Below are 72089 nucleotides of genomic sequence, written 5' to 3' on the forward strand. Positions count from 1 at the left end.
CTGAAATATAATTATTTTGTAGTAGATATGTATATGCGTATATGTACATATATACTGATGAATACCACTTGCACTCTTTCTGATTTATGTACAAATATATTTACATATATGCCTTACGCTTATTTTACATTTTATATAGATACGTGAACGAGTATATAAAATAGTTAATAAATATATAAGTATACATATATACGTACATAGTAGTTTTTCATTCTTATGCTGGATTTCCACTAGGCATTAAATGACAAAAATTTTAATGGCACATTTGTGCATTAAAAAATATTCGTTCCATTACGTTAAAAAAATAGTTATTAAATTCATTTCCCCATGGCACTTTTTAAATGCCTCCAATTTATTGTAATTTCGATGCCTTGTAGAAATTCGGAATTAGTGAGAAATTTAGAACTTAGTTAGTATATTAAATTAATACATTTAAAAATATATTTTTAGTTAACCCACTAACGCCTGGGCTGGGACTATTTGTATATTCGGATATTTGGTTAATTTCCGTTAATTTTGCTATTCGGATTTCCAGCACATTTCGGTTTTCGGATGTTAGAATTTTTTTATCAGTTAATCGAATATTCGGAGTTTTTACTGATGGCTCCAAAACTGGCGCAGAGTCCGGATCTGGAGTCGATATCGAAAGTAACAACCACCGGAACAAGCCTCAGTACTTAAAGCCGGGGTATTTGCAATCTTCAAGGTCATGGACTACGTTGTAGGAGTTTATTTGTCTGTAGTGACAGCCAAACTGCCAGTCCTCTAACCACTTCCAAACTAGTTCGGCAATGCGTTTCTCGATTTAATTATATTGGAAAACAAAGCGTACTCCTTTTGCTGAGGATTCCAGGTCACTCAGGAGTACCTGCTAATGGCGCATTTCACCACTTGATCAGATAGGGCTCGGACCACGTATTCCCCGGTCTACAACCAGTTGTTGCACTAGCACCTTCGGCATCGAAGTCACCATCAGAATCTGGATCAAAATTTCGCTCAGCAATGATTGGGAGGTTACGACACCTGGTGGCCAAAATGTTTTTCCGCCAATGTCTATGTACATATTTGCTCTCAATGAGCAGATGAGACTGCAGGCAACTTGTGGGACTGTTGACTGCTAACTTTTTGTGGCATAAACACGTTCTGCCTTGAAGCGGATGAGACGGTGAAACACATTTTGTGCCGAGGGCCTAGTAAGCCTACAGCTTTATTTGCTTTAGTGACGATATGGTAGAGCGCTATGTGGGCTGTATCTTTTGACAGATGTATATATAAAATAGTCTTTCTAGTGTTTTCAGAAAAAATTACCTAAAGCTAATACTTAGATCGATTGTCGTTGGGACTTCAGACTTTTGATCAAGCTTACACTTTTTTGACCGTTAGTGGGCTATCTATATAAGTCGGTATTTATATCTTAATTATTTATTAGCTCTCTTAAATAAGTAAATAAATACATATGTAATTAAAAATAAATAAATACTTACAAGTACCTTATTATCAGCCTAAGCTTATTTATACTTAAAACCTAACCCTCGTAGACAAAAAGCACCTTTTATTTTAGAAATATCCATACTATTATCTCTGAATACCTCACATACTTAGTACTGGCAACTTACTCGCATATTTCGAAATTTCCGCAAAAATGCATTGCAAATCTTCGCCAATCCGCATTATAGGGATTATGTGAATCGAAGGTGCATTCTTTGCGCTTCTCTCTAACGCAATCATTAAAATTTGTATCGAAATATGCCTTGTCTTCCATTGGATGTCCATTTTGAACATAATAGGCAAAAACGGCCGGATGGCGTATGTAATAGTAAGCGCTTACAACCTTTTCGATAGGATGACGCACCAGATTTATATAGATCGGTTTTGGTTGACCGAATTCGGTGAAATTGATCCAATTCATATGTTCTACATATGAAAGTGCTACATTCTCTCCAATTAATTCTTCAACAGTTTGTCGTTGATTCTCAACATCTACTAAATTTGGATGAAACTGTGCGGCCGCGGAATTACGATATGGTACAAAATTATTTTCCTTCGATAGCGTATTCAAAAGTACAGACAATGACTGTGAGCCTACTTTCTCGAGGCGATTAAAGAAAAGAATATCGATCTCGGCTTTTTTGGTATTATTCAATAGATCTGGATACAATGTATAGAGCTTCAAAGTTGAGGAAGAAAGTTTGAAGAAGTATGTAAAAATTTTTTATGGCATGAGATTTTTTTTTTATTATTTTATGATGTAAGGGTTAATAGGAAAAGAAAATTCGGATTCATACCGAGTATAAATAGCGAAGAGTTTTAGGAACAAAACAGACTTTTATCATTCTGAGCAAAAAATACTGCTGTTGGTTGGTAAATGTACTTTAGACCCCAAAAATTTCTTAATTCCTAAAACGCGAAAAATTCCGACAGTTCATAAAAAAATTGCCAAAAAATTCTTAAAAATTTTCAGAAGTTACTTAAGATCTCTAAAAACTTGATAAAAAAATTCGAAGACTCTCGGAAATTTTCAAGAAAAAAATATATATAAAAATATCCGAATAATTACAAATAAAATTTCTTAAGCTATCGAAAAATTTCGACAAGTGCGGAAAATCACAAAAAAAGTAAATAATTAATAATCGGTACTCTTTGCTCAAAAGAAAAAGTCCAGAACAGGCTTGAAACATCTCGAAAGGCGCGAAAAGTTTCTGATAAACTCTTAAAAAATCCCGAGAAGTCCGGAAAGTCCAGAAGACTTCGAAAAGTATCGAAAATATTTGAAATTAAATTTCTAAAAGTTTCGAAAAAGCAGAAATGTTTATCGAAGCATAAAAAATAGAAGATAACAAACAGTTGGAGTGCTTGCTCAAAATAAAAGTTATCGAAGAAAATCGTAAAAAAATAAATAAAAAATAATCGGTACTCTTTCCCCAAAAAAAAAGTCCAGAACAATCTTGAAATATCTCGAAAGGCCCGAAAGAATTCTGATAAATTCTTAAAAAATCCCGAGAAGCCCGGAAAACTTCGAAAAGTATCGAAAATATTTGAAATTAAGTTTCGAAAAAGGAGAGATGTTTATCGAAGCATAAAAAATAAAAGATAACAAACAGTTGGAGTGCTTGCTCAAAATAAAAGTTACCAAAGAAATCCCGGTAAGTTCTGAAACATACCGAGAGTCCGAAAATTTTCTGATAACTTCCGAAGTAATCACGAAAAATTCAGAAANGCAGAGATGTTTATCGAAGCATAAAAAATAAAAGATAACAAACAGTTGGAGTGCTTGCGCAAAATAAAAGTTACCAAAGAAATCCCGGTAAGTTCTGAAACATACCGAGAGTCCGAAAATTTTCTGATAACTTCCGAAGTAATCACGAAAAATTCAGAAATGAATCGAAAAAAGCCTGAGAGCCTGATCTGCACTTTTTCGCAACAAAAAAGTGTTTATAAATCATATTCTAGTGATGCGAAAATTTTTTCCTCTGTTTTTGATATCAAAATCTTAAAAGATACTAATATCCATAACAATATAATGACNAGAATCGAAAAAAGCCTGAGAGCTGTTTATAAATCATATTCTAGTGATGCGAAAATTTTTTCCTCTGAATTTGATATCAAAATCTTAAAAGATACTAATATCCATAACAATATAATGACTCAAAGAGTATAGTATATTTAACAACAAAAACCATGTAAATCAAAATTTCAAAACACCAATGAGAAAATTTCAAACCTTCGAGAAAATTAAGGAAAATTTATCCAAATTTGAAATTTTTTAATTATATTATAAAAAATAATAATTCGAGCATGCATTAAATTTCTGTATATTAAAGTGCAAATTTGGTGTTGCTAAGTTGAAAATTTTTTGCTGACGGTCTTGAGCATTTTCTTCCGTACAAAAAGAAAAATGGTTATACGGAAGAAAGTGTTCTACGACGTCTGCAAAAAAAAATTGTAAATCAAAGGATTTTTTTAGAAACATGAAATTAAAATTGAGTGGGCATAATCGAATTTTTTTGTAAAAAATATGATTAAAAAGTTTTGAAACTTTTATTAAAATTTTGTAAATTTTCATTCTGCAAAGTTTGAAATATTGATTTACATGGTTTTTGTTATAGACTAAGCTATATTTTTGTAAAATTTACAAAACAAATTTACCATGAAAAACATTTTTATAATCGAAAAAAGCCAAGACAAAATCTTCTGTGGGTCACCGTACATATAGAGATACCTAAAGGGACTTTTCCACTTTTATTTTCTTTCTTCATAAAAGTAAAGGCATACCAATAATAAATAAAAAATATAATATACTACATACCTACATGTACATAATTATTTATAAATACATACATACATACATTCCGATTTAAAAAAAAAATCCTTACACATACATACATACATACAAATAACTTTACATACTTGCAAACCGGTTGATTTCCACAAAAATGCATNTAAAATTTTAAACTTTTTAATCAAATTATAAAAAATAATAATTCGAGTATGCATTAAATTTCTGTATAATAAAGTGCAAATTTGAGGTTACTAAGTTGAATATTGTTTGCTGACGATCTTGAGCATTTTCTTTCATACAAAAAAATCGTTATATGGAAGAAAATGTTCTACATCGTCTGCAAAAAAAAACTCAACAGATTTTTTGAGAAACTTAATACTAGAATTTTTTTGGGAAAAATATGATTAAAATGTTCTGAAAACTTTATTAAAATTTTTTAAATTTTCATTCTCCAAAGCTAGAAATTTTGATTTACAAAAGACAAGACAAAAACTTCTGTGTGTGTCACCGTACATATAGAGATACTTAAAAGGGATACCAATAATAAATAAAAAATATAATATACTACATACCTACATGTACATAATTATTTATAAATACATACACACATACATTCCGATTTTAAAAAAATCCTTACACATACATACATACATACGCACAAATAACTTTACATACTTGCAAACCGGTTGATTTCCACAAAAATGCATCGCAAAACGACGCCAATCACTATTAAATTGCGTATGCGGTTCAAATATGCAATCGGGTATTTTACCCTCACGCACACAATCGTTGAAAGATAAATTGAAAAATTCGTACTTTTTTGTCGGCTTTGACGGATTTCTTAACAACATATTGTTGTAAATGAACGGATGCCGCAAATAATAGTAAGCACTTTTGACCTTTTCAATTGGATGGCGCACCAGATTAATGTATATGGGTTTCGGTAGATCCAAATCAGTGAAATTTATAAAATTTCTATGCATCGTAAAAGCATTCGGTATACCGTAGTCCAAAATTTCTTCAGCTAAATCTCGCTGCTCCTCAATCGTATCCAAAATTTGTCCCACATTGCGAACTTTTATATTATATGTGAATTTATGAATTCGCGATAAAGTTCGCAAGAGTTGGCTCATCGATTGGCTGCCCACTTTTTCCAAACGATTAAAGAAAATTATATCGATTTCCGCTTTGGCGGTATTGTTAAGCATCCATGGCGAGAGTGTGTACAGCTTACATACATATGTAGGTAGTTTGAATAAAAATTATTATATTTTTTTCCATTCGATGGTGTTGTAAATTTATTGAATTGAGGATGCATTGTTAGGAGGAGGTATGCATNTTCACTCGTATCCAAAATTTGTCCCACATTGCGCACTTTTATATTATATGTGAATTTATGAATTCGTGATAAAGTTCGCAAGAGTTGGCTCATCGATTGGCTGCCAACTTTTTCCAAACGATTAAAGAAAATTATATCGATTTCCGCTTTGGCGGTATTGTTAAGCATCCATGGCGAGAGTGTGTAGAGCTTACATACATAGGTAGGTAGTTTGAATAAAAATTATTATAATTTTTTCCATTCGATGATGTTGTAAATTTATTGAATTGAGGATGCATTGTTAGGAGGAGGTATGCATGTATATGTATGTATGTATGTATATACTAAAACAGATTCAGAATAAACTACGAAAGTTTCCATTATCCTCCGCATGCGAATTAGCTGAAAGAATCTCTACATAAATTTTGAAAATATTTCACCAGTTTCGTTGATGGCCATAAAGAAATTTTAGTAATGTTATCTACCTATGTATCTATGTGTGTATGTAAATATATTGCAAAAAAAAAAGTAGGCTTATTTGAAAAAAGGAGACTTGCAAATTTGATTAAAAAAGATACGAACGATTTCAAGACAAATTTAAATATTAAAGGGAATAAGTTCATTACTCAATCTTCGGTGAACTGATTTGTAAGCACGGTGCACAATTATTCATACTGACATATGGATGGTAATTCGCCAAAACTTCTTATCCAAACACTCTCAAGCAACTCTAGCTAACAAAAGAACTCTGGTTTAATGGATAACACAAAACTAATTTAAATACATATCTTTTTTATCTGAAGATTAAAGATTAATTTTAAGAGAAACTATGATTGTCAAAATACGTCCTTAGCAAAAGTTTAGTAATTTTTTTTTAATTTACTAACATTAGGGTTGTGCGTTAAGGTGAAGAGAACTGAGATCTAGTGGGGATTACTTGAGTTCCTACTTTAAGAGCCGACTGTACATACATATATCGTATGTGGAATTTTTGCGAAATTGACTTTTTGATGCAGATATGTTCTACAGCTCACAACGCATCACCAGGTAAAATATTGTACCTAAAAACTCTATAGTTGCGCCAAAAATTTACTGTATATTTGATCATATGTTACAATGCATTTTTTTTTTTTATAGCGAAATTATCGTATGCGCCATACACAAGTTTTTTGTACGTGGTAAAAAAATTTAATTAAAAAAATTCTAAAAGTTTTGGAAATTAGAAAAAAGCTTTCCTGTAAAATTCAGTTCCTGACATACACAACCATTAAATTAAATTCATTCTAAAAGTTTTGAAAATTTTAAAAAAGCTTTCCTGTAAAATTTGGTTCTTGACACACATAATAATTTCGCGCAAAATTCGAAATTGCGCTGCAAAAATACTTTATTTCGGTACGGTCTATTGTACATACATACATTTGTACGTAATATTAAAATATGTAGCTATTTTTATCCCGTTGCTAATTTCACTTGCTTTCATTACGAAATAATATTTTGCATAAGTTTTCAATTAGACGTGTAAGGGCCAGCCGTTGACCCAACTTCAGACTTTAACCGTAAATTTACAATAAAAACGATTTAACAAACTAGAGTTAACTCGCCCGGAATCACTAAAGTGAGTAGGAAGCAATAAGCCAGCAATAATATTTTGCCCGAAATTAACTTTTATTACCTCGTAAATATTGGCATATTGGTTTACTTTACAGTACAGTACTTTAAAAAAAGTAAAATGTAGTAATTAAAGGAGTAGCCACTGTTATTAGCAAGCAAAAGAAGCTTTTGAAATATTATACGTGGCATATGTGCACACATATTTATATTGAATACATTAGGATGCATCAACAAAAAAATAAAAAATTGCGTTATATCCACCGGCATTATAAAATGTTTTATATTTTAACACCCAATTTCATAAAAACATAAATGAGATTTTAACTGCTTTATAAATTGAAATTTTGAATGAAAGTGTCACTTTAAATCCATTTTATTTTTTATGAATAAGGCCATAAGACTTTTGTCAAAATATTTCGAAAAATATTAAGATTTACGTGAGGTCGATTTGAAAATACCTCTAATTTTTTTTAGATTCTGGTTCTGCTAATAAATTCTTTTAAACATTTTTATACAGACCTTTGAAGTTTAAACTCTTCTATCAATTAAGATGATTTTTTAGAAAAAAAATAATAATTTTATTCGTAAAAATTTGATTTTTGGAGGCATTTCCAAATCAATCTCACTTGAGTCTTAATATTTTTTCTGAAATATTTTGTCAAAGATCTTAAAATATTATAAATTTTATATTTCCGAAGGAAAAACGGCACCACTTTTTATTTTTATGGAGCGTGATGCACCCTAACGTAAATACATATGTACATCTATAGTAATAAAATTTTAGATAGTAAAACTAATAGGCTTTTTTAGTGGCGGTTTAAAAAATGTGTGCAAAACTGAATTTTGAAAAATTCTTGGAGAATTATAATTTTGGTATATTAAAAACTTTGAGTGCGCAATAATCTTTTTGAATTCATTAATTTTGAATATGTTTAACGTGCTTTTAATAGTTTAAGCAAGTTTGTATTAAAATACCGATGAGACATTGCTGGGCCGCTAATAACCGTCCACTTGTTTTCCAAATGAGTAATTTATAGTTTACGTATTCTAAATTTATTTATTTACTTTTGTTATGATAATAAAAACTTTATCGAATAAGTAAGAAATTTTCTTTTCGATATTATTGCAAAAACTTTGCACTCTTTAAATAACTGAGTCAATCCTTATAAAATTTTGACAACATTTTCTTAGTTTAATAAGCTCAAAACTTCTAAAGGTATTCAAGAAAAAGTAATAAATTACTTTTTGGTGTTCTTAACCTTTATGTATGTATGCAAATAAAAAATTTCTGCAACTCCTTGAAAACTTGCAACCTCCCTACAGCTTTCGTACTTCTACTAGTCACATATTTCAAGCAAAATCTCAAGCTGACTCGCAAGAAAAAAACATAAAAATTTTTTGATATTTACAAACTTATGGTATTTTTTATTTCGTTCAATGGTTATGGATTACAAAAATCATATACACATAATTAAGTATACTTAAGAATAATTACTGCACCACTATTGTTACTCAAATTCCTCGCATATTCTGCAATGCAAAATATTGTTTATATAAACGTTGTTTACAAAAATTATAAAATTCATATTCCGCAGTAAAGTTCTTTCTAAGCATTTCCTTTATATGCGAACTTATAGTTGGTTTCCAGGGATTTGCATTATTTTGCGTTGCTGCCAAACCATTTTCTCCATCTATTAAAAAACATTAGAAAATCGACATTTGCGCAGCTTTTTTTATATTATAATGCTAAGTTCACATGGTCAGCTAGATTGGCGCAATTTAGTAGGCATTAAATTTAACCAATAACAAACAATTTATTAGTTGTATTAACAATCTATAGCTGAAACTAATTTTATTTTTTAGAGCTCATTTTTTATTGCTCAATTTAGCTGGATATCGGAACACAGTATATTATTAGATACGAAACCACCTTATTCATAAATAGTGAAAATCTATATTTTCTATAATTGGAACTGTTTTCGCAGTGGAGACTTAACCAAAGCGCGGCAATTAACTATCGATTTTCTGCACAATAAATGCCAAACCAAGTTAACTCACATTTTGAAACAGTCTAAAAGCTCAAACAGACGGTAGAGTTGATCCGGATTAACTCGGACTTAATCCGAGCAAAAGTGTTACATATTTTATTATCAATGTCTAAAACATAAAAAGGCAAAAGTTTAAAATTTAATATTTGGGCATGAAGGAATCCGAAATTCACCAAATTCCGTAAATTAAAGATAAAATCAGGCAAACGGATTTCAGAAAGCCTCGAAAAAGACACAAAATTATAAAATATTCCATTTTAGAACCTAAAAGTCCTCAGAAACTTAAAGATCATGAAAGTTTCCTAATAGTTCTTAAAAACTACGATAAATTCTAAAAAAAAAAAAATCGGAAGCATTCCGAATACTAAATAAACCCAAGATAAGTACTAAAAATTTTTAAACGGTTCCGAAAGAAATTTGGAGGAGATTTAAAAAAGTCTCTAAAAACACGAAACAAAGCCTAAAAAATAGAAAGCAAACATTTCGCAAACTTTGTCCTTTTGCTAAAGAGGAGGTCTAAGAGTTATGCTGTTGGCATTTACCAATAAGCTTTTTAAAAAATAAATGTTATTTAAAAAATACACGTATTTTTCTATTTAAAACAATAAAAACTATAACATAAAAAAAACTAAACTAAAATAAGGATAAATAAATAAAATGAAAATAAAGAAAAAATACTTTTAAAAATTAAATGAAAAAAAAATTTTTTTTTTAACAAGAACTAAAAATTAAATTAGGAAAAGCTATAAATTAAATCAATCAACAATAGCACATTTAAGAAATTATNTTAACAAGAACTAAAAATTAAATTGGGAAAAGCTATAAATTAAATCAATCAACAATAGCACATTTAAGAAATTATACAAAAAATAACAAATTCAAAAGAAAAATTAATTAGAAAAATAAAAACAAATTAAATTTAAAGAGGAAAAAAATAAAAAAATAAGATTATAAAGTGTAAATTAAATTTTAAAATATATTTTTCTTTTTTAAACAATAAAATCTAAAAATTAAAAGTAAATTTAACTAAAAGAAGATAAAAATTAAAAAAGTCCCTAAAAATTGGATTAAATTAAAAAAATATTACTCTTTTCAAAAGAATCACATCTTAAAATTACATCAAATTAGATGAAGCAAGAAAAAATTAAGTTAAAAAAGAAAAAAACACGTAAAATAAGTTTCTGAAAATTAAATAACATTAAAAGAGAGAAAATTTGAATGAAAAAAAAATCCGCTGCCCGAGGATTCGGACCCGGATCTCTCGAAAGGTGCTTTGTCCATTTGGCCATTACGACCGAGCCAAATGATATAGAGTGGTGAATGAGAGATCTTTTTTTGTGAGACTTTTGTGCTAGAATAACAAAAATCTTTCGAACTACAAATCTAGCAAATCCGTCTTTCATTTTTCTTACGAAATATTAAATTTGTTTCAATGAGAGGAGATTCTAATGCTATATCCGAAAAAGAGGTGCGAAAATTTGTTCTACTACTTTTTTAGATTTCAAAATTTAACGTTATTTTTAATTTATAAGTTATCTTAAACTAAAATTAAATTATATATATTCTGAGAAACCGAACTTCGCATCGATATTTGCCTTTGTGTGAAAAAGCAAAAGCTCTGAGCTATAGCAAAGCTTGCGTTAAAAGTTATCTGTTATTCGAATTGACTATTTACATAATTTTTTTAAATAAAATATCAAATGTGTTTGAATAAAACTTCGCACAATTAATTTGAATTTTCCCATTTGTAAATAAGGCGGTTAATAGATAGTAAAAATGATTGAAAGAATTACCAAAATACAACTCTGTTGCGCGACGGAAAAATTTCGGTATATAATGCTCGAGTACTTCTAGTGTAACATTCAAATCCTCCCAAGAGCCCACCACAGCATATTCGTTCTCAACATGCTTCTTAGCCAATTGCAAAGCGCTTTGTGAATTGAAAGGTCTGCAATGATAATTGATATATTCACAATGCTACGTCGTAAATAATTCAGCAAGACATACTCGCAACTTGGATCGTGACCACAAAAGAATAACGTCTGCCTTTTGTGATCTTCACTAGAATTGCCAAAGCTTGAATCTGTCTCATAACGGCATTCGATATCGCGATGCAAAACACACTCCTCAAAACTCTTCTTATACCATTGTGGCTTGCGAAATTTCTTAGTCAACTTATACATTTGCACAGCAGTCCAGGGCGCACGTTTATAATAGAACCAACTTATAACCCGTTCAATTGGATCACGTATCATATTTATATAAATCGGTTGTGGCAAATTGAATGCCCTAAAATCAATATAATTTACATGCATAGAATATGCAAATGGCTCGCCATAATCATCGTCCAACTCTTTCGCTAGCTCCTCCTGCTCCTCCGGCGTAAGACGTTGCCGCACTGGTTCCGAAAAGTATGCACGATTCGTCTCAAAGCCATTTAAAACACTTAAACGTTGAATAAGTTCAATCATATGTTCGCTGCCCACTTTCGGTACCCGATTGAACAAAAGTAAATCGCTTTCAGCAAACTGGGTGTTATTCAAATTCTTGGGCATAAGCAAGTGAAGCTGGTTGGAAAATAAAGTTATCGGCATGGGCTTTTTATCTGATTTGATGAAAAACAAAGTTATTGCTTGTGGATGTAAAGTCGAAACCGAGCGGCAGAAAGCATCTACATACGTGCGAGCGGAAGGAGCAGGAGGAGGAGGAGGAGGAGGAGCAAGCGGAGGAGAGTTCCAGAAAAGTAATAGAAAATACTACACATGTTTTTTTTTAATTTATAATTTATTTAATACTTGTACTTATAAGTGGGTATACAAAAATTTAATACAAATCAAATTTAATACAAATTATATTAAAAATAGGGTGACTCAAGGTTAATGCAGATCTCTGACAGCAATTATTTTTGTGATAAGTTAATGTTTTTATTTCCATTTTATGCAGACAATTGGTACTAGAGGCGTTGGCAAACTTAGTCATGGACCAATACTCAGTTGAACAATGCATAAAAGCGATCCAAAGTGATAAAGCACATTTTCACCTAAACTGCAAGAAAAAACTAAGCACCCAAAACTAGTCACTGTTTGGTTTTGTTTTTAGGCTGACTCCGCCTCCGACCGTACTTCTGCGAAAATAGTACCGGTAGCGCTGTTACGGTGAACGAACAAACGAAACGAACTTAGCATGGCCTAAATTATATGACATGGACTTGGACAATATAACATGGCTTAAACAGGAAGGGTGCCAGTTGCCACACAGCGCATGAAACAATCGCCCTATTACGAACATCTGCGGTCTTATTGAATCACCTTATAGTACATACATATTTAATAATCCTCATTATATATTTCATCATTATTATTATAATGCGGCAATAGAACATAGTCATCATTGTCGATTTTGTTGAATTTACTTATCGCGCTGTATTGTAGATATAAACGTTGCTTGCAAAATTCATAGAATTCAATTTCGTTGGTAAAATTTTTGCTAAGGATGTCACGCGTTTCCTGGCTCACTGGTCGCTTTGCCGGATTCTTATTCACAGACGATAAGCGTTCTTTACCCACTGTAATGTTTTGAAAAAAAAATTTTATGTTTGTTAGGTGCCAAATTCATTTTTGTTTCTTACTGTGGTACACGACTTTTGCATGTTTGAAATATTTCGGTATATAGTGTTCAAGCACTGTTAGCGTTATGTTTGTATCTTCCCACGTTCCAACAACGGCATATTCTTGTTCGACCGTTCGTTTGGCTTTTTGCATTGCCGTAACGGAATTGAAGGGCCTTTTTTTCGAAAGCGAATAGAAGAACAATGATCAATTTAAAATTAACGTTTTCCGCATAAACTTCATACAATTAATACATACATACATACATATGTAGGTGTGTAGGTAAGCGCTAGCACAAATACATATGCACTATGCGTGTGTGTACATTAGAGTGGGTCGCAAAAAAATATATAAAGTGCATAGTGGTAGTGACAAATTGGTTTCACTACCACTATATGGTTAGTGGTTATACATTTTTTAACAAATCTGTTGTAAAGAAATGGTTACTAAATATCACAGATCGCAAAATTTTCCTAAATTTGTAAACTGGTGTAATTAGTCAGTGATAGTGAAATTTTAGAAAGATCTTGCAATTGCATATGTACGATTTTTACCGACTGCTCGCTGAGCTTACATGAGGCCACACCTATCTGGTGGTACTGTTTCAATAGTGCACTTCCTTGCCAAGCCATCAACCACGCAGTTTTTCGCAATGTCACTGTGACCCGACACCCAAATTAGCCTGTTTAAAAAATACTTGATTAGATTAACTTTATAGAAAATCGTACTACCTTTGTCGTACCCCTAACAATAACCATTGCAGCAACACGTCAATAGTCAAACATTATTTTACAAGCAAAACTTTATGATTTTAAATGCAGTTAGTATTTCTGGACGCTTCTATTGTAGGCCTTCGAATGCTGGTGCAAGCTCAGAGATTGTTTTTTTTTTTTTTTAATGTTGTCCGACCCCTACTAATGTACACACTAACTCTTTTTGCTATGCAAATGAATGTGCTGCCACCTACATACATACGTACAAACGTAGGTATGCTATGTATTTGAATACAAAAGAAAAAATGCCAAACTATGCTACTTACATACACAATTTTTTATTTTGTCCGCAAAAGAATAGTGTTTGCCGGCGATGATCACCGGATTCATTTGTTGCCTCATCCTGATTGAATGTACATAATATACTTTTGGTTTTTATGCATGTATCTATATCCATATTCATGAATTCGTCCGAAGGTCGTGGTGGTGCCATATCACCCAACTTAGCCTTCATATCTATGTAATACCATTCGGCACGAATATAATAATGCCAACTAATGACACGATCGATAGGATGTCGAACCAAATTAATATAAATCGGTCTGGGTAAGTGAAAGCGCGTAAAATTCAAATAGGCCAAATGTTGAGAGTAGGCATGTGGTTTTTGCTTTCCTAAAATCTCGACTGCCAATTCACGCTGGAGATGTGGTGCCAACAGCACAGTTTCGTAACGCTTGCCAGCATCGCGTGATGCTTTATAGCCGTGTAGTCGGCCCAAATGTGACATAAGTTCCATTAAAGATTGACTACCCACTTTGGCTACCCGATTAAAGAATATCATATCTATGTCAGCCTTCTTTGTATTATTCAATTCGTCAGCGCTAATGCCCCACTCTGGAGTATCTTCATGACTTTCATCATTTTCATATGCATCGTCGAGCGATTCTTCATATTCGTCATTATTGCGAGCATTCTCTCCATTTTGCTGACGACGATGCTGATGATGACGTTGTCGATGATGATGCGGAGGACTATGCCTCTGCTCGCGTTGCTCTTCAATATTCTCATTGTTGCTTTGTGCGTGAACTTCATTATGACGAATACGTGGTCTACGCTGTTAGTGGAGAGTGATTGAATGGCGAGTATGAAGTTTTGCATTGATTTCGAGGATTTTAATTAATTTTTGTTTCTTTGCTTATAATGAGAGCGATTTGAACCATAACCGTTTACAGGTTTACCACCATTATACATATCTACGTACACATATATGAACACAGAAAGATGTAAGGACTATGGGTAAACAAAATGATAGCGCACTACATTGAAAGATTTTACTTGCAAACATTTTAGTAGAAAAATTTGCAAGGAAAATCATTGAGCCGTATGAATAAAATTTAAAGCAATTGCTTTTTCTTAAAATTTCACCCCTTTTTAATCAAAGTTATTTCAATAATAAATCCAGTAGAAGGTTTGAAATTTTTATAAAAAGCAATAGCTTAGTTTTTATTCATACGACCCATTGCATGAAATATTTTAAAAGCCAAAGAGTTACACACAAAAGTGAAATTGTAAAATGTAAGCATTTAAGATAATGCGGCATTATAAAAAAGAGAGCCTATGGTTGCTTTCATGAACCGGCATGAATTACCGGCCTTATAGCATATTTCCACCAAAAGTTTAACTGCTGTTAAGAGCCATAACTGTTCGGAAACTCTAAAAAATATAAATTTTTTCTTGGTAAAAATAACTAAATTCTACAAAATTTTATTCGCTTGAATTATTTCCTTACCAATGAATATCTTTCATTTGCTGCAAGACAGACACAATACCGGATTCACACTGGGCATTAAATGACACAGCTTTTCAACCAAAAAGTGAAAATTGATTTTTTGACACCTAAGCCCCCTTTCCGTAGACCAGGTCACATATATAAAACTTTAACACAAGCTAAATTTGAAGTCATCTATTTATTTTTAAAACTATATAATTATAAAATATTGTCTCTTTAAGTGAGTAATTAGTTTTTTGCTGTGTGGTCTTGCAACAATTTTGCGATATGCACAAATATACAAACATATGATATTTTATAATAAATACATACGATAATTACATAATATTTAATGTCTCGGTAATTTAATAGCAATATATTGCTTATAAAGACGTTGTTTACAAAAATTATAAAATTCAATTTCATTAGTTAGATTTTTATGTAATATTTCACGAACTTGCTGTGACACACCTGGTTTGATAGAATTTCTATTAACTTGATGCAGACGATTTTCAGGCTCTGAAAATTCAAATAAAATAAAAATAATCGCGTAAAAAAGCCGTTAATTAACGAAAAGGTCACACTGTGCAACAAAATGAAACAGATCAAAAAGGACACGAATACGATATGCAATTAGGAAAGTCCCAATTTTTTTTACAGTACATTAAAGTTTTCCTAATTTAGTTCCAAATTGATCTAAATTTTTTTAAAAATCGCGCATAAAACTGTATTAAAAAAATAAAAGTTAGTAACTGATTTATATTGATGACTTTTAAAAGTAAAAGTCACTGACTGAGTTTTATTTATGACTCTTATAAATAAAAGTCTACCATAACTGTAATCTAAGGCATATAATTTTAAAATCAAAACTAACTGTTATTTGCATATTATTTAGATACAAATCAAAAATAATTGTTATTTTGGATTTGTAAAGTAAAAGGAGCAATTAAATAAAAGTCAAAAAATTATTGTTAAAGAGCGATTTTTTTAATAAAAGTTGTAGCTGTTACGGTCTCTGGAAAAAACGCCAGGTGGTTCAATGTTCTAGAGCTTTTCATCCATCGTGTTCGCCATACCGCACTCGTGTTTTTTTTTTTTGCTTGACTGTCGCACAGTGTTATCATTGCAATACAGAATAAAAGTTTTATAGAAAAAACATTTTTATTTGCATATGCAAAGGTATATGCATACATACATACATACATACATGTATTTAAGACAATACAACGACGACAATCATTTTTAATAACTATTTTTTTTTTCAATATTTGGAGAAAAGCTAATTAGTATAAGTTTATGACTCCTATTGCTGCTACGGTGAGCATTCGTATCGATTTTAGCGGTACAGTACCGATTTTGAGAACATTGTCCCGCTGAATATTTTTTTTAGGGCGGAACGTATGAGTGTCCCGATTTTTCATATTTGTACCGATTATGACCCGAATTTCTTAATTAATTTAAAAATTGTACTCTGACCTAAAAACTATTTTGGTACAAAGGGTGCAGCACTTTCATTATCACAAAGAACGTCCTTATTTTCTATGATCTATGGATATAGTTTATTCTGTCAAAACGGAGCCTCTCGCTATATTGCAGACATCTTGTCTTGTCAAAATTATTTTATAATGATATGTTAAGTTTTTTTAATAAAACAATTCCAACTTGAATTTAGTAAAATTAAAAAAAAAAAAATACTAATTCCCTAAAAAATGCATGGATATGAAAAATATAAGCTGTAGATACAGTGGCAAAAATATATGTAAATAGGGAAGAGATATTTGAGCAATCTATGGCTATTCCCCTTTCGATTACTTAATGCTTATTATTTTTTATGAAAGTATACATAGCTAATTATATAACAAAAAAAACATCTAAGTCACACATTGTACAAAAATTCACAAAATTCAGAAAAAGTTTCATCAACATTTTTTAGCTTTTAAATTAGATTTCTTAGAAATATTCTGAGTATGCGATTTTGTAGCCCATTAAATTTTAGTAGTGAAGTGCAAATTTTAAGTTGCTAGGACTTATCGTTGATTTTCGGTCATTTTTTTGTCTGATTTTCGGTCATTTGTTTGTCTTGAAGAAAATGCGCGAACAAAAAACAGCCTTTAGCTCTTTTGCCAAAAAAAATCAAGCTACTATCGAAGAAACTCGATGGATACATAAAAAAAAAAAAGTTGTGAATGGTTAGATGAAAATGAGTTACGATTTTTCGTATGTAATATGACCAGGAAAGAATGTTACTCATACGCCGTGTACGACGATGTTTTTTTTCAAATTTTCCCCTGTTAAAGGGCTATCTGCAGTGCCCAGGAAAAATCACAAAAAATATGTTTCAAAGCCTTTTGCTTTTGCTGTAAATTTTCTTGAAGCAATAAATATACGAGCATAATTTTCTTGAGAGCTGTAAACTAATTTAATCAATTTTAATAGATTTCCTTTCCATTTCTTGTGTGTCGTTTTAAGTATATTAATTTTTCGATTCTTTTTTTTGATAGCTGTATAGAGCCCTTAAATTTTAAATTATTTTCATTCCTAATGCAAACTTAAAATGAAAATATCTAATCTCGAAAAACCGTATATAGATCCGTGAAGTGCGAGCTATAATTACGTTGATGTGTGTCGGCGTTTTTGTGTCATTTTAGCTTTCCTATAGTGCTATTTGGCCTCTAAATTGTAAAATTTTATGTAGCTAAAATTGTTCACAAAAGTTTTAACTTAAAAAAAAAAAACCGTTTTGCGAGTCAAACCATTTTCACATTTGGTTTCCATGTATTTACTATGGGCGGATGATAAATTTTCGGGTAAATTTTTTTCGGACGAAACTCAGGATAAGGTGGAATAATAATTATTACTTTTAAGGGGAAAAAATTAAAAATCATAAAATAGTGATTCATTACTTATTTAAATTATTTTAGTCATAATGATTACTGTCCCTGATTAAATATGAAATAAACCAAATCTGTAGGTATGTATGCATGTATGACCTCCTGCTTAGTGTTCATTAAAACTAGAATGGCAGTTCGATTAGGGTAAAATTTATGCTTCAAAGACATTGAAAACGGCGAGCCACGGGTCAAAGCTGCCAATTTTTTATCTGTAGCTCGAAAAATATAAATAAATACATAATTAAATCTAATGTAGCCACAACCAGTGTTGCCATTGAAAGTTTTCAGAAAGTCGCAGAAAAGGGGTCATTGATGAAAAAAGGGGTGCCATTTTATTTTTGCTTTTCTTTACTAGTAAAAAAATAAATCTGTTAAATTTAAAAATAAAATAGTGGGACAAGCTTTTCACAAAACAGGATTGCAAACATACACATAAATCGAGAAGAGTTACATTTCCCTTAAAAGTTTTAAGTGATGCATTTTTTCGTACTTACAAGAGGAAACAATTTTTAATAGCATGGTTTTGTTAACATTTCCTAAAAAATCTCTGAAAAGGGACAAAAGTCGCACATAACTTTGGAAAAGAGTCAAAAAATCAAAATTTTCAAAAAAAAAGTCGGTTCAAAGGGTATTGGCGCTTAAAAAGGGTCAAATTGCCCCCTTTGTCGCACAACGGCAACACTGGCCACAAGAGTACGTGTTAAAACAATTTGACAGCTGGCGCCCGTAGCCCATCGTTTCCAATGCGTTTCAAGCATAAATCTTTAACACTGAGCGCGTTTCTTTATTCATTCCGGATCTAGAATAAAATAGTCGTAGTTTATCTGGAATAATGGGAATAAAGAAACAGAAAAGTATCAAGTTCTTAGGAATCAGCTTACTATGTCTCCATTGAGAGATTTATCCATTAAGATTTAATAAATCCAGTTGCTAAATCACAACCGTCTCCATTACCATTACGAGATATNTTATTACTAATGTTCCTCCCAAACTAACAAAAAAATATAAAAATCCCTAAAAATACGAAAATTCATGTTTTTATGATAGGCTAGATTTCAATGTCCTCAACTGTATATTGAAAACACAAATGTCATTTGACTTATGGCATTAGAATTTGTGGTTGCCACATCCAACAAATTGTACTTATTGATCAATATTATTGAAGATTTGACGAAGATTTAACTTAAATCTACTGCCTTTCGAGATTTAATTTTATATGATAAATCTCAAAAGATTTAACGTCAAATCTCGTCAGAGGGCTAAATCTTCATTAAATCTCACAATGGAGACATAGTAGTTGAACTCATGCAAACTTTTAGACAACACCACTCTATGTGACCGCCGAAATGTACAAATCGTGTGACCCCTGCTTAAGGTTAAATAAATGTTCAGACAAAATATTATCAAATGTCGTTTATTACTGTAATAAGTCTCTGTTGCTCCGGCAAAGAACCTCGGTATGTAATGCTCCAGCACTGTCAGTGTAATATTAGTCTCCTCCCAAGTACCAATTACTGCATAATGATTATCAACATTTCGTTTTGCCTGTTGCATAGCCTTGTAGGAATTGAATGGCCTAAATATACATAAGCAAAAATATATGCAATTTCTGATACATATAAAATATTCATTGCCTGTTAGCAATTTAATGAAAAACTATATTTTCGACTATGAGGTTTACGTGGCTGGATCAATAAGTTCATGACTTTTTAATGAAAGACTGTTGTTTAACAACGATTCATTTTTCAACATAGCTTACTTTGACCTCTGTGCACTGTGTCCAATACTTATTAAATCTTTGCTTGCCCTCCAAACTTTTTTTTGGCCAAATGCGGTCGTATATTGTTCTTCCTTGAACCCATCCAGTATGTTGGCATACTAGCAGCCATTATATATTTATGCCGTTTCAAGGATACAGGTATGCATGCGGAGGATGTGGCAGTTTCAGTGACGCGCATATTTTTGCATACGCTCTACGGCTTAACTCAAAGGTACTTCAACCTAGTGACTGGGCTTGATTCCTGATAGGAGGCCTAATATCGAGGAGAGTGCAAGGAATGCTTCTAGGGCTCTATACAGCTGCATAGGGACAATAGGCAAGAGATGAGGCCAACGTTATTTCCTGACTCTATGAAGTCCTCGTCTGGTGGCATGCACTGGAGAAGACTACGTTAGTTAATATGTTGGATCGACACCACGAGCTGCCCTCATTTCAATCAGTCGGACAATTAAAGTTAAGCTTATAATATCGCCTGTCGATGTCACAGGTAAAGCAACAGCAGCAATATTGGCAATCATTTGGATTGGCTTGGATTTCATCCCTGACAATGCGGATCACTGCCTGACTAGCCTGGCACCAGCTAGCTCCTTTTCCTCACAGATCCCATTAAGGGATGAACGGGCGGAGGACTGGGGTTGAATGCATGCACCGGTGAACTTTTACACGGTTGGGTCGAAACTTTTCGGAAGGGTCGGTAATGTTACTCTGGCGGAAGTTGCTGCTATTGGCACTGGATTGGCTGCTATTGTGCACGATAACAGAAAGGGAGTTTAGCATCTACTTAGACAGCCAGGTGTCAATAAGACCCCTAGGCTCACTTACGGAACGCTCAAAGCTTGTTGCGGAAGGCCCTAATTCAATATCGGTCTCGTGAGTATATTAACTTGACGCTATGGCATACAAATACCTATTACAGGAAACTATGTGGATGATGAACTGGCCAAAGGCGGCACCCTAGAGATAAATAAAATCGCCAAGAAAAGATAAAATGGACTAATTGTGGACTTCTCTTGGAAATATGGGCTCGGGTCAACTCAGCTAACGCTGTAGGAAAACCCGGACATGTTCTACTGCGAGCTCATACTAGCCGAGGACGGACCGAAGATGGTTTATGGATCGCCTTTGGCTGGAAAAATTCGACCTCTCGATTCTGGTGCGTGTGCCACTGCCTCGCCTGACCACTTCGGTCACAGCTGCATTGAGTACGACGAGGTGGAATCAGCTCAGCACCTTCACTAAGACTGTCCAGCGTTTACTAGATTAGTGGTTAGGCACTTGGGTTCCTACATTTTAACTTGTCCGATGAAGCTCTGCTTAATGCTTATAAGGCCTTGTCTGCTACATATTTACTACAAACACACATCACTTTAAAACTTTGGTCATAAAACACCATAAAGCAAGTTTTTTCAATTTTCAATGTTATCAAGCAATCGATAAGTCATGAACTTATTGATGCACCCTCGTGTCAACTCTTTAAATTAATAGCTAAAATAAATTTGCTCCAATTGTGCTGCTTTAAACTTTTGGAAAGAAGACTTGAATGGTAGGTGGTTCCAATTTTTTTTTTTTGTTTTTTTTTTTTGTGATATTCTATATTCATGTATTCCTTGGCCTCCTTTTACAATAGCCAACCCCATTCGTTTATCCACAAAATTACTTCTAAACTATTTACTCACATACACAATTCTTTATTTTGCCCACAAAAGAATAGCATTTGACGGCGATGATCACCCAGACCTCGATCGTCGCCCTGCTCAAAAATGCACTCCGCATCATGTTCCAAAATGCATGTGTCGAAAGTTTTCTTCAACCACGCTATGCTCGGTACCTTATATTGTTTGGGGAAATTCTGTTTACGCTCCACAATGTACCAAGGCGCTCGTACATAGTAAAACCAACTAATTAAACGTTCTACCGGATGACGCACAAGATTTATATAAATGGGCCATGGCAAATCTAAGCGGCCAAAATCTATGAATGCCACATGTTTTGAATATGATGTCGGTGCTCCTTTCTCCATTATCTCATCGGCTAGCGCTAATTCAAAAGCAGGTGTCACCAGTACAGTCTCCATTAAGGAGGGTTTATCGCGACGCGCTTCGAATCCATTACGTTTGCCAAGGAATCTCAAGAGGCCNTGGTGCTCCCTTCTCCATTATCTCATCGGCTAGCGCTAATTCAAAGGCGGGTGTCACCAGTACAGTCTCCATTAAGGAGGGTTTATCGCGACGCGCTTCAAATCCATTACGTTTGCCAAGGAATTTCAAGAGGCCCATCAATGTTTGACTACCCACTTTGGGTACACGATTGAATACGACAATTCCTACTTGTGCTTTTGTTGTTGTATTGACACTTTCTGGTGTTAGATATTGTAGCTGTCACAGTAACGAAGTGAAGACAAGCGGAATGGAAGACTTACAATTTGTACTATGTACATATGTATGTATGTATGTTTGGGAGTGTGTAATTATGTATGCATTCCTACCACTGATATGATGATAATAATTTACATACATACATATATCGTTACCTAAAGGTGAAAAGGTGCTAAGTCCATTTTTTGAAATTATTCAGGAGAGACGAAAAATCGCTGGAGTTTGGCATTAACTATCATTCTGCATAAAAAAAACTAAATTTTGAAAAAAAAGTGGACTTGTCACCTTTTCACCTTTTAAGTAGCGTATAGCACATACTTAGTGGTATAGAGAAAAAGATCAGGCTTTTATTTATAGTAATAGTTAAGTTCAAGCAGCAATAAAAAGAAATTAATCCAAGCGCAACATTTTCCCCAATCAGGTAGAAGCTTACGCAATTAACTTTGCATTCAGTATTTTTTAAGAATTGCCGAAAAGATTTCATTAGCTGGTATTTGAATCGTTTTTTTTTAATTTATTCACAACTGTTCACATTACGCCAAAAGGTTTATATTTAAACAATTAAAGAGCAATACTTACCTCTTTTATGTTATGGGTACTTTAAGATTTTTGCAAAACAAAATATTTAGTCCGGATATTTCCAAGATAGTATGTATGTATGTCTTATTTGTCTCACTCACTGTTCGTTATAATTATACCAAAATTTAACCGCATATGGCCGAAAACGATATTCAATCATTACTTAGTTTAAATAAAGTGTTAAAAAATAAAAACTTAAAATTTAATTTGACCTAAGTAGGTGCTTCGTCGTACCCACCAAATTATTTTTGGCCAATTGCGCTCGATTGTCGGCATATAGCCGCTCAGTTCACAGGTTATGTATAGGAATACATTTTATTTTACACAAAACAAATTTGATTTTTTTCGAAACACAATTTTAAGGAATATGGTCAGAGATACAATTCTAATATTCAGCTACACCATTATCACTGCCGAGAAGCTTAAAAAAACAGAGAATAACCACTTAAATGGCGGGTTTGTACCGAATGTACTTTCAAAATAAATAAAAGTACGATTGTACCAACTTTTCCATGACTGTAGCTAATCGAGCGGTAGCTCAATTAAAAGATGAATTGACTCAATAAAATTTCCGTCTGAACTTAATATTATGTAGTTACGTTTCTTATATCCCAGAAATAGTCCGAAGTCATATTTAGTTCAAAAAGCGTTTCCTTACTTGAAAATGACAGCAGAAATGGGAGAGCAACTGTGACTCTCTTCCACACGCTTTCCGGGTTGTTTCGGTAATTAGAGCCTAAAAATAAGTTACTCTCTCACAAGTGTCAAAAGAGTGTCAACCCGTGCCAAAAGTGCCCAGAGCGTGAGGAACGCCAAAAACCACTCCTCCTGCGCGGAATCAAAAAATCAGGTCTAAACAATAATTTTATGTGTATATATCTTATCTATATTGCTAATAAAATTAGCAAGTACCTACATTTCTGAACCTTTAGTGCTATTTTCCATTTTTGTATTTTACAAAATTTCCTATCGGATGTAAGCAAACCTTGTGTGGAACAAACCCTTATCAGAAGAATTTTTGCGGCCAAAATCTTGAAAAGTGTGAAATTCAACTGAATTTAAGTTAACGGAAATCAGTGGCGGATCCAGCGGGGGGTTTTTGGGGGTTAAACTACGTGTCAGTCAGTAGCGCACCCACGGGCGGTGTTTTAATATGGCGCATATGCATTTAAACACCCCCGTGGGTCCGTCAAGGACTGACACGTAGTTTAACCCCCAAACACCCCCCGCTGGATCCGCCACTGACCGAAATTAAAGAATACACGAAAAGTGAGAATATATATAAAAAATAAAAAGAAAGTGAATTGAAAATGGAAGGAGACAAAAAATTAATGATGTAGTAAGTGTTTATTGTGCTTGTGCTTGTGTGAATGTGTTTTGTACATACATTTCTATTCCTATTTGACATTAGTTTTGTTGTTGCCATTCTTTGTACTAAAAATTTGGTTTTTTACTTTCCTTTACTTTTTCCTGTTATTCTCTTTTAGTGAGCGCATTTTGCTAACGCTCTTGCATTTTGACACTTTTCAGATTTTAGTCAGAAAAAATAAGGAATGGACGTATTATACAAATTGATTGAGCACGCTCCTCTAACCACTGGGCTACAGAGGCCATCAGAATTCATTTCCTTATTTCATTATTTACCTAAATACGTGCATTCCTTGTAAATGTGCATGATTCAATAATACACGGCTAGATAATTATTGACAGCTGCGGTTTGACGCTCCCTTACAAAAGGTTGCATTTACGAAGGACAGAGAAAGGGCAAGAATGCAATCCCTTGTGGCGAAAATAGTAGTAGAAAAGTACGCAAAGTAAGCAATTAGTAGTGAATTTCCTTTTGTAAATTCTAATGTATTTGCAGGAAATCTGGCATTTTAAACGAAATGTTGAACGTAATATTGATATATCTACGTGAATTACGTAATTTATGTGCTATTTAGCTGTATAAAAACTGCAAAATGACTCAAAATTAAAATAAGACTACTATGAGATTGATGTAAACGTCCAATGCTTATGTTTTCATCAGTTAAATATGCTTCATATGCATATACAAATAAACATATTGCACAAAAGCTTATACTTTTATTTCACACCAAAGCTACACTGTTTCCATGTAAAATTGCAAAGAAGCAACACGGTGCCACTACTAAGGGAGCGGTGCGAGAGAGACAACTGTCAGTTTATCGAACCTTGTATTATTGAATCATGGTAAATATGGATGTACATACATATGTATTAAGTAGTATGCATTTTAAAATAACCTTGTTAATAATTTTTTTACAACTGCATATTTGTAGTCCCAGCATTTTATATTAGTAATAAAATATTCAATGACACAAGCTTCAGCATATCAATGCACATACTTATTTTTTACCTGTACATATATAGACGCATACATATGTTTGCACAATTTTGCAAGCGCAAAACTAAACAAAAAATGCATTGCCGATCATTCAACCGGAAAAGTTTGTGGCAAAGCCACAGCAACAGTGGAGACAACGACGCAAAAAGAAGCAGCTTTTGGAGACAATGACACGCGATATTCAAGATGCCATAGAACTACCAACGGTGAGTATTTACAAGCATTCAAGTAAAGTAAATATGGATATGTACATAAATACAAATATCTATGTAAGTACTAAGTGGTAACTTGCTCAATGCTTATGCCAAACCTTTTTAGCAGACGATCTTGAAAATGCGCAAATGCTATACACCAAGAACAAGGTCATGGTGATGTACAACTTTTGGTGATGAGTGGTTACACTGGCTGCGAAACTTATTACGTTTACATACAGTGGCGCTCACCTAAATAGCACACTTTTATTTTTTGCAATATTCACAATTTTTTACGTGATACATTTTTTTCGCTAATTTTTTATAAAAAAATATAGTAGATTATATAACATAAACCATGTAAGTCAAAGTTTGAAACTTTGTGTACAGTTCAGGAAAATTTAGGGAAATTCAAAAAAAAATATGTCATCAAAATTTTAGACTGCGTAGCGTAAGCGACATTTTTTTTCAAAATTTTCCTTTTGATTCCTTTGTCGTTTTGAGAATGGATTAGCTACCTTGTCTTTAACTTGACTAACCACTAAGATTCATCAAAGATCCTGCAGTACCTATGTGTGCAGAGTTAGTAATGATTCCCCACGCCCACCCGCTTTCCCCTCCCCGTTTTATTCTTTTTCAGGCTCTGAAGTACAATGAACAACTGTGCCTGAGCACTTGGAAAATATGTAGATTTTCGGTCCTCCGAAACTTCGATTCCTTGCCACTCCAACAATCTCTTACAGATTTTCCACAAAGATTTATTACGTTCAAATGTAACGTAACTTAAATCGTATGCGAGTCGGCTGAACATTTTTTTACGATCATACATTTTTTAAGGGTGAAATTAAGCCAAATTGACCGATGGTTGTAATCGACCATTTTTGACTTGGATGACTTTTGGTCAGAACTTTTCTTTAAAATCATTAAGCGAAGTTCTACCAAAGCAAAAAAAATATGTAAAAATATTTTCGAAAGTTCAAAATTTCACAATTTCCCAGATTTCGCTAATATATTTTTTGAATATCTCAAAAAATATTATAGTCTAAAAAATGGTGGTGGGCGCGTTTTATAAACAAACAAAATCCAAAAAAATTAAAAAAAAATAATTAAAAATTTTTAAATCTATAAAATCGTAGATACAAAAACGTACATATTTATGTACATAAATTTTTGACTCAAATTTTTTTTGTATACAATACCTCTAACTCATCTTAAAAGTTCCTGAAATTTTCAGTAGGGTATTTTTTTAAGATATAATTTATGAAACCTAAAAAAAAGTATTGCAAACTCTACATTGAGAATAAATTTAAATTAACTAATAATTTCCTAACATAATTTTATCTATAATTAAAAAAAAAAAAAAAATTTTAAAGTTCACAAATACATATCTTTATAAAAACACCTTGACAATTTCAGGATCACTTTGAGGTATTGTAAAATTGTATAAGTTTTTGCTCTTACGATTTTTTGTAATATCAAAGTTCTAGTATTGAATAAAAAAATTTTCACCTAAAATTTTTATAAATTTTTTTAAATTTTAAAATTCAGTTTTTTTTTATTTATGTCTTTTATATATCTCTTCTTTGCAAGCCGAAAACGAGACCAGAGCCACTTTTGTACCTTTAATAGTTATTGAAATGTTTATTCAAAAAATAAACTTGCTAAATCCCGGAAATTTTCAAGTTTAGAGTTTTTTAGTCATTTTTTTACTTTGGCAGAACTTTGTTACATGATAACAGAAAAGTTCTGAGCAAAATTCATCCAATTAAATTCCAACCAGTGGTCGATCTCACATGGATTGACCCATATACATACATAGTACGTATTACGTACATTTGCTTAACATAGACTCCGACTTTGTAGCTTTTAGTATTTTTATTACATGCATATTATGGATTCCATCGTTATAAATTACTTCTGCTTAGAAGTTTCTTATACACACATATATGTAATTTCGCTTTTGAAAAAATACCCAAGAAATATTTATTCAAAATTAATAAAAAATTTTTTCTGCACTTGTTCAAAAGCTCAATGTAAAACCAATTTATAATTGCAATTGCTTTCAAATTTGTTGTCAACTAGATTTATTTTACCTTGAAGTCACTTACATACTTAGTACATAAATGCAGCTTACTTAAAAATACATTTGACTGTACCTGTTTGTTGTTTTTTGTGGTTAAAATCATAAACAATTATTTTCAAATTACTGTTTTGTTTTCAATTTCGCTTCCCTATAACTTTTCGTTCCATTCAAAATAATAGAAGTCCCTGACACAAAGTTAAAAGGTTAGTTAGCGGCCAGAGGCATGCAAAGGCATAGACTAAATAAATAGGTATAATAGAGTCTAAAGAGGGGCCAAGAGACAGATCAGATAGTAGTATTCATAAAGAGTTTCTAGACCAATGGCCAAAAGGAGAGAGATGGTAGAGAATTATAGTGGCGAATTTCTAGCAATCGGCTTTAATGGGTTTTACTCTATGTTGCTATGTATGTATGTATGTATTTATGTAAGTATGTATTTATGTGGCTTGCAGGAAACCTAATTTGTATGGTATTTATGGTTTTATGTTTATGTGTTCTATTTACTCATTTTTTATGGCATGTAGTATATATGTGGTATGTATGTATGTATATGTATTTATGTTGCCTTAGGTGTTCGTGAGGAAAAAAAACCCATTTGTGAGACAAGATGCCGAATGGACGATGTACCATTTACTCTTCATGCAGCTGCAACAATGGGTCTCAGAAGGAAGTAACTGATGCCTGAGTTTTTCAAGCGTACTTTTGCGGGGCAATATTCTAAAATAGTGTTTTATTTTCTTTATGAATGCAAATGTATACACATTTATATCTATTTTAAATCACAATATCTTTCGCCTCATTTTATTGGTATTAACTGTTAGTCAAGTCTTTGTTTGATACTATGAAAGAAAAATTTAAGCTTTACTTATTTAGAAATTATCGATAAAAAATTTAATTTAAGTCGTTTTTGTCCTAAGCATATTTAGCAAAGTCTATTAAAACACTTACTTATTGACTTCTAAAAATAAAACATATCTTCTCCACAAATCAGTATTTTTTTTCGATATCACTTCACTTAATTGCAGGGTATTCTCAGGCTGTTAATTCACACTTCTCCTTCTTAGTAAGTGCATTGTGACGTATTCCAATCGCAGTTATGACAGTCGCATGCACCCGAAAACGATGTCGTAATCGAGAATATGAGTTAATGTATTTTGTCGATTAGAATGCAGTTGAATTTTCAGAATAAAGCAACGCGCACTCAATACAAGCACTATAAAGTTACCGATGTCGAATGGACTATATATGAGATAGATCAACGAACTGGAACCAAGATATAATGTTTCAAAAACCATGACACCATGAAATGTTGAAATGTACTCATAACACTAACGACGGCGATTCAATGCAATGGTTTCGATGAATAAGCAAAATAAATTTTTTTATAAAACATAAAACTTACCTGGCCAGTACTTTTTAGGTATTGATATGTGCCATGAAGTGTATTGATATTATCACGTCCTGAAATGGGGAAGTGAAGGTGGTTTAATTAATTTAAGGTCAGCTACTCTAGTTTAAATTAATACTACAATTAAATTAATTACAATTAAAGAAAAGTTTTGTATGTATCAATCTCAACCTAAATTTTAATCTCAATCTTAATTTTAATTTTAGTAACAATCTGAATTTTATTTTAATCACATTTTTGAAAAAAAATGTCGCTTACTTTTTTTTTGCGGTTAGGGCACAAAATACCCAAATTAAATTTGGTTGTAATATGTACATATCTTTAGTTGGATGTGGTACCTTTTCGGCCAAAAACATTTACATATTTTAAGTAAATAACCCTACAAGTTCGTGGAAAAAAATCATTGACATTAGCCGTTTATAAATACTCGTAATGCGAATTTTGCCTTGAAAATTTGTACAGATACATACAACAAAAATTTTAGCCACCACAAGCCCCTCTTTTGGTAACTTATTTTTTGTCTGGTTTCATTTTTTGTAAAAAAAATTAATTTTAGTTTAAAGTTTTGAATAATGTTAATCCAAAAAACTGGCTTAACTACCTAAATATACTTATAAATGCTACTCGCATTCTTTAAAAATTATATTGATGTTAAATTCTTTATATGAAATATTTTACAAAAATGACAGTTTACAAAGCTTTTAAAATCTGTTTAATTTTTGGTAATTAGCATTTAAATGTAGTAGCAAAAATATCTTTTTTTAAGAATTATTACATGCATCAGATACTCACTTGACTCTCTTGAATTGATCTGATTACCAGTTAAGCCGAGTGCTGAAAATTCCGATGGTTGTAATTTCACTTCCATCTCCTTGAGGCGACTATTTAATTTATTTGTATGCATAAAAAGGAAAAATGTGCAGGATATGGCCAATATAGCGATGAGTTCAACGGATCTGTGAAATAAGTAAAAAAATACATACAAACATTTATTAGTTAAATTTGTTACATAACTATGTGCATACATACATAGGAAAAATATGGGACCGTGTGAATAAAAACTAAGCAATTGCGTTTTCTTAAAATTTCAGACTCGATTTATTCAAATTATAAACTTAAGTAAAGGGTGTGAAGTTTTAAGAAAAGTAATTGCTTAGTTTTTCCATACGGTCCATGGTTTCTAAAATCAACAAGCTCGCCTTCCTGGACGAAGGAGCAAATAAGTATATGGGGCGTTCCATACCAAACGAACGGGGTTCACACTTCATGTGTTTGATTCGCTTCAAATTTTTAGGGTTGATGCATAAACATAAATAATAAATAAATATGAAATTTGAGCTTGATTAATACATTTTTAAAAACTTTACCGCACAAAAACAAAAACAAATCGATTTAATAGTTTTCCAAATATCTCGAGAACCGGGCAAGGAACAAATTTAAAAAAAATCACACATACACACATCAAAAATTCTCTATGAAAATAAATATTTTTAAAACTTTTTTTCTTGAAAAATTTTTCACATACAAATAAAAAAATAAAAATATAAAAAGTTTTTGAAAATATACCATCTCAAAAAAATTTAAAAAAATCACAATGGTAGCTCTGAGTATCGCGCAATATTTTAGTATAGTATTATGGGTTGCACTTTACATTTGTAAATTTGTAATGTACTCATTTTACTCAACTTCTGTGTAAAAAAAAATCATAACTCAAATTACAGAGAAAACAACAAAGAATAACATTCTGTAATTTTTCAGATGAAACTATAAAGCCAATACTATAGAACTTTTTAGGTTTTTGGGACGAAAAACTAAATGAAGTGATTTTCACATGCCACTTTTGAAGTCAACTTAACTACATTAAGGGAGTTCTGCAGAAAATACATAAGTACATATATACATATGACGCGATTTTTTAATAAATTATATATTTTTATATTTAAGTTCTTTTGTCACACATATTTTTTAAATTAATTACAGTGCATATTTTTAGTGAGATAAATATATTTCAATATTGGTTTTTTGTTATGATTCCTTCCTTTCCACTCCTTGTAACTCCATGAATAAGCATATTTTCACATATGAATAACTAATGAAATAGAAAAGGGGCTTCAATTGAAAGAAGCTGGTATTGTAAGCATTTGTATTCTTTCTCTAAACATTAATAAGCATTTTAAAATATTCAACAAGGTCTTTGAACTTTTTCGGACCATTCTACTGTATGTTTGCTTGCTTATAGCCGCAAGGCAGGTAATATGGCGTTAAAAACTTAAAATTGCTTAGAAGCAAAAACTAAACAAAGATAAGCCGAAATACTTACATACGCACATTTAAGCAAGTAATACATACACATATGTATATATGTATGTACATATGTATCTACGACGTTTGATCTGCAGATCAAAGCAGATTGGCGAAAGAAAACAGTTGAAGCACCTTTGCTCGTCACGTATGTACATAAATACATACGTACATACATAAATGTGGATGTCTAGTAGTTGATCGAAAAATTAAGTGGCCAAACTACAGGTCGTCGAATTAGCCAAAAAGTACGATGAATCGCCAATACTATCCAGAATATTGAAGGTAAGGGTCAATTTTAATACCGGTTTGCTTTCTTAATGATATGTAACATAGCATAGCAAACGAAATGAAAAATGTGGTCTCTTAATTTAAAGTTCAATGAACGCTTTTGCTACGAATGAATGCTGGATGAACGTACATGCATACATTCATACATATGAAAGTATATATGTATGTACATACGTATGTAAGTAAATATCGAGTTAGTAATAGCGTGTGCGCAAAATCGCTTATGTCAGACTTATTTTATGCAAATATAAATACCTGCATATGTAAACGGTTTAATTTTAATTAGCTAACTACATTTTATGCGACTGATTCGCCTGAGTTTGTTTGTAAATATGTATACAAACGAATAAATATGTGTAAAATGTGAATGCAAAATTACAAAATTGTTGTTAGCTCGTTAATTTCTCAACCGTAGTAGATAGAAATTTTAAGATTGGAGATACATATACATACATACAGTGGCTCAAACAAATGACCACGTGTANATTCGTAAATTTTTTTTTGTTATTTTTTTGTTAACTTTAACCAAAACCGTATTCAAACTTTATAAAAAATTTAGGAAAATTCTACAAATTTTCATCAAAATTTTTATTCGGAATTTTTGGGTATGCAGTTTTATAGCCCATACAATTTTAGTCTAATGAAGTGCGAGTTTCAAACGGCTGAAAAATCGCGTTGATTTTTGAGATATTTTTTTTTACGGATTTTTGCACTTTTTTCCTTATAAGCATGAATTTCTTATGAAATGAAACGCGGGAGAACGTTAGCAACAAAATTTCAAAATATCAACCGCCAGTTTTTGTAAATTGCACTTGTTATATTAAAAAAGCCGAAAAGTAGCCTCCAAAAAAAATTCTCAAAAATCAACGCGATTGAATTTTCCTAAATTTTGTATGAAGTTTGAAACTATGATTTATACGGTTTTGGTTAAAGCGATATTTTTATAGAGAAATAACATAAAAAAAATTTAGCTCGAAACACATTACGAATAGATACATATTTAAAAAAAAATCAACACGTGGTCATTTGTTTGAACACTGTATGTATGCAGGTACATTAAGGTGGTATTTAAAATCAAATGAACGACATATCAGTTTTGGTACCGATTGATTGAATATATAGAATCGACGTAGGGGTTTAGGCTTAGGAAATCTGATGTAAAAACTTGCTTTCTACCGTTAAGGACCACCCTAATGTGCATATATTTTATTTGCAAGTATGACGGATTTTTTAGATTTTGTTTATTAAAACTGTGTTTAGTGCGAGTCTCAACACACACGACTACTGCAGATCCCTAAACGAGATGGGTAAGTAGTCTGAACTTTATTATTGCTTTATTGAAACCAGAACGTGCCAGCCGACGAGACGGCGGAGGCACTTCCAATAGAGGGCATGGACGTTCCACTTTTGCAGTATTTAATGGAAAGGTTTGGCCAGGCTACTCGCTGCCTACGAGCTTATTTTAAGGGATCTATCTCTTAGACAAGTAAGTAATAAGTGGGCTAGTCTAACCACTCACAGCAATACGGTACTTACATACTTACATATGTGGATGAAATGGAACTAGAAACGGTCGAAAGGTGCCATCATGCTAGGCATATATAAAATATTTTATATTTCCTACCGGGCTGCTCATGCGGAGCAGTTCTCTTGCGCTAACCAACACAGCCACAGTTTTACTTTTGCCGACCCCTAATTTAGTAGGGATTGAACCCACTCAGCCGCAGTGGGCGTCAAAACCCAGAGTAACCTAGTATTTAATAGAATAATATCCTTTCTGTCGAAAAGATAACCGAAGAACCTGGCCTGTCTAAGCAACTATTCCGCTTCCAAGCACTTACTGGTTGCTGACTACCTACCTACCTACCTACCTACTTTCACAGCGTATAAATCTTCAAGAAACTAGAAAAAACAAAATTCTACCAAATATTGGAAAACTTTATGGAACCTTTTGCTAAGCTTTTCAATCTTCCACAATCTTCCTCTGATTTACTGCGAAAATAATGTTTCTCAGTCCGAACCCGGCTGAAGTCTTGCTTCTTAATAAAGCTTTATCAACTTCGAATACAACTGAAATTTATCCCAAGCTAACTAATATGCAAAAAGAAGAAGAACTCATAGGAAAGGGCTTTAACTCCAAGATATCGCTAAAAACCTCCTAAAGGCTTATTCATTTCATTCGGCTCCTATCTATATAGTATACGTATGTATTTTGATAACGATATGAATATTGATTAGAACTAAATTTCTTCTAGGAAAGCCTTAATTTCATGGTATGTCTTAACAAAAAGGACTCTTTAACCAACCTTACTTTTCTTTGCCAAAAGCTTTGATTCAGCCTTTCTCAATTTTGCAATTTGCGCAATCCAAATCCAATAAAAGTCACACTAAAAAATCTCGCAAAATGTCGATACAGGAAATTGAAACAAACTAAACGGTAATAAATTACGCAACGGCAGATATTACGGTAATTGCAAAGTATTGTAAACAAAAGACTTGTTGAAAGAATCACCGGAAACATAACTTCTTTTGCAATTGGCAATTGACTATAACACTTTTTTCATTGTCAATCGAATTGCATGCGAGAGATGGCTTACTGAACCCGGCTGAACGGTTTATTGCTCGAATTAAAAATGTCAATAAAACACAGATACATACATGTAAACATGCTCATAAATCTCAAAAACAAAGAAAAAAAGCTGACATTTTTTGCGGTAATAATCAACTATCAGTGCAGTAGGCTAAGCTAATTTTAATAAAAGGCATTGTCTCTTCATTCAAAAAAAAAAAAAATAAGAGAGCTAACTAGCAAGCTAATCATTCGCTAGAAAATTAACATTACGTAAAAGTTAAGTTATTAAAGTTAAACTATCACAACCCAAATAAGTGCATAAGTGAAATGAAACTTATGTAAATATTATAAATTTCGCAGAAATCCCCTTATTTGGTTAAATACTACGCGTGGGTGGCATAAGTGAAAATTTTCAAACAACTTCTAATAGATGACACCCAAAAATTTGTGAAAGTTACAATGCTTTTTTAAGTGGATATAAATTAGCAAGATCAACTGTGTGGTATGTGTGTATATAAAAAAAAAAAACAAGCTATTTCGGTTTATGTAGGAGAAAATTTGCAAAGCCGTGACGAGAGCAGATAATGCTAATCAATTTGAAGGTGGCTTACGAGTACAATAACAAATATCCAACAGTATGTAAACAAATGAAGATTCAGCTAAATATGTATTTATATACATATGTATGTAAGTATGTATGAAAGTACTGAGTATACAGATAAATGTATATACTATGTATGTAGGTAAGTATGTGCAATCAGTAAGGTAGCGCATACTCACTGAAATACATACATTAGGATGCCTCACAAAAAAAATGTTTCAACCGGAATTGTAAAACTTATATTTTAAGTCTATAGGTATCTTAAATATAATAAATTTCATACTTCCGATGAAAAATAGTTCAGATTTGTACAAACTTTTATTAAGTTTAAGCGAATCTTACAATCGACTTTTAACCAACTCCCCGATTAGCTAGAGACTTGAAACTTCAAACTTAGCTCAGACCGCAATGACAATGCAAAATTAAAGAGGAATCAATATTCTAGGTGGCGCAGGTGTCGAGATAACTCTTTGAAAACCCCTACATTTCCTACTTTTTGCCAAATAGGTGACCAGGAGTTGAGATATTTGGAAAATCCGTATTTAGGTTCCGATTTTTTTTTCATATTTAGAACGTAAGTATATTACTTAGGCTGCGTTTCAACAGATTCATTTAAGTGCAAATTAATTCGATTTTCGAATTTTTGGTTTCACTAAACAAATTTAATTTGTTTTAATTTTGATTTAAGTGCCCTTTCCTCTTCGGTTAAATAAAATTTAAATAAGAATAACCATACTCAGAGATGTTATACGTTTAATAAGCTGATCATTATACATAAACCTTTTTATTTCTGCAAGCATCGCGCAAACAAATGGTGGGTTCGTTTCTTCCAAAAAAATGTTGCCCATCCACAGTGCAAAATGTGTTTGATGTTACACTCAACCCCCTAAATGGGCATGTTTTTACCTTTTTGTCCCTACCTAGCTCACGCGTTTCATAATACTGTCGTTTTAAGCAACCATCTCATTTTTGGAGCAACCATCTCATTTACAGGGTAACCATCTCCACTGACAAAACTTCAAAGGGCAGAGAATGTGCCTTTTTTCGTCTTACAAGGGTGTGACATTTTAAAAAACGAACACAATATTTTCTCACGGTTTGAATTTATTTTAGAATCGAACACGAAAAGAGAAATAGGCAAAAGGCCACATTTTTTGGTAGGAACGAAAACACCATAAAATTTTATTTAAAAGAAATGGACGAGAGTGACGTGGAATTTGTATTTCTTCTGAAGAAAAATTTTTTGGCAGCGAGTTTTCCATTTTCAGTCCACAATATTGTATATCACATGTTTACTTGTAGATCAGCCCTGCTTTTACTACCACTTTTAGCACAGTACTGCTATACAACTCACTTAAAAAAAAGAAAAGTTATTGACACTGAAAAAAATTAATTGAGAATTCAACAAAAAATTTGTAGAGAAATAAATCCACCAAAATTTTAGCCGTTAGGCGGTGCGGTGATCGACCTTTTTTTACTAACCATTAATAAAAGCTTGTCTTTAAAACTTTTTTCTTTGTAATTACTTGTTTATGCATGGAGAATGTTGCACTCTAATGTACATACATATGTACTTATTTGTGTGGATGTACTCAGTCTTTCTGCAAACAATTTTATGTCAAAAACAATGATGTTCGCCAAAGTTTTAGCAACATTGAACCAGGTTACATACATATGTATTTGTTTACATGTGTATGTTTGTATGTAGGTACATATGAAGATATCAAATCGTGAAAGTAGTTGAAAAGTTCATTAAAAAAAAGATAAAATATTATGAAATGAAGTCGATTGTTTGTCATTGCCTGTAGAGTGTTGATTGTAATAAGGAAAAAAAGCTATTTATGTACTAAATATATACCTACTTCAACTGATGTTTTGTGTCCACTATGCAGATAGGGCACGCGCAGATCCTCTAGGCCAGCTGTATATGTACATATGTACAATATATACCATAGTTTTTAGTGTTTTTGGTACCTGCATTGCATTTTTTACAATTAATTTTAATTGTTATTAGTTTCTTCTGAAACAATTTCAAAAGCGATTGCTTATGTAAACTATTTCTACTTAAAATATCGCTTCTACCATAAATAAATTAATGCCTTTTTTAATTATTTGAAAACTTAGATATGTGCACCTGTCTTCGTATGGAATAGTAGCTTATGTCGGGAAGCTGGCTTTAGTATAATGCGGCATTCCCTTTATTATTTATACGACAAGGATTTTTTTTGATAACACTTAATAAGAATCTTGACTTGCTAGTATCGGAGGTATTTCTTGCGTGTTTATTTGCCAAAAGTTCATCAACGGGTCGGCGCCATCATTATACTAAAGCCAGCCTTTCGATATAAACTACTTTTCCATACGAACACAGACATAGACCTTTTGTAACTCTTAACGAGAGAGTGCATAACCCAGTATGCACAAGATACCACCCGCTTCCCTAATGAGTATTGCAAGAGGCTTCGTAGGCGTGTTCTTTATTACAAAGGGTTGGAACATTTGAACTTCAAAATGGATTAAGCTCCGTCTAGCCAAAGCCGTACAGTAAAAGACAATATATTCTGACGTCTCATCGTCTTCAAGACAGAGCCGCAGTTCAGACTCTATGATCACACCTATTCGGTGCCAGTGAAATCGTAGTCGGTTGTGAAAAGTCAGGTACCCAGAGAGTAGCCTGATGTCATTTCTGTTTAGTAAAATAATATCCTTTCTTTTGAAAGGGTAGCCGAAGAGCCTGGTCTGCCTGTGGCCCCTAACCGCTATTCTGTACTTAGTGCGGAAGGCGATCAAGACACTTGGCTCTGTAAGCATAATAAAACAATACAGAGAGAACTTTATCACTTTAGCTGATAGGTATGTTGTTGCACTGATCTAGATGCCGGGCACAGCAGTATTCCTTACATCGATGTGACCGACGAGCTAGCCAGAAAGGGGTCGTCTCTAAACGCCTCAGGGGCAGAAAGGTCTTGCACCTCTGCTCACACTCAGCGCTGGAAAAAGGTCGCTAACAGTAGGTGGAAAGACCAACAAATCAGGTAGGAGTCTGCGCAAAACGCACTGGATATCTCATCAAACTGAATAAGAAAGATTTATCTCCACTAACTGACGTTTTCACAAGACACTGATCCCTGGGAATCGATGCTGCAAGACTAGGACTGGAATACAACACTTTTTGTCGTGTTTGTCGTGTAATTCACCAGATGCAGAGGAAATGGTAGAGCANGCTGCCTGTGGCCCCTAACCGCTATTCTGTACTTAGTGCGGAAGGCGATCAAGGCACTTGGCTCTGTAAGCATAATAAAACAATACAGAGAGAACTTTATCACTTTAGCTGATAGGCATGTTGTTGCACTGATCTAGATGCCGGGCACAGCAGTATTCCTTACATCGATATGACCGACGAGCTAGCCAGAAAGGGGTCGTCTCTAAATGCCTCAGGGGCAGAAAGGTCTTGCACCTCTGCTCAAGGATCATCACACTCAGCGCTGGAAAAAGGTCGCTAACAGTAGGTGGAAAGACCAACAAATCAGGTAGGAGTCTGCGCAAAACGCACTGGATATCTCATCAAACTGAATAAGAAAGATTTATCTCCACTAACTGACGTTTTCACAAGACACTGATCCCTGGGAATCGATGCTGCAAGACTAGGACTGGAATACAACACTTTTTGTCGTGTTTGTCGTGTAATTCACCAGATGCAGAGGAAATGGTAGAGCATCTGCTCTATAATTGCCCAGCACTGTATGTATAGGACTAGAATCAGGTTTCTAGGCAAAACTTTCTACTGCGGTCTAATATACATAAGTGATATTAACCCGAGAAAATTTACATCCTGTCGCAAACAACAGCAAACTAACTTATGCTAATTTCTTTTCAGTTCAAAGTGCGAGTAGTGGTTTAAGACGGCACGTATAAGTTGTAATTGAAGTTAATAAACTCGCCACTTCAATTAACCAACCCATGTCTAATGTACCAAAGTATTAACCGTTAACGATTTTCCAAATACCATGTCTAATTTTTTTACTTTACAAGAATTTTCCATTACTACGGCATACATCAATTTAAGGTTTATATTATAAATTAGTACGCTCTATTTTCTATAATAATGTCTGAGAGAAAACAATGTAATAATATATGATTAATACTCCAAAGTGTAATCATAACTCCAAAAATAACTAAAGAAAATCTCATTGAAGATGGCAAAACGCCGAAACCGGGTTTTCTCCAAAACCAATTTAACAAAGTGCATCAAAGGTTGTGCCTTTCTTTGAAGTGCTCTAACGCAAAAAAAAATAGCATACAAAAATTAGCGGCATATGCCTATATACTGCCATATACTATTTACCTCATTTTTAATACATTGGAATTAGGAAATTCCAAGAAAATAAGAAATACGAAGAAGAGATTTCTTTTTAATGTTCCAGTATGGTTTTACAAACATTTAAATTAAAAAGTTGAATTATTATTTGTGGCATAAACAATTGCTCAAATATTTTGTTGAAATTCGTCCAACAGCGAATACTATCGGATGGTTAAGAAGTGCGTCTGGGTTTAAACAACTTGGAACCACAACAAACAATTTTACAACAATATGATAACCAGTGTTGCCATGCGAGCTATTTTCCGGCTAGCCGAAAAATCCTGTTTAGCTTCTTTTTTCTTAGCTATTTCTTAAAATTATTTAGCATTTTTGTTGGCTTTTTACTTTTGCTCAAAATATTAACTGCAAATTTAAATAGTGTTAAAATGCTTAAGGTGAATTTCTATACAGATGGGTCAAAGCTTGACGGAAGTGTCGGTGGTTGGTTCTTTCATGCAGGGCGCCAGCTTCAGGCAGAGATAGCATTATGGAAGCAGTCGAATGTATGTTAAACTGTTCGACCTTTGGCAAGGGAACTTTCGCCGGTCAGACTCTTTTAGGTGCCGGGCCACAATGACAGTGCAGGTCGCCTTGCGGAAAAGTTGGCCAGAAAGAGTGCCATCGACGTTGTGTGAATATCTCGGTAACCGATTAACCAATTTCTACCTAATTCGCTACAGTTATTGCTCTTGATACAAAAAAGGAATACACTGAAATCGGACTAAAGTTACGCCCATTTTTCATAACGGTAACGGTAATTTGCAGAAATATAAACACTACGATATTTCAATAACTAAGGACACTGCCTTACTCCAAGTTAACAAGAAATAAGAATAGTATAGATTTTTTTGGAATGGACATGAAACGCCCACTTGTGACTACATAAGTGTTAATGTTTTTTTTTCCTTTTTGGTTGTTGTTGTTTCCGACAGGGCGGGTGTATGATGTATTATGGAACGAATTTCCGTCATCCCTTGTCAAATTTGGTTTGGAGACAAACCGGTTTCAGCGTTGTGCCATCTTCAGTGTCATTTTTCGTTCTGTTAATGTTTTATCGATTTCTAACAGGCTTGTTTCGATTACTACATTAAGGGCCATGTCCCCCTGTAACCTGTAACTTTAAAGCTCACTTTATATTTAAATGTTGCATTTTATTATCGGCTTTAAATTGGCTTACAACCAAGAAACATACACACGCCAAAAACCGATAGTAGAAATGTTTAACTTTAGACATAGCTTTACTTTTAATCCAACCTTTAAATATAAAGTGAGCTTTAAAGTTAAAGGTTACTGCAGAAAAAGGCCCAAGTCTACTATATAAGTAATACAAAACAAATTGCAAAGAAAAGGTGCATAAAAGGGGTTTTAAAAATTTAATAAAAATTGGCTCCAGGCCCCCTGTTTTGGGAGTTGCTGAACTCTTTTCAATCTGGGAATCGGGATGTAAGTAACGTTGTCATGAATCTACAGAGCAGAAGATCAAATCGTATCAGAACGAAAAATAGTGAGACTTTGCATGAGAATCGAAAATGCATATGTATATGTAGCTGCTATAAAAGATTTTGAGCTCGAGTTTATGGTGGCACACCTGCATCTGAGTTAAACAAGCGTAGAAATATGCACTCAATTACGAAATAGAAAAAATGCGAAATTTTCACTGCTGCCCACTGAATGTACCATCAATACATACATACATACCTACATACTTGTGCATACAAATGTACAAAGTGAGCACTAGGGCGGGTCGAAAATCTAATTTTTCTCAAATCCTTTAGTAAAAGTGAAATTATATTGTATCATGAAGGCAACAACAAGCCTGCAAAATATTAGTCTTTTATTTTAATTGTAAGAGCCCGCGTATCGACCGCCAATTGACCCACAGCACATTGGTCGAATAAGACCAATACTTGTTAAAAATTCTGGGTTCAGCAAAAAGGTTTGATAAAGTCAAATATCATTTCTCGCAGCCCTTTAGCTTATCGTTAATCTCAAAGTTATCTCTCTTCAATAAAATTTAAATTGTTCTCTTGATAATTGCACTGGCCTATAGTCAAAAGATGTAAAGAACAGCATTGATATTGCTGGGGTGCATTTAGATTGCTGGTTCCAAATATTCTAATCTTTTTTTAATATTAGCTATAGTTTGCGAATTTTTGTAAATTTAGCAACAATTTCGGTTGCTCCAATGGAAAAGCCATTATTTTGCATAGTGGTGGGAAAATTTTGTTTATGCAAATGAGTATGGAAACACTAAACAGGCACAACTTCTGGAAACACTAATTAGTTTTCATATGTTTATAAATACAATAAAAAATTTCAAATATAGGAAAATGACAAAAAAAAATTATTTAACATTTTTTTTTTGTTTTTTAAATAATTTTTTTATAATCTGAACGATTTTTATCATATTATTATCATAAATCAGTAACGATTACGTACCGATCGAGTAACATTTACCAAAGTTATAACGAAAAACTTAAGTGGATCTCCAGTTTTTTTTTTTTAATTTCAATTCAATTGTATGTATAAATTACTTTCAAATGAAAGAACCGGATTACAGAAAAGTGTGCCAAGCAGTGACATTTTTCGTTCCTCAAAAGGATTTCCCAGGATAAGTTGAAGACTATTGCATTTACCTACAGTCACTTTTTCACATAATGGAATTAACTAAAATATTTATGTATGTATATCTAAACACTTATTGCACGTCCCCTACTTTCATATAACGGCAAATTTAGAAACCGCGAAAAATGTGCTTCTTCCGTTACTAATGAAACCATTCCGCGCCAATTTTCAAGACTGCATAGATGGAGTTAAAATGAGCGTTTCTAACCCTAATTGTATTTTGCTAATGTATGTAGTAAATATTTATATGCTTGAAACTACCATTAACTTATCAAACATATTTGACTTCATTCACCACGATCTTGAAAACTGCCCAAATCGGCGAGACCAAGTCCATGGTCCTTTTAATATTATATAAGCATCCGAAAACATTAAAACGTTTGAAATAAATCTCGTCTCACTTTTTTGTATTTTTCACTTGATTGCTGAAGTAATGAAGAATTGAAAATTTATAAAGGAAAATTATAGCTTTTGTAAGTTTTATCTTAATATCTTAAAAACTTGTAGACTTATTGAAAAATGATACATGAACGTGTGGTACTAAATTTAATAACCCTTAATTTAATATATCGTCCTGTTTGCCACAATTTAAGAGCGAAATACACCACACAAGCGGCTTGTCAAACCTACTTTTCCCATTTCGCCATACACCATGCAAACATGAGTCATTCAAGCACAGAATTTTAGTTTTCCTCTGGTTCACAATGTTAAAAATGTTGGTTTTCTTCCATTTTTCTCCCTTACTTCCTCACTTGGTGAAAATTCAGCAACAAATGAGGCGATTTTACCATCCACATCGCAAGCGGTTTGATCAAACGTCAACATGGCGGCCAGAAAATCAAAAAATTTTGATTTTTGCTCAAATTTCCCTCAAGCGGTTTGTCAAACCTTCAAACACCCCCATAGACAACACAAATGGATTGAAACAAAGGGATATTTCGCTTGGTTTGTCAAGCCGCTTGTGTTGTGTATTTCGCTCTTAACGCATTCCATAGATATTACAAGCCAAAGTTTCATTTTCAAAATTCATACACTTTGATTCAATTGCGCGGGCTAAAGTTAAGTTTTAAATTAATCTTTCGTGGCCAATAACAATTGGTTTAGCCCTAAGACATTATAGTATTACTATTAAAAGACGGTCAAATGCCTTTCTTTTACGCCATACAAAATCGACCCAGCCTAGTGAGTCAATCACGCAGTCAATCAGCTCGCTCACCACCACAGTCAACCTACCCTCAGCATATTAAATTTGCTGTTATTATTTGCGTACAAAACTTTAAATTATGCAGCATTATAAAAATAAATTGACTCACACTAAGTCAGGTGGTCGTGTATTAAATCCAAAAAAAAAATCATTTAAAAAAAATTCAGCGCCACCGCAACAGAGGCTGTAGATAATGAAGAAATTTCACCCATCTGGATATTAGTTACAAACAAAAAGATCTTAAAAAGCAATCTCGCAGCTAAAAAGAGTTAAGTATCTATGGGCCGTATGGCGGTTTACCAAATGCAATTCACTTTTTACATCAAAGTGTGCATTCATTCGCCTTCAAACGTATCTACATACATATCTACGCATAAGTATTTGCACTACATAGCTAACCAGTTATTATTATTTGCAATAGCCCCAACTTCAACTTTATTTGCCCGAAAATGGTGCTGTCGGCAGTGGATACCTACCACTGTCAATCGCGGTATGTAGTATGTACGAGCATGTACGCGCATGTACGCGCATGTATGTATGCAAGTGTGAATCTAGGTATGTAAGCTAGGCTAAAAAGTGCGGTGCGTCTAAGACAATTTATACCGGTTTTTCATTAAATTCAAAACTAGGTGATATCAATTTGGAACAACTCCTTCGGCAAGCCACTCACTTGGTAGTTTCAATGCTTTTATTTTATATGTTTTTGGTGCTTTCTACAAATGTTGTTTTTGTTTTTCTTTTTCTAAGCTAACTTTTTTTTACAAGCTTTTTTTGTTGTTGTTTTTATTAATGTCATTATGTTAGGAGTGCAAGCGTACCATTTCGCTGCTATTAACGTGTATGGCTTCTTTTTTTTTGTTGTACTCTTGTCGAGCGAGTCATTTCATTTCATTTCATTTCTTTCTAACTAAGACGACTTCAATTCGAGTTTAGTAGGTTTGTGAATGGAACGGGTGAGAGCGCGAAAAATTGGTCAATTGCTTGGTTGTGCAACTCTGGCCGCCGCCACCACCAGGAAGCAATTTCTTTATTGAAAGTATTTGTTTAAAAAAAATTTCAGCAGTAGTTTCGCCTACAGTTTGGGGTTTCGATACGAATTTCCTGTAACACAGCATTTCTCTTTGTTTTGTTTTTGTTTGGGTGGTGTCTTTGCGTGCCCGGACACGCATAACGAGTGTCCGATAAAAGGAGTTAACTACTTACCTCTTTGGATAAGGTATCCGGCGATATCTGAAAGCGTTTTCCATGTCGCGCATTCTCATCTTGAACGTTTTATCACCGCCCAAACTCATTTTACGTACACAAAAATATTTTCAAAATTTTTTTTTACGCAGAAAACGGATGTGTTTGTTGTTCATGCAATTTGCTTTAAAGATATCAAAATCAAATTCAAAAATCACTACACTTCAAATGTACATACGTACGTACATACATCAATGTATTTGCTTTGTTACACATGCACCATGAATTAATTAATTAATTAATCATTTTAATAATTACTACCATTACATATGTATGCTATTTTACGTGCTTGGACTTGGCGTTTACAACTCGATTCTAATTGTTATTACATACGAGTTATGCTACTACGTGAACTTGAAAGCCAACAATAGCAGATATGCAGTTAAAATGGCAAAAACACGACTAAGTACACAAGTCCGCCGCCTTCAGCGTAGCGTAAGAAAACTTTCAAAAACCAAAGAAAAATACTTGTAAATATGTATTTACATACATATGTATGTAGATAGCACCACGATATGCAATTGAAGTCGTCTTTACAAAAAAGCGTCTTAAGCGATTGGCAATCGCGGTTAAACTGAAAATTTCTGTCGGTCTCTGACCGCTTTTTGGCCAACTTGCTAGCTGCTGGCTGCTGCTGGCTAATTGTTGTCAGTAACAGAGCGGCAAAGCCGTAAAGCCGTAAAGCAGTAAAGCAGCAACATCAGCAGCAGCAATGCGCCAATCCAATGAAACAACCATAGACAGAATTGAGCCGTCGTCGCTGCGTCGCAACGTAGCAACTCAGCATTATTTCCACTCGATGGAGTTGCGCTCGCAATGCTCCAGGTCTTTGCCGCATTTTCTACTTTTTCAGCTTCGACGATCGTTTCGGCGGCATCATGCTCTTATTTAGCGCTTATTTTGCCTTTTTTGTTGTTGTTATTATTGTAGCATAGCTTTCATTTTGCTTATTTCATACCTTTTATTTTTCGGTTTGCACAGCTGCTGTTGCTGCTCCAAAGAGGCGACGTGTGTCTATGCGTGCCGATATACATACATACATACATACAAACAGTGGTCTATGAAAGAGGTGGGATAGATGAAGCATAAAACGAAGTCAGAAGAACAAATAGCTGATTAAAAAATATCAGGCCTATGGGTTGAAGAGCCACGTCTCCTTGTGCAAACTATTTCATACATATGTACACCAAATATCAGAGTCATCTGACTTATGCTTCCAAAGTTATGGGTCTCGGAGTGTATTACGGTTATGGGAGGTGCCACGCCCCCTTGCAAACACTCAGCCCCCCTTTAGTTTATCATAACCGCTTAGATAGTTTAGTTATGTCTCCACACCAAATATCAATCTCATATTACTTATGATTCCAAAGCTATATTTGATTGAAATTTTCACGCCTACGGGTTGTGCCACGCCCCCTTGTCTAAATTGAAAGCTTCATAAACCTCTATCGTCATCCATATTGTGATACATATTTCAATTACCTAATTCCCTTAATTCAAATTGATTTTGACTTTTTAACAGGTGGCAACCCTCCTATTGTGATATTGTGATACATATTTCGATTACCTAATTCCCTTAATTCAAATTGATTTTGATTTTTTAACAGGTGGCAACCCTCCTAAATATGTAGCTTTGAAATAAAGCCCTTTTAAACCAGTTTCGATTGATTCCCGCATTCGTGTAATGCATTTAACTTTTTAAAAAGGTTGAATTTAACTTTTCTAAAAGGTGGTAACCCTCTTCAAACATCTGAAAAATATTCCAAATGTTCATTCTATAAATTTAATAATACTCTTTCGCTTAGCACCCATATTTTAAAATTTCGTACAACTTGTGTATAATTTAAATTAATTCGACTTTTCCAACAGGTGGCAAAACTTTTCAAAATATGTATGCAGTTTTGTATGCTGCTAAATTTTAATAAAGAAAGTGCAAGTTTTAAGCGGCTGAAAAATCGCGTGGATCTTTTATATATTTTTTGTTTTTTTTTTTTATAACGGCTTTTGCGGGTTTTTCCATACAAAAAGCACAATTTATATAGAAACTGGCGTTAATTTTTTTTTATTTTCTTTGCAAATGGTCTGCGCCTTTTCGTCCATAAGAAATTCATGCTTATTTGGAAAAAAGTGCAAAAAGCCGTCAGCAAAAAAAAATTGTAAAATTCAAAGCAATTTCTCAGCCGCCAGAGTTGCCACTGGCGAAAAAAATATTTACCATCCACTTGAAAAAAAATCTACCAAATCTGGAAAATATCTTCCAATAACTTTTTTTAGTTATTTTAATAAAAACTATAGTTTCGTTATTTTTTTAATAAAAACTATAGTTTTGTTATTTTTTTATTTATTTCAATAAGAATGAAAATTAATTTAAGGAACTTTTTATTTAACTAATTATACGGTGTTTGAGATCATATTAATGCTATATTCTCAGTCTACTTCAACCAAAAGCGAAAGTGATGAAACTAAAGGCAACAACGAAACTTCATCATTTGAAAAAACTTCAACTGGAGTTATTATAGACAAATATAGTTACTAAAAAAAAGCGCTTGGTGATTTTTCTTTAATGTTTACAATGTTTCTCAAGAACATTTTTTTTGTATTTCCTTTTTTTTTTTTTGTATAAGAATATTGTTTGCACTTTAGCCAAATCCATAAAACTCAAGGATTCAAGCTATATGTGTACAACATTTAGAACAATTCGAAAAATTTTCGTCAAAATTCGAACTTTCTACTCTGAATTTTTAGAGCAGTTTAAGGTATGGAGATTTATAGCCCATAAAATTTGAAATACGATTCCTTCTGGCCCAAAGGACTTTGCATTGGATGGAGATTGAGAAAGTGGGCATTAAAGCGTATTAAGCACTTTAAAAAAGGGGCAAAGAAGTCCAAGTTGCCTCCGTGTAATATTTCTTCTGAATTTGGTTCAACTATGTATGTCTCATGGCTTGCCTTAATCAGACTCTGTTTATGATTGTGATGAATCTTATAGCAGCGGTGATGATTTTAAAGCAATATCTGTCAGTTCCAGGAAACAAATGCGAGCATCGCTCTTTAACGCTGCTTTAGTTAGTGATGGGCCATGCCACTCCAACATCTAGTACTGCTACAAAAAACAGCAGCTCAATGTATTTTGGATTTTGTAGAACAACATGGTGGCACTGACAGTCTTCTCGCAGTTGGTTGCTAGAAGGGTGGTATAGGTGGAGGAAAAGTTCAACAGACCATTTTCATTTTAATTAATTACTTCTCAGACATCTAATTCAACATTTTGATGATGCTGCTACTGGACCTAACATATTTTCTTGACCAATCGATGTAAAATTGCCAGAAGTTGACATAAAAGGCCTCACTAAGAATTAACATTCAACAGGCTATACAGTCTGGAGCTTGTAGTACAGACTTCGTTAGGAGTGTTGTTGGTCTTCTTATCACGCTTTTTCACGATTCTTCAAAATTCTCTATGAAAAGAAATATTTTTTTATTTTTTTTAGTTGAAAAAATTTTCACATACAAATTTTTTGATAAAAAAATTAGTTTTTGAAAATATGCCATCTCAAAAAAAAAAATTAAAAAATCACAATGTTAGCTATTGAGTATTGCGCAATATTTACAGTATAGCATATTATTACGGGGTGCACTCTACAATAATTTGAGTTATGAATTTTTTTTACACCAAAGTTGAGTAAATGAGTACATGACGAATTTACAAATTTTTTTTTTTTTTTTTTGAGTATGCAGTTTTGTAGCCCATTAAATTTTAGTATAATACAGTGCAAGTTTTAAGCTACTGCAAAATTGCGTAGATTTTTAATATTTTTTATGCTAACAGCTTTTTACACTTTTTCTTATGGAAGGAAACGCGCAAAACCGTTTTCAAAGAAAACTATAATAGAATTAACGCCAGTTTTTCAGTCGCTTAAAACTTGCACTATTTTATACTAAAATTTAATGGGCTACAAAACTTTATACTCAAAAATAATTCTAAAAAAACTTTTAAAAATTTGTAATGTATGTACTCATTTTACTCAACTTCCGCGTAAAAAAATTCAAATTATTCTAGAGTGCACCCCATAATACTATACTTATATACTACGCAATACTCAGGTAGCTCTGTGATTTTTTAAAAAATTTTTTGAGATGACATATTTTCAAAAACTATTTTTTTATATAAAAAAGTTTGTGTGAAAATTTTTTCAAACTGAAAAAAATTAAAATTTTTTTTTCATAGAGAATTTTGATGTGTGTATGTGTGATTTTATTCAAATTTTTTCTCGCCCCGTTCTCGAAATATTTGAAAAACTATTAAATCAATTTGTTTTTGTTTTTGTGCTGTAAAGTTTTTAAAAATTGAATTTTCATATTTATTTATTATTTATGTTTGTCCATCAACCCTAACAATTTTAAACAAATCTAAAACGGAGAAAAATATTTTTTATTTAGAAAACACAAAAATATGAACTACCAAGTCGGGGTTGCTTTGTCTTATGGTCGTATTAGCGACTGTGGGTTAAAGTGACCGGAAAACCTTCTTTTTTTTTTATAAAAACCTACAGTTTTTACTACAGATTCGGATTCTCTGAACAAAGGCGTGGATGAATGGTCTTTGATACCCTATATAGTAAAACAGTTTACCTATAGAATATAAGCGTCAATTTCCCTTAAAACGAATAAATGGTAAAGCAATTACTAATGACCGCAGATGGAATAAACAGATTATTGTGGTTTGTTGCAGTTTATACATAGATAGCATAAAAAGAGCAAAGAGATCTGTATGACTTCGTTTCGAACCGGCGTTTTTTTTTTTTTTGTATCTTTAGAAAAATGCAATTACATTGTCCCACTTTATTTTGAAGCCACTGTATACATACCTACATACATATGTGCATACATACTATACAAGTGCGTAAATTTTTAGATGAATACAGACATATGTATGTTTGTACAAAATTCCATAGATACCTATGTAAGTATCTTGAGGTATCTACATACATACATATTTAAGCCAGTAACAGTTAAGGCCGCAGCTGGAAGCTGAAACTTAAACGGAAACTCAGATCCAATCGGCCGGCATTGACTGGCTGGCTAGCCTGGCTCTCTTGCCACTATGAAAAGTTGGGATATCTACTTTTGCACATGACCATAGATCACCATGGAACGTGCATACTTTTACGATCTCTAAATACATATGGACATTTGTACGAGTATGTACATACATAGTTGCCATAAACGTACGTTGTACATGGCAAAGTTGCAATTGATCTCCTACATTTTGCTCACCTTCACTATTGGACCAAGATAGTACAGACTCGTAGTAAGGAGAATTTGCTATAAATTGGCTAACAGTAGTCGTTGGTGTTGTTAAAACTGTTTTTGGGCTCAACAGCATGGCTACATATTTATTATGGATATGCATGTATGCATANAATAATGAACACGAAATTTTAATTTGGTTTCGACTTCGTGCATATAATACTCATACAAGTTATTTCAAGTGCATCGAATATATCTGTTTTAGTTAGCTTCGCGCTAAGCTATATTAATAAAAGCAATACATATATACATACATTAGACCGCACCAGAAAAAAAAGTTCGTCGTACACCTTGGAAGTATTTTTTGAAGGCAATTCGGATTTTTTTTTTAACCGAACGCACTGAGGGTAATTTGACCCATTTTTGTGGCCAAACAAGTAGATTATTCAAAAGAATATGACTTTTTATCGATTGGCATCCGAATTCCCACCTTTTTGCAAAAAAAAAAGTTTTAACCCTTGACGACCGATGGGTCAAAAGCGGTCACTTTTTAATTTGTGGTTTTATTGAAAAACTTTGAATGCAGTTTTGCAGAAAATGCCGCTTAGTTACAAATACAATTTATACAGCGGCTAATTGGAAAAAAATGTTGGCAAATTATATTGACTTCAATTGAAAACCTGCAAGCTCTGAATTCCCTGCTTAAAAGATAAATGTAGCAGCCTTTGCTAGAATAAAATGGTAAACAGTCGTTTGTTTTCTCTCCTAATTGAGTTCTCCCATTCAAATTATCAGTAGTTCACTATTGACAGTATAAATAATAGCTACCAAAACTGCTTTTTCTCAGAAAACGCAAAAAATCGCAACATGAAATTTACAGCTTAAACTCAACACTTTTCATTTTGCATGTTTTTGATAGTCTGAACAAGAGATGGGCACGAGACTTAATATTCAATCCCAATCCGCCCATCCCGAAACTCAATTTTTTAATCCCGAACGTTTTTCAGAATTGTCCCGCGGATCCCGTGGGTCCCAAAGTCTATAACTAAGATTAATTCACATGTCTCAAATTAATTTTAAATAACAAAAAAAAACAATGAAAGATCTGGCATCTTTGGATTTTTTTGCTTTACTGCACGTTTTCGTCTCAATAAAACATAAAAAGTGCTAATTTCTTAAACGTTTTTAAGGAAACTTATGTATTTTCGGAGGTTGCAAGTTTTATCGGGAGTGTCGGGAAAGGATTTTGGTCCCGTTCCGCTCGGAAAATGTTTAAAGACCTTCCCATACCGGCCATCCCGGTCCCGTGGGTCCCGATATCCCGTGCCCATCTCTAGTCTAAACACGGCCAATATTTCAAAATCTTATTCAGATATCACTTAAGAAAAAAAATATAATAATTTAAGGTTATGCCTCCAAAAAAGGATTCTACAAAAAAAACAGTTATAGATTTTAAAATAACTTACTTTTCTCTTTATTAAATATAATTGTTAGAAAATATAGTTGTTAGAAAATAGCTAACCAAGGAGAACACAAAATCGATTCCAATATTTCACCCACATAAGCTGATCAAATTACCCATAGTGGAACGTAGATCGCCTTTTAAAATCATATCTTCGGCATTTACAATCGGATATTAGCGTACAATATATCGATGTTGATCGACCCCAACTGCCGAGTTTTAGTACTTACTCAACAGGTCTCAGTTCTTATCACCCTAACGTACCACCCTAAGGTCAGTAAAAAAAATAAAATCATTCAACTTTTGCTAAAGAAGTATTTCGATTATTGTTGTAGAACTATTAAAATGTAGTAGGTGTCAGAGAAAAATGCAAAAAAAAACTTTAGTCTCTCAGGGTCGTACCGCGAACATTTTTATTTGTTTGCTTCAAGTTGGTCCGGTCTAATGGGCATACATATATATATGTACATACAAATGTATATCTGCATTAAAAAAGAAGAAGCACTTACCAATATCCAACTCTTGCTGTTTTTTTTTTTGTACTTATTTAGTCTCATGAGCTCACATAGCTCTAAATCAATATTTTCCATTTTATACATANATGTAGATACTAATGTATATCTACATTAAAAGAAGAAGCACTTACCAATATCCAACTCTTGCTGTTTTTTTTTGTACTTATTTAGTCTCATGAGCTCACATAGCTCTAAATCAATATTTTCCATTTTATACATATAGACACTGCGTCGAATCAATTTCAATAAAAAGTTGCCACGATTAAATACATACATACACACACATTTCAATTTCACATTTTACTACCAATAATTTTATTTTCATTGAATCAGCAAAAAAAGGAAATAATTTCACGCTACTAAAGAAATATGGGTTAAAGTAGCATTGCAAAAACTTTAATAAGTTGTAGTAAGCAAAAATCCACATAGTAAAATAGATACATACATACGTACATATGGATATGGTAAGTAGTTAAGTGGTGATAAATGCTTTTATATGCATAATATTGAACATGTTTTCATTTGTAGAATTACTTGTAAATCGCTGTTTACCAAATCGTAATATTTTTTTTTGTTTTGTTTTTTACAACCCATAGTTTAAAGCTTAAGAAATAAATTTTATGTGTACTTTGTATTTTTATAGTTTTGTCACCGTTCATTTGGCGATTATACCGAACCGATTTCAAGACCAAGAACACTACTGGAAAAGTGTTTTTCTGTATGGTTTTAAAATTGGCAGAAAATTACGGCCAAAATCGCTGTTTAAAAATTTCCGTATTTATGTTTGGTTTTTTGTTGCAACCTGTTCAATTTGAGTTGTTTTCGCATTTTGTTTTGCTTCGTATTTTGAATTAAACTTTGTATTAAAGATAAATGTGATGTTGAAGAAATAAATTATAAAAACGATTAAGACAAACAAGTGAAGGCAAAGTTGAAGATAAATAAGAATTAGGGTAACTGAAAGGATAAGACCGTTTAATGAAATTTTTTACGAAAGTTATCAAGTTACCGAAATTTTTTCGAATCATCAAAGTAAATAGTTATCGAAATTTATCCATCTCAATAAACATGGATATATTGAGTTACCGCAACGTATCGAATTATTCAATTTGATCAATGTTTACTGAGTTGTCGAAATTTACGGATAGTTATCGGGATATAAATATTTATGGGATTATCGAAATTTGTCAAGGTTATGAAATTTATCGATCTTTCGATATTTACTCATTTTCTGAAATTTGTCGATTTATTGAATCGAAGTTTTTGGAATTTTCAAAATATATCGAGTTATCGAAATTTCAAAGTTATATAAGTTATCGAATTAACACTGCTTATCGAATTTTATCGTGTTACCATAGCGTAACAAGTTATCGAAATTTTTCGATAGCTTTCGAAAAATATGGAGCTATCACAATTAACCAAGTTATGGAAATTTATAGAAATATATAAGTTATCGAGTTATCACTGCTTATCGAATTTTATCGTGTTACCATAGCGTAACAAGTTATCGAAATTTTTCGATAGCTTTCGAAAAATATGGAGCTATCACAATTAACCAAGTTATGGAAATTTATAGAAATATATAAGTTATCGAGTTATCACTGCTTATCGAATTTTATCGTGTTACCATAGCGTAACTAATTATCGAAATTTTTCGATAGCTTTCGAAAAATATGGAGCTATCACAATTAACCAAGTTATGGAAATTTATAGAAATATATAAGTTATCGAGTTATCACTGCTTATCGAATTTTATCGTGTTACCATAGCGTAACTAATTATCGAAATTTTTCGATAGCTTTCGAAAAATATGGAGCTATCACAATTAACAAAGTTATGGAAATTTATAGAAATATGCAAAGTTTATCGAGTTATCGATTTGTGTCGAGATATGTTTTTTGAGTTATCGAAATTTACCACAGTTGCCGAAATTCATCGAAAATTACCGAATTTAGTCGAGTTATCGAATTTTTGTTGAGTTATCGGATTTTAGTGTGTTTGAAATTCATTGAATTATCGTTATGCACATGGGCGTAGCCAGGTAGGGGCAGGAAAGTGCTCGAGCCCCCTCCCCCCTAACTTTCAAATTTTCCTTATATATATATAAAATAGTACCCTGAAATGCCAGCTTAATAGGGTCGAGCCCCCCCCCCCCTAAATTTCATTCTGGCTACGCCGATGANCATTGAATTATCGTTATGCACATGGGCGTAGCCAGGTAGGGGCAGGGGAGTGCTCGAGCCCCCCTCCCCCCTAACTTTCAAATTTTCCTTATAACGGGTGATTTTTTAAGAGCTTGATACCTTTTTTTTTAAAAAAAACGCATAAAATTTGCAAAATCTCATCGGTTCTTTATTTGAAACGTTAGATTGGTCCATGACATTTACTTTTTGAAGATAATTTCATTTAAATGTTGACCGCGGCTGCGTCTTAGGTGGTCCATTCGGAAAGTCCAATTTTGGGCAACTTTTTCGAGCATTTCGGCCGGAATAGCCCGAATTTCTTCGGAAATGTTGTCTTCCAAAGCTGGAATAGTTGCTGGCTTATTTCTGTAGACTTTAGACTTGACGTAGCCCCACAAAAAATAGTCTAAAGGCGTCAAATCGCATGATCTTGGTGGCCAACTTACCGGTCCATTTCTTGAGATGAATTGTTCTCCGAAGTTTTCCCTCAAAATGGCCATAGAATCGCGAGCTGTGTGGCATGTAGCGCCATCTTGTTGAAACCACATGTCAACCAAGTTCAGTTCTTCCATTTTTGGCAACAAAAAGTTTGTTAGCATCGAACGATAGCGATCGCCATTCACCGTAACGTTGCGTCCAACAGCATCTTTGAAAAAATACGGTCCAATGATTCCACCAGCGTACAAACCACACCAAACAGTGCATTTTTCGGGATGCATGGGCAGTTCATGATGAAATGTCAAAGCATACTGAGCATCTTTCTCTTTGACACCATGTCTGAAATCCCACGTGATCTGTCAAATACTAATGCATGAAAATCCTAACCTCAAAAAAATCACCCGTTATATATATAAAATAGTACCCTGAAATGCCAGCTTAATAGGGTCGAGCCCCCCCTAAATTTCATTCTGGCTACGCCGATGGTTATGCATCAAATTATCAAAATTTATTGACAAACTTCAATCTAGTGGAACAATTCCAAGTCTTGCGAAGGTCCTTCAAAGACCTTTAAATATATAAAAAAAATCTAGTCACGTTTTAGTTCCAAAGCAGGAGATTTTCCGGTAAGTAATTTTGTNCGACAAACTGGAATCTATTGAAACAATTCAAAGCCTTGCGAAGGTCCTCCAAAAACCTTCAAATATATATAAAAAAAATTTAGTCACGTTTTAGTTCCAAAGCAGGAAAGTAAGTAATTTTGTACCTTATAAGTTAAACGATTTCTACCTCTCCAAGTGTCTGAAAAAACTAGAAATACGGTCGAATTTCGACAGTAACTAGAACTCCTAGTCTATATAAATGTTCATATGTATATATATGTATGTATGTACGTTGGGGTGGCTCTTATAAAACACTTTCTCAAACATTGTAATAATTTTGTGATAAGTTTGATTGCAATCCATGAAAAAATTAGCTCTGCGGAATTTAGCAAAACGTTCGGCAATGACAAAGTAGATAAGGAACACCGTTTTGTTCGCTAAAAATTTTATTGTAAAAAAAAAAANTTGTATATATATGTATGTATGTACGTTGGGGTGGCACTTGCAATAACATTGCAATAATTTTGTGATAAAATTAGCTCTGCAGAATTTAGCACAACGTTCGGCAAAAGCAAAGTAGATAAGCAACAATGAATCCACCGTTTTGTACGCTAAAAATTTCGTTGTAAAAAAAATCACAAACATAAGAGTCACCCTAATGTGCATATAAGCTTAACTAGTTATAATCGCCAGACGAGTAATATATTTTATATTTAGAATTTCTTGGGATATTTCAACTTTTTCATCACTTGTGTAATACCAGCCACCATTGTTACTTCAGGCATTCGAAGTTTAGAATCTTCCTGGAANAACTAGTTATAATCGCCAGACGAGTAATATATTTTATATTTAAAATTTCTTGGGATATTTCAACTTTTTCATCACTTGTGTAATTCCAGCCACCATTGTTACTTCAGGCATTCGAAGTTTAGAATCTTCCTGGAAATCACAGCGACGCGATAAATGCAGCCAAGCTCGTTCCGTATTCAATGATAACGGTGTTTGTAGCCAAGTGATGTAGTCAATGGTGAGGCCACCGCTTAAAAGCTAAGAAAAGTAATGAAAATTTAATTCTTTTTTAATTATTTATCGCTATTTATTAACTTGCTTCTTTATATTTCTATGGGATATAAAACATAAAATTTCTTAATAAATGTTTTAAGCGTTGGTGCTTCTACAGAAGTTTCGGTCTGATTTTTTTACGTCTCTTTGAGACTTTCTTAGCAACCGCAAGTCAAAACACAAAAAAGTTAAAAACAATTTTTTTTTTTTTTTTTTTTCAAAAGACAAGTGAGTCGGAACTAGTTTTTCGATATGGAGACAACCACGTAGTTTGCTGAAGCTCTTTATGCTGAAACGTAGTACCACATACTATTATTGTCATCGTGACAGGAGCAACGCTTGTAGCTGCGAGCTCCTGTCGCCCATAGAAGAGATCTTTGGTCACCCCGTCCTTTGCTTCCATCGGGTTGTAGGCGCAAATTAACGTCACCTTGAAGAAACTCACTTTGGCCCAGAATGCGGCGAGAAACATGTTCATTTACATGGCAACTGTAGTTAACGTCGTAAGGCCCCACATATTTCTTGCCTAACTGGATGACGGGGATGTCAACCTTGGCCTTATCGAGAACGTAAACCAGCCACACCACTAGGCACTTTTCCCATTAAGGGTTCGTATATACCAGGTACATGCCCTCAAGTCATAGTCACTCAGCTTCATTTTACCTTTCATTTGGAAGGGTTTTAACGGGTTCCTAACCCAGCGCGCCACCCGAGCCTGGAAAAACTTTGCTAAGTACACTTTTATATAGCGAGCCGCTTATTCACAGACATACACCCGCTTGCAACCACACCTCGTGGTGAACAGACGTTGCAGACTTCAATGAAGTCTGAAACCGACTACGCCGGAGTGGCTCACTAAAGCACCGTGCTGTGAGCGAACGCGGAAGCAAGAGTAGAATGGGAGTATAGTTGAGCCACTGTATGTCAGTTGAGCCACATGTATAGCCAGCAGCCCCACTAAACCCCGATGCGCCCCATGCAAAGAAGAGAGGCAAGTGACGAAGTTCGTTTCGATATAAGCAGATAGTTGGATCTACATTAATATGAGGTACACACCGCGACCTTAGGGTCCATTATTTCTTCCGCTCGTCAAAACATTGCTATTAAACTTAAGACCCCCGAAAAGGTTCAAACGAACTTTAGGGGATAGGTAGCGAATGTGCTCGTGATGTGGTTACATAAGGCATAATACTTGTGAAGCCTCATTGCTCTTCTTTGATCGTTTCTGAACTTATTTGCAGGTAGAGCTTAGGCCTAGTCGGATCTTTTGCCACTGATTTCCTGGCTAGTCTGTGGGCTATAAAATTTCACTCCATAATAGTTATATGGATGATATATATGCTATCAATGATCGGTATGACAGAGGCACTTAGGACTACACCAACGGCAGCAGTTTACCCCTTGTCGCATCTCTCGCCGGCGGATCTATCGGTCAAGAATTTAGAGTTAAAAACTGCCATCAGGCTGTATGCTACGGAGCAGTTTATGTGCTAGTATAGCGTCAAGTTTGCACTTTGGGATTAACTTCGAAGCCGCTATAGAGGTAGAAGGCTGGCGTAAGTACATGACGAGTGCGGGCTCGGTGAATGTCATACGGATGGGTCGAAAATGGAGAGACGTTGGGCACCAGTCGTTGCGCGAAACTGGGCTTCGACAAATCCTATACGCTGTCGAACTACTACTAAGGAGGGCGGCAAAGCTACCGAGCAGCAACCTAGAAATATGCAGGTGAATCTTTATATCGACACTTAGGCTGCGATAAAGACGCTACTATCGCACAGCCTTTCCCTTAGAAGTGTGGCGGTGTGTAGGGCAGATCTGGATTTGCCTAATACTGGTACTGATATACATCAGTACTGGGTTCCAGGGTAATAAGGGGGCCGACAGGCTTGCCAAAGAAGGCGGAAGCTCGACCTATCTATGATTCGGAAGGCGCAAAAGGTGTAGACCAAAACGCAAAGTTGCGAGATGTCCAGGATTACGTGCAGAACGTATGACATAAAGCCCACGAAGTTTTCCGTTTCCCTCAAGAGGGAGGGCGTTAGGCTTCTAGTGGGTGTTCAAACGGGGCATTTCCTGCTGGCACTGCCCGCCCTTAAACTAGCTCTGACCAATGATAAGATCTGTAGGAGATGCAGAACGAAATAGGAGGCTGCGAGTATCCCGCCCTTAGCAGATGCGGATTAGTCTCCTGGGAGCAGGCTTTCTGCCTCATCTGGTAGTCGCCGCGTTATCTTGTAACGATTTTACCTTAATCGTCTCTACGAAACCACGCAGTGACTAGCCAGCTTACCTAAACTAACCTAAGGTCAGGGCATAATTAAATTAAAAGTATCCATTTCCCATCCCCAATCTTCTTCAGTACTACTAAAAGTACTAAACGCTAAAAATGAAAGTTTTAGNATTATTAACTTGCTTCTTTATATTTCTATGGGATATAAAACATAAAATTTCTTAATAAATGTTTTAAGTGTTGGTGCTTCTACAGAAGTTTCGGTCTGATTTTTGCAAGTTTCTTTGAGACTTTCTTAGCAACCGCATCAAGTGAAAAAGCAAAAAAGTTAAAAAACATTTTTTTCACGCAGTTTGATAAACTTCCACCTTATGGTGGAACGTAGTACTTGCTCACTCATTGCTCTTCTTTGACCGTTTCTGAACTTATTTGCAGGTAGAGCTTAGGCCTAGTCGGATCTTTGCCCCTGATTTAAAAACTGCCAGTTTATGTGCTAGTATAGCGTCAAGTTTGCACTTTGGGATTAACTTCGAAGCCGCTATAGAGGTCGAAGGCTGGCGTAAGTACATGACGAGTGCGGGCTCGGTGAATGTCATACGGATGGGTCGAAAATGGAGAGACGTAGGGCGCCAGTCGTTGCGCGAAACTGGGCTTCGACAAATCCTATACGCTGTCGAACTACTACTAAGGAGGGCGGCAAAGCTCCCGAGCAGCAACCTAGCAAATATGCAGGTGAATCTTTATATCGACACTCAGGCTGCGATAAAGACGCTACTATCGCACAGCACTTTCCCCTAGAAGTGTGGCAGGGTACAGGGCAGCTCTGGATTTGCTACATACTGGTACTGATGTACATCAGTACTGGATTCCGGGGCAATGAGGAGATGGGCAGGCTTGCTAAAGAAGGCGGAAGCTCGACCTGTCCATGATCCAGAAGGCGCACAAGGTGTAGACCAAAACGCAAGGTTGCGAGATGTCCAGGATTATGTGCAGAACGTATGACATAAAGCCCACGAAGTTTTCCGTTTCCCTCAAGAAGGAGGACGTTAGGCTTCTGGTGGGTGTTCTAACGGGACATTTCCTCCTGGTACTGCCGCCCTTAAACTGGCCCAATGATAAGATCTGTAGGAGATGCAGAACTAAATAGGAGGCCGCGAGTATCCTGCCCTTTACAGATGCGGATTAGTCTCCTGGCAGCAGGCTTTCTGCCTAATCTGGTAGTCGCCGCGTTATCTTGTAACGGCTTTACCTTAATGGTTAATTAGCTAGCTTACCTAAACTAACCTAAGGTCAGGGCATAATTAAATTAAAAGTATCCATTTCCCATCCCCAGTCTTCTTCAGTACTACTAAAAGTACTAAACGCTAAAAATGAAAGTTTTAGTGCCTACATTTTAGCTTCATACCTGATCAAATGTATGATTTCCCACGAAAAACATTGTTGACAATATAGAATCTTTAGGTTCATTGATACTCTGTCCCAAATTTGGGCCAGCCACTGGCACGCCTGATCCCAGCTGTTCCATTAACCAATCAGCATTGTTCTTAAGATATCTGTAGCTGGTCTATAGCAAAATAATGATTTTAAGTACATCTTCCCGATCGACATTTGTTTATAAAAACTTTACCTTCAACGCTTGCTTTCCAATATTTGTCGTAAGAACATCGCTTACTAATATATNAACGCCTGATCCCAGCTGTTCCATTAACCAATCAGCATTGTTCTTAAGATATCTGTAGCTGGTCTATAGCAAAATAATGACTTTATAAGTGAATCATCCTGATATACATTTGTTTATAAAAAACTTTACCTTCAACGCTTGCTTTCCAATATTTGTCGTAAGAACATCGCTTACTAATATATCGGCTATATAATCTGCTATGCCCACATCTAACTCTGTAGCATAATTCATTGGTGGACTTTGAGTCAGACGTTCAGTATGCGTAGTATTTAAATCATCGATTTTGACCGTACTCAAAGTGCTTACCCAACTGCGCGCTCCATTATTGTATTCCGAATTCGTTTCAATCAATATTGAATCCCTAGTTTGTTTCAAAAATAAATCAATTTGATCAGTATGTTTGTCATCTTCGTCAATACAGCAGATGGCTTCCGATATGGAATAACATGTTGAGGCTTTCTCCATTTTATTTTCTGTTGTAGTACAATATGTGAAAGAAGGGGTTGAATAATTTTTTTTTTGTTTTTAAGTAAAAAATGTGGTACTTGCCCGTTTCAAAAGTTTTCGCTTTCCTTATTAAATCTGTGTAGAGGGCCGCAAAGACCACCTGCATTAGTACGGAATCACCTGATGGAATAAAATTGGCATAAACGAAAAAAACCAGATTGAAAAAAATAAAAAATTACGTTTTCTTTACAATCGTATTAATTCTTTACAGGGAGTTCTGGCAACTGTCTTTCAACTCACCACAGATTTTCAAGAGACAAAAGTCTTTCGTAAGAAAATCTTCAATTCTGGCAACCATCTTGAAAGCCCTTTTCTGAGAAATCTGTTAGGAGGAGGTCTTAGCGTTATTCTTTTCGGCTTTGAGCAATAAGTTTTATTAAAATCAAATAAAATTAAAGAATTTACATTTTTTTTTAAACAATAAAAATTAAAAATTAAAAGCAAATTAAATTTAAAAAAGAAAAAAATAAGATACTAAAACTTAAAATTAAATTCTTTTTAAAACAATAAAATACAAACATTAAATTTAAAAAGGAAATTAAGTAAAAAATAATTTTCTAAAATCAAATGAAATTAAATAAATTATTTTTCTTTTTAAAACAATAAAATCTAAAATTTTAAGAAAATTTAAATTAAAAAAGAAAAGAAATTAAATTAAAAAATAAGTTCCCATGAAATTAAAAAAATATTTTCCGTTTTAAAACAATAAAAGCTAAAAATTAAGAGAATCTAGTTAAGAAAGAAAAAACTTGAATTGAAAAATTAAAATATAATAAGGGTACTCATTTAAAAGCGCAAAACTCTCGCAAACTGGGCAAACGGTGGAATTTTAAACCCTCGCAAATGAAATGTCAAAATTGGTATGGAAAGCCATTTGCACAAAAAGGGAAACTTTGCGCGGCAATTTTGTAGCGCAACTTTGCGCAGTGTGCTGTGCAACCCTCAATCAGCTATTTTGTTTACATTTATTTTGGTTTGTGCTCAACGCTTTTTCGAAATAACTGCGGTAAGACTTAAATATTTACTCAAATTTGAGTTTCAATTGTTCAACTTTATAAATTATGTATAGTCAAATAATTAAATGTCAGAAATTGCATAAAATATAAAATTGTTCTCATGAAACACATGGCGCAAAGTTGCCCAATTGCCCAAATATGAAACTTCCGCGTATATATGAGTACCCTTAATAAGTTCTTGAAAATTAAATGAAATTGAAACATTTTATTTTTTTAACAATAAAATCCAAAAATTAAATGAAAATTAAAAATTTTAATTTAAAAATGAAATCAAACAAAAAAATTACTATAATTATTGGAAAATCATCTCAAATTAAAAATATTTTTTTTATTATTAAACAAGTAAATCTAAAAATGAAAGGAAAATTAAGTTTAAAAAAGGAAACCAATTCCGCTGCCCTAGGATTCGAGTATCGGCTCTCTCTCTAAAGGCACACCAGTCCTTTGCTCACTCGGCCATTGCGACTGTTGGAACATGCTCAAGTGGTTTCTGTCAAAAAGACTTTCCCCCATGAATTACAGAGTTCACAAGATTGCTGTATACTGTCGTATTGCTGTATGTCGTAAACTTTAAGCGGCTAAAACTGTATTTAAAGGATTCGCAAGTTGCCATAAAAGTCGTATTATGAAATTTCACACCGTCAAAAAATAGTTGACAATACGACACTTACGACACCTTGTGAACTACATAATTATTATCGAACTGATTTCTCGACTTTCCACTCGAAGACATACACGCAGCTGGTGGATCTTTTAATGATGGAACATAGTGCTACAGCCTACAGGCTATTCTGGAACCCTGCGAATTCAATCATTTTCAGTCTGATATCGCATGTTTCGCATTGAGGATGCATTTTCCGACTGTCCTCCACACTATAAGCAATACCTGATAAGTCGTATAGCTCATCCCACTGAATGCACTCACTAAAATGAGCTTGAGTTATAGATTTAACTCACTAACTAACTGAGTTAGCTACTTAGTCCCAGTTTACGAAATGAGAGCCCTTCAGTGGTATCTAAGTTCTACTAACGCAACCCTATGTATAATGGAAGGGCTTCATTAAAAATCAACTTTTAAGTATTTACCAAGTGGTCGCGTAGAGACGGGTATGATATCCTGCAGTAAAATTGTTACTTTGTACAGACTTTCTGGTATGCAGTCCCACATCTCGGAAACACATGTTAGAGCCAAAGACATTGCTTGATACATACTAGCACCAGCTTCGACGGCATTAACCAACATATCTACAATGCAATTAAGTACAGGATAAACAAAATGCATAATTGCCTCCAACCAAGGTGGACGTTTTTGATTCCAAACCTGAAAGTCAAACAATTTTTTGTCTATTTAGTTGTTGAATGCCTATTTTCGAGGCAGGTTCAATCGTGTATGTAAGTACAGTGTACATTGTACACATACCTGACGTTTGTCCAAACAATCACTCCAACCGGCGCAACTTTCTTCCAAAATTTTAATGAGACATGATTTAATATCGACAGCTTTTCCGACAGCCACCAACAAGTAGGTTAACGACAAGGCNAAAGATAAAGTAGGTAAATAGCGAACTACCTCTTATATTTCTTACATTTCAGTGATACGCAAATTTGCAAAGTAGAAAACACGAAATATTATATTGAAATTTTTCCAAAATTAGTGCATCAGAAAATGACTTTGAAAGGTTTTATCAGAGATGGAAAATCAATTTTCAACTTGTACTTAATGTGAGGAAAAAATTGTACCCAACAGCAGACAAATTTGCCTAAAAATTTGTCGAATCTGTTCAACAGTACGAAAATACGAGGAAAATCTGTCATGCCTGATTTTGAGATTACGTTCTCCAATACCTTGAGATCTGTTCAAACTGCTGGAACTTTTCGACAAAAAAAATTTATCTGGCTAAGTTGAAAATGTACCGAAAATAGTATATATGTACCAAATGTACTTTCAAATTAGAAAAGGGCTGAAAAAGTACAATTGTACCTATTTTTCCATCACTGGCTATAAAAAAAAAAAAATATCTCTATTAAGCTTTAATAGAATATAATCTAAAATTTAAGCCATATTTCTTCTCCTATGTATAGGCTTGTGGTGTTGAAAGAGTTAATTGAAAACAATTTCTTAAGCCAGAGAAAACTCTTGCGGTGTTTTTGTATATATTTATTTAAATTCACCTTTAGTAAGTAAGCCCAATCAGCTTCGGGAAATGCCAAAAGTACTTTCAATTCCAATGAAATTGCAATGCGTGCACTAAGATCTCCAAATTCGGTGACCCACTGAAAAGTTTTATCGGTCGAAAAAAGCTGTGGCGAAGCAAATAATATCCAGGCGCATGGTAATCCTTGTCTCGATGAAAACATTTCCATATTTTCAATATTTTTGCGACAAAGCTGAAAAGATGAAAATATGTACTAGTAATACGATACATCGATTTTTAATCAAAAAATGGCATACCTACGGAGGCGAGAATGTGAATAGAGAAAACACATTTTAGCAAGTTTTGGCTACTTTTATTTTTTTTTAATTTTTTTGATTTTTTATGAACATATAGCTTACTATTAAAAAAAATATTTAAGCCGAAGTTTCAAACTTTGTAGAACATTCATAAAAATAAATTTTAACAAATGTTGATAAAAATTTTGAACTTTTTAATCAGATTATTTAGATTTTTTTTGAGTATGCAGTTTTGTAGGCCAGTTCGAACTAGCTTTTTTGATAAGGATATTAATCCTATCAATAACACTGTACAGCACTCGGCTGGGTATTGGATCAAACCAACTTGTTTTAAGAGATTGAGTCATTAGTAAAAAAAGTAAGTCCTCCGTTTTTTCGAAGTTAACCTCCGAAATCGAGATATGGGCCTTCGAAGTTCGAAATTGGACCTTTGGTAAAAAACTATTTTTAATTATTGCATTTAAAAAGGCAAAAAAAAAGTAAAAATACAGACGTGATCCGCCTTTTGCTTTTATTTATATGGTATATAACTTTTTTGGTGAAAACTTATATTACAGGTGCTATAACGGGTCAATGGTCAGATCTTCGAAATATTAAAAAGTTAATATTTCAGAAAATTTTAAATTGATTTTTAAAAGATTCATATCGCTGTAAAGGTGATTTAACCTCCTTTCTTTTGATATTAATTTGTATACTTTGTATGTAAATATTTGAGAAAAAAACACATTTAAAGGAAAAAATACCTTTTTTGTATAAAACAAATATTTTAAACAAACAAATTACTAACCGATTTTTAAAAAATTGGGCGCGACACCTCCTACGAATTTTCGTTCATGTGCGATATTAGCCTTTACTTACTTTAACCTTAACTTAAACCAACATAATTCCCAGGTAAGTTACAAAGGTCTCCATCGCATATGGTTTATCAATTCGTTTTTCTTTTGGTACGTTTATGAAGTGCATTTAAAAATATTGATATTCTCTCTTTTCCGTAAATCTGCATTCGAGCCAATATTCCTTCTAGGTCTGAGAGATATCTATATGCATTAGGATGCCTTCCGAAAAAAATGAGCGGCTTCACCGAGCGCATGATAAAACTTGGTATTTTTTATGACTTCCATTAAAATATTGTGTCTCAATTCTCTACTAGCTGTGAGCTTTAACACGCTGAAAATGCCTCAAAAAATCTAATTCTGCGTCATAAAGCTTTTATATGGAACCTTATTTTACATTAAATATCCTTTACGATGACATAATAGCATTTTTAATGAAGTTTTCGGCAGTGACGAAAATATAAATTGGGTCGCGACATTTTAACAAATTTTGGCTATTTGTTTTTTATTAAGTCCGAATTTGAATCTTTGTACAAAAATTAGAAAAATTCAACATTTCGAGCTTTTCAAGTAAATTTTTTAGCAAAATTCTTAATACACAATTTTGTAGGCCTTTCAATTTTAGTATAATAAAGTGTAAGTTTAAAGTACCTGGGGTAACCGTGGATGTTTGGGATTTTTTGTTGTTTTTTTGTATAGAAAAAAAGCATAAAGTGTGAATAAAAAAATTCTTAAAAATCAACGGAAATTATTAGACTATAAATGCTAGATAACGAGCTATACATTAATAAAAAAATAATAAGCATTAAATAAAGAAAAGAAGAATAGCCAAACTTGTTAAAATGTCGCGTCGCGATTTACTTTTTGGCCACCGTAGCTGAAATTTTCGCTACCTGAGTGGATGAACCTCTCAAAAAATTTGAAAAAGTTGCGAGAATTCTTTATGATTGACACCTTCCTTTGAATGGAGCACGACGCAATTTATTGCACATACTTACTTACATACAGTGCCACACAAAATATTTGCATTCAACAAACCTTTGATAGCACTCCTAACGGCGCACCACGTAAAAGAAGACAGTAAAACAACTCGCGGCATTTGGCGTGTACGTCGCGGATAATAGCACTTTGATTAGGAAGCTGAAGGCCTAAACAGAAAATAAATCAAATTTATTTACTCTAATTAATCGTTATAGTACATATTTAAGTATACTACTTACATACCTATATAAGCTTCACCACTTTCACAGACATAGGGTAACAATTCTGCTACACAAAACAGCATATTCGAGATATCGGCCAAATGTAGTTGAGCTCTTTCAATACTGGTCAAAATTAGAGAATATCGAGACGTTAGCACACCTAAAGTTTCATTTAAAATGCCGGCGAAAATGCGTTGAGCCATTTTTGGCGGCACCGAGTTCCACAGATCATCTTTAATGCCTTGTATGTAATGCCACCACATTTGTACGGTATAAGAACCGCGCTCCGATTCGAAAAATGGCTGACTATTTTCCCAATGTAAACAATCGGCATCTTGTACGATATAAAGCAGCAATAATCTACAATGTAGATCTAGTAGTCTTTCCGCCAGCGCCTCTGCCATCTGGAAATATTGCTTATAGGATAACCTTAAAGCGCCGCCCTTTTCATTGCCCTTTGGACGATATATTTTTACATTAGCTGCTTGCAAATAAATATTTAGACAATTCTTTATAAGTGCCGCTGCTCCAATTGTTGCTGTCAACACCGAGAGATCGGCATGATCCAAGGACTCTTGCGAAAGTATATGTAAATGTTCTAGGAGCATATCCGCCGAACGCGTTACGAGATTTACAAATTTCTCCGGATCTGAGGTTTTTACAACAACAGCTGACTATACATACATAGAATACAGTTTAGATGATTATTGAAAAATTCGAATTTGCATGTATAAATAAATATTTACAGGTTCTGGCGCCAATAAGTCCATTTCTGCATGCAATAGCCCAGAATGCTTTTGATAAGAGGCAAAATATTCATCTTCCCACCTAAAATTGAGATATGTATAGTATATATACAATAAATAGAACAAATAGCAATATTTATAGTGTAAATCCATACATTTTTGAATTGAATTTTAATGGCTTATAGAATTTTCAAGCAACTTACCACAAAACAATTTTGATGGCAGCAAAGGAGGCATAACGTGGAAAGTCCAACTTCCCACCGACAACTCCAGGACAAATTCGTTCTTGTAGTACGCGTTGATGAGTCTTCATAAAACACAAAATATATTTTAAAGAAAAAACTTGCGCTAAATAGTTAAAATAGTGTTTACAGGTTCAGATTTTAAAAGCAGACACATAACCACACATGCGTATTTAACACGTTTGCTTACGTAAATATTTGCTTTCAGTTTGCTACCTGATAAAATTGTAAATCACGTTGTAGCAACACTGGAACCCTGTCCATTAAATTTCCTTCCTCCATAACCTCCATTGTTGGGCTTCTTTTATAATTTTATATTTAAGCAATCGAAAAATGAAAAATTTTAAAACAATTACCACAGAATTCTAAACAGTTTGGCGGATTTTTATTGATCAAATATTTGGTCATTACCATGACAACCTAATATGCTATGTATATCCATATGGCCGAAGGTCGAACTCATAATTTCCTTTATGTAAGGTTCGGTTAAAGTGATTGCTACACTCGGAGGTTTGCCATTACCTCTGATCCAATACTCTTAGTGTAAAATCCTTTAAAAATGTCAAACAGCAAAATTACTCTCTGGAGTTAGAGTAAAAAGTGAGTAACAACAAAAACTACGGGAAAAAAGAATTTTTCTGTAAAAACGTCAACCAGTGATCGCTTGACCATTTTCATGATTTTACCCGAAGAAAATTTCGGGTAAAATCTTGCAACTTCATTCTCTACACAACTCTCCAAAAATTGCTCTCACTTAAAGGACTTTGGAGGAATTTGGAGTACTGGATCCTTTTGCCTGTAACTTCCTGCAAGTTCGTTTAAAAACCTGCAAGTTCATGCAGTACTGGATCAGAGCTATTGTCTAACGAGGGGCGACCGTAATACAGTGGTTGCATTTACATGAGGAGAGCGGCTTACCACTAATTTTTGGCATTTTTTATTTACTTTTTTTTGACGGTGTTACTCAATTTTTTCATACAAAGGAAGTATGTTCGACCATTTTTTGAAAGTGAAGCAAGTGAGCAGCACTTTCCACTTTCCACTTGCACTTTATTATATTCAATTTCAATAAGTTACTAAACTGCAAACCAAATTTTTTCTTAAGACTCTAATTAAAAAGTTTGATATTTTGGTGAAACATTGCAGAATTATTTTTTATAGTTTTTTGCACAAAGTTGGAAATTTGGTGTTGTATGGTTTTTGTTAGGAAGAGAGCTTTAATTTCATAAAATAAATAATAAACAATAAATAAAGGAAGGAAAAATAGTCAAATCTAGTAAAATGTCGAGTCCTAATTTCTACTTTGGTCACTGTATGTATTCCTCGATTCGAATCATAGGCAATCAGATTAGAAAATAATAACTGTTTATGGAGAAAATTACGATCGTATACCCAAATCACTTAAAACTCGTTCATAGGCATGCCATTTTAATGGGTTGTTAAGGCGTCGAAACACCGAATACGGGACAAATACAGGGCATTTAAAGAAATACAGGACATTTGGCGTCCCGTATGAAATAAAAAAAATTACCAGGACAATGGGTCACAAAAGAGGACTGCTCCGTATAATGCAGAACGGATGGTCACCGTAAGTATAAGTTGAAGAGTCAAGGCGGAGCTCTTAAGCAACTTCTTGAACAACAATTCAGTTCAGAATCACAATACATTTATTGGCATTTTTTAATATATAAAACAAACATCGATCATTTACTTATTCCACATTAAATTCCACTCCTTGTGCACGTGCCAGCCTGCCGGAATGATTCACTGTGATTGTAGCTCGCTTACAATATTGCTTCCAGGCATCGGAACCTGATTCTCTACCACCGCCTGTGTGTTTCTCACCACCAAATGCACCGCCAATCTCTGCGCCATTTGTTGTAGTATTTATATTCACAATGCCACAATCGGATCCTTGTGGACCGATCCATTTAAATGCATTCGAAATATTTTCTGTAAATATCGCCGAAGAAAGACCCTGATCGACTTCGTTATTCCATTCAATGGCCTCTTCAATGGATTTCGCCTTCAGAATGTATACAATGGGAGCAAATGTTTCGCGATGCACTACAGGCGAATTGTGTGGCAAATCAGTGATAATTGTTGGTTCGGCATAGAAACCTGCCCTTTGTATTACATTGCCGCCAAAAGCAACTCTTCCGCCCAATTTAATCGCCTCTGTGATAGCGGCTTTATAGTGTTCTATATTTTGTTGTGTATGTACAGGGCCAATCAACGTGTTGGGATCTAATTGATGACCGACTTTTGGTAGAACCTGTAACGAGTGAAAGATATTAAATATCCACTATATTGGATGACGTCTAAGGATTGTGTGGCTAAAACCATTCCAATCGGTATACTTACTTGCTTGTACTTGGCGACCAATTCCTGAACTAAACGATCGTACAACTTTTCGTGAACAATTATGCGACGTGTGGTAGTGCAACGCTGTCCAGAAGTACCAATACAGCCGAAGAGTGCAGCTTCTAATACCATATTGAAATTAGCATCCTGATCTACGAGCAAGGCATTGTTGCCGCCCAGCTCCAATATGACTTTGCCGAAACGCTTTTGTACTTCCACACCAACATTGCGACCAGTTTCACAACTACCAGTAAATGATACAAGCTTAACTCGATTATCGGATACAAGTGTCTGACCAACATTGATGCCACCCTGACAGAGTACCGCAATCGGTGGTAGGTTATTACGTTGCAACACTTCGGAAAGGATTTTCATGGTAGCCACCGAGACCAGCGAAGTTGTGGGTGCTCCTTTCCAGAGAACGCTGTTACCAGTGGTCTGAATGAATAAAAAAGTATATATTTTAATTAGTTTGTATCAAAATATTTATATATTTTATCTCATTAAATAAGATTCTCTCAGAAAATAAGACAAAAACTAAATGGTTTCAAGACCGGAACTAGTAGTTAATTTAAGCTGAGCATTCAAATTAAATTATGCTGCTATATTAAATGTTTCCCCACTTACCAACGCAATTGCAGCATTCCAACCGAATACAGCATTCGGGAAATTATATGCTGATATTATTCCCACTAAACCCAAAGGGCGCCATGCTTCCAATATTGTGTGATCAGGTCGTTCGGAATTAATCACTTGTCCCGCATAAATGCGTGACAGCCCCGCAGCATAATCACAAATATCAATAAATTCTTGCACTTCTCCTTGTCCTTCGCTGAGAATTTTTCCAACTTCTAAGCTGACCAGCTTACCAAGTGGCTCTTTATATTTACGCATTTCATCGCCAATTTGTCGAATAATATCACCACGCACGGGTGCTGGTACCTGGCACCATTGCCGATAAGCTTTTACGCCAATTTCTATCGCTTCATTCATTTCTTCAACGCTGCCCGTACGTATATTGGCAATTTTTCGCCCTGTGCCAGGATCTATGGATGTAATTAGCTCTCCAGAGCCCTTCCAGGCTCCATTATAAACACCGAAATTATCTTGTTCGATGCCAATATCTCTTAGAAATGAATACTCTGGCGAATCGATGAGATACTCATCCTTTGATTTCGCTGTGGGACTTTTGTGGAAGAAGCATGACTGTACAAGTAATTTGGGTTGGTTTGGCTTGATAAGCAAGCATCGGTTTAAATGTCTTAAAACTGACATGCTGAAAATAGAAAAAAATAAACAAGTCTATATTACTAAAGTTTTACTACATAAATTTAATTTTTAAGTATACATTTGTACTGAGTTTAGGTTAGTGCTGGCGTGAGCCTACGGGGGGAACTAGGAGGAAGTTCCTCCCCAAAAGATTTCGTAATAAGCGAACATAAAGTTGAAACCATTTCTTTGATTTCTTATAGGCCATTTCCGGCGAAATTTTGGATAAAGTATAATGCCGAATTTCCACTAGGCATAAGATGTCGAAATTTTTAGTGACAGTGTTGGGCATTTAAAATATAACTGTCTTTACGTTCATAAAAATAATCATTAAGTTTGTTTGCACGTGGCATAGATTTTTTTGTCATGTCAATGCCTAGTGGAAATTCGGCATAACATTCTGTTAACTTTTAAAAATGTAATCGTTTCCACCGCCTGTATGGTAGGGTGATCTGAAAGTTCCAACCAACATCAAAAAATAAAAAAAAACAATAAAAATTTTATAAGGTTGAGATATGCAGTCCACCCCCAAATAAGGGGCAAAAATACCACCTCTACCTTGATGGGTTTGACACTGACTGCAAGTTGATAAAAAAAATTATTGCTATATTGTTAGCTTATGCTACTTATATAAGACTTTGCAACCAGTACAATCTCCTGCATGGTGCCTTAAGTAATACATCTAGTTATGGACCCGTCCCTTTATTCTTGCGAAAGAGACCTTGGGATATTAAACCTCGTATTCTTGATGCACATTATTGAAAGTTTCTTTATTTAAATTTATAAATCCATTATTTAAATGTATGAATCCCACTGCCTATCTAAAAGTCTTTATAGAAATGAAATAAGGCTTATGGGCCTCAAATCGTTTGGTTTTACTTGAAAATCTTATTCAACTCGTCGGGAATAGATCCAGGCTTAGAGAGACTGTAAAAAATTTACAATGCAAAAATAGTCCTCTTGAACTTTTATCAATCATTCATTCATTTACAAATTTATTAGGGCCATAAAATTTATCCATGCAAATGTATGTATGTATACATATGAGTCATTCTTGATCACTACCAGGTATGCTGTTTGGATCTAAATAGATCCAATTGGATACATTTTTAGACGAATTTTTGCGAGATACTTTTTTTTTCGACCATTATAACTGTGTATACTTTTTTAAATAGGCCAAAATTTTATATTTTCTATAAAGTTTTTTTCGTTCAAAACTCGATTTTCATTAAATATGGTAGAAAGGTATTAAAAATCGCTACTTAAGCGTGAAATTAAAGCATTTTATATTTTGTGGACGAAGCAATGAACATATGAAGAGATCTCACCAAAATAGGTATAAGCGCATTTGTTTTTATTAGCTAAAAAGGATGCTTTAAGCAAGATCTTAATATATATATATAAAGTAAATATATACTCTTTCTGTAGTAATCTCTTTCATATCACATATTTTTATTTGTTAATTTAAAACGAAAGCAGATCTCAATGTAGATTAAAATACTCTGTTAAAAAAAATAAAAAATTTGATTTATTTAAGGAAATTTGTATGAATTTTACTGAAAAAAACTTTAAATAGACTAAAAAAAAAATTTGTTTATTTGCGGATATTAAGAAAGTTTCCTCTTTTAATGTGTGCAAATTTGCATACCGTGTAATGAAACGAAACATTGCCTGTTTACTTTTACATAACACATTTGTCGCGAAGAGCAAAATTACACATTAAAAGTTTAAAATAGAGTAAATGTGAGCCCCTAATGTTTATTATTAGTAGGAAATGTATTTTTAGTTTGAAAATTTTTGCAATTTTAAAAATTTTATA

At 33.7% G+C, this 72089-nt stretch overlaps 5 protein-coding genes across 6 annotated transcripts in view; all 5 read right to left on the reverse strand.

The window, feature by feature from the left end:
* Positions 1-1616: 1616 nt before the first annotated feature.
* Positions 1617-5487, reverse strand: LOC108360313 (heparan sulfate 2-O-sulfotransferase hst-2-like; the record flags this gene model as incomplete). The annotated part of the gene is made up of 2 exons (XM_017612545.1): positions 4951-5487; positions 1617-2167 (listed from the first exon to the last, which is right to left on the reverse strand). Coding segments are annotated over exons 1-2 (1088 nt in total), but the record flags the coding sequence as incomplete, so codon positions are not given.
* A 3233-nt stretch (positions 5488-8720) lies between these two features.
* On the reverse strand, positions 8721-11811 carry LOC108360337 (heparan sulfate 2-O-sulfotransferase pipe-like). The gene is made up of 3 exons (XM_017612592.1): positions 11264-11811; positions 11050-11204; positions 8721-8899 (listed from the first exon to the last, which is right to left on the reverse strand). The coding sequence occupies exons 1-3, from the start codon at positions 11809-11811 to the stop codon at positions 8721-8723; spliced, it is 882 nt and encodes a 293-aa protein (XP_017468081.1).
* Positions 11812-12345: 534 nt separating this feature from the next.
* On the reverse strand, positions 12346-44767 carry LOC108360325 (heparan sulfate 2-O-sulfotransferase pipe-like). The gene is made up of 7 exons (XM_017612564.1): positions 44682-44767; positions 44175-44337; positions 29810-29973; positions 29012-29070; positions 13904-14691; positions 12885-13039; positions 12346-12821 (listed from the first exon to the last, which is right to left on the reverse strand). Exons 2-7 carry the CDS (start codon positions 44261-44263, stop codon positions 12583-12585), a joined length of 1494 nt encoding a protein of 497 aa, XP_017468053.1. The 5' UTR covers positions 44264-44337; positions 44682-44767; the 3' UTR covers positions 12346-12582.
* Positions 44768-55496: 10729 nt separating this feature from the next.
* Positions 55497-67089, reverse strand: LOC108360338 (uncharacterized). Its single transcript, XM_017612593.1, has 12 exons — positions 66854-67089; positions 66599-66702; positions 66396-66477; positions 65672-66323; positions 65486-65595; positions 63335-63550; positions 62583-62732; positions 62249-62483; positions 60189-60266; positions 59764-60112; positions 59364-59517; positions 55497-55710 (listed from the first exon to the last, which is right to left on the reverse strand). The coding sequence occupies exons 1-12, from the start codon at positions 66926-66928 to the stop codon at positions 55513-55515; spliced, it is 2403 nt and encodes an 800-aa protein (XP_017468082.1). The 5' UTR covers positions 66929-67089; the 3' UTR covers positions 55497-55512.
* Positions 67090-68281: 1192 nt separating this feature from the next.
* Aldh7A1 (aldehyde dehydrogenase 7 family member A1) overlaps positions 68282-72089 on the reverse strand; it is an 8854-nt gene continuing 5046 nt past the window's right edge. For both annotated transcript variants that reach the window (XM_017612562.1, XM_017612563.1), the window contains exons 2-4: positions 69629-70277; positions 69002-69439; positions 68282-68912 (exon numbers count right to left, since the gene is read on the reverse strand). In XM_017612562.1, coding sequence (XP_017468051.1) covers positions 68349-68912; positions 69002-69439; positions 69629-70276 — 1650 coding nt within the window. In that variant the 5' untranslated portion in view covers position 70277 and the 3' untranslated portion in view covers positions 68282-68348. The remainder of the gene's footprint in view (positions 68913-69001; positions 69440-69628; positions 70278-72089) is intronic.

The sequence above is a fragment of the Rhagoletis zephyria genome, unplaced genomic scaffold (genome assembly GCF_001687245.7).
Source record: "Rhagoletis zephyria isolate East Lansing unplaced genomic scaffold, Rhagoletis_zephyria_1.1 Rzeph_scaffold_00557, whole genome shotgun sequence".
NCBI classification, from domain to species: Eukaryota; Metazoa; Arthropoda; class Insecta; order Diptera; family Tephritidae; genus Rhagoletis; species Rhagoletis zephyria.

What these genes read in the sequence shown, in the direction of transcription:
- LOC108360337 (XM_017612592.1), bottom strand. Translation starts at nt 11,811, where the DNA reads ATGCCCAAGAATTTGAATAACACCCAGTTTGCTGAAAGCGATTTACTT. An exon ending in GGTCACGATCCAAGTTGCGA is followed by an intron (nt 11,205 to 11,263) that starts GTATGTCTTGCT and finishes TTATCATTGCAG; the next exon opens with ACCTTTCAATTCACAAAGCG. An exon ending in CGCAACAGAGTTGTATTTTG is followed by an intron (nt 8,900 to 11,049) that starts GTAATTCTTTCA and finishes GTTTTTTAATAG; the next exon opens with ATGGAGAAAATGGTTTGGCA.
- LOC108360325 (XM_017612564.1), bottom strand. Translation starts at nt 44,263, where the DNA reads ATGAGTTTGGGCGGTGATAAAACGTTCAAGATGAGAATGCGCGACATG. An exon ending in CGGATACCTTATCCAAAGAG is followed by an intron (nt 29,974 to 44,174) that starts GTAAGTAGTTAA and finishes CTTATTTCACAG; the next exon opens with ATCCGTTGAACTCATCGCTA. An exon ending in GATCAATTCAAGAGAGTCAA is followed by an intron (nt 29,071 to 29,809) that starts GTGAGTATCTGA and finishes TCCCCATTTCAG; the next exon opens with GACGTGATAATATCAATACA.